General features: G+C 38.7%; 2 protein-coding genes across 2 annotated transcripts in view; both read right to left on the bottom strand.

Annotated features, from left to right (window-relative positions):
- The window catches only part of xpo5 (exportin 5), a 35,591-nt gene extending 27,204 nt beyond the window's left edge, over nucleotides 1–8,387 (bottom strand). Inside the window, exons 1-16 of the mRNA XM_079472739.1 lie at nucleotides 8,124–8,387; nucleotides 7,812–7,933; nucleotides 7,651–7,723; nucleotides 7,430–7,567; nucleotides 5,903–6,085; nucleotides 5,798–5,824; nucleotides 5,504–5,689; nucleotides 3,689–3,765; nucleotides 3,571–3,600; nucleotides 3,034–3,127; nucleotides 2,876–2,959; nucleotides 2,644–2,769; nucleotides 2,478–2,568; nucleotides 2,222–2,350; nucleotides 817–932; nucleotides 506–661 (exon numbers count right to left, since the gene is read on the bottom strand). Of these exons, the coding sequence (XP_079328865.1) occupies nucleotides 506–661; nucleotides 817–932; nucleotides 2,222–2,350; nucleotides 2,478–2,568; nucleotides 2,644–2,769; nucleotides 2,876–2,959; nucleotides 3,034–3,127; nucleotides 3,571–3,600; nucleotides 3,689–3,765; nucleotides 5,504–5,689; nucleotides 5,798–5,824; nucleotides 5,903–6,085; nucleotides 7,430–7,567; nucleotides 7,651–7,723; nucleotides 7,812–7,933; nucleotides 8,124–8,225 (1,734 nt within the window). The 5' untranslated portion in view covers nucleotides 8,226–8,387. The remainder of the gene's footprint in view (nucleotides 1–505; nucleotides 662–816; nucleotides 933–2,221; nucleotides 2,351–2,477; nucleotides 2,569–2,643; nucleotides 2,770–2,875; nucleotides 2,960–3,033; nucleotides 3,128–3,570; nucleotides 3,601–3,688; nucleotides 3,766–5,503; nucleotides 5,690–5,797; nucleotides 5,825–5,902; nucleotides 6,086–7,429; nucleotides 7,568–7,650; nucleotides 7,724–7,811; nucleotides 7,934–8,123) is intronic.
- Nucleotides 8,388–14,053: 5,666 nt separating this feature from the next.
- On the bottom strand, nucleotides 14,054–62,725 carry wdr11 (WD repeat domain 11). The gene is made up of 29 exons (XM_079473074.1): nucleotides 62,530–62,725; nucleotides 59,782–59,893; nucleotides 53,613–53,766; nucleotides 51,750–51,923; nucleotides 48,664–48,856; nucleotides 47,362–47,527; nucleotides 45,378–45,495; nucleotides 42,102–42,306; nucleotides 41,461–41,561; nucleotides 39,902–40,081; nucleotides 36,461–36,545; nucleotides 35,970–36,076; nucleotides 34,060–34,135; nucleotides 33,418–33,526; nucleotides 33,132–33,256; nucleotides 32,123–32,270; nucleotides 31,579–31,685; nucleotides 31,296–31,410; nucleotides 28,554–28,725; nucleotides 27,877–27,985; nucleotides 26,984–27,046; nucleotides 24,589–24,654; nucleotides 22,977–23,166; nucleotides 21,722–21,817; nucleotides 20,731–20,896; nucleotides 20,052–20,149; nucleotides 16,815–16,960; nucleotides 16,624–16,706; nucleotides 14,054–15,102 (listed from the first exon to the last, which is right to left on the bottom strand). The coding sequence occupies exons 1-29, from the start codon at nucleotides 62,625–62,627 to the stop codon at nucleotides 14,900–14,902; spliced, it is 3,765 nt and encodes a 1,254-aa protein (XP_079329200.1). The 5' UTR covers nucleotides 62,628–62,725; the 3' UTR covers nucleotides 14,054–14,899.
- Nucleotides 62,726–72,089: the final 9,364 nt, after the last annotated feature.

The raw sequence follows: 72,089 nt of genomic DNA, 5'->3' as shown, positions 1-72,089 counted from the left end.
TTCTCCTCACTGTGCATTAAGACTATATAGATACACATCCTCTTTCAGGCAGATCTTCAACATCTCCAGTCCATTCAAACTTCTTGATCATTGCCCTGAAAATTATTTGCTTAAAGCCACTATGTGTGTCACTTTTGTGTAGCCCAACAATCTTTTGCCGTATTGTCATTTTCTTCAGGCCTTGGCCTGCACATGTTTTTAAGTGCACCACATGACACCTATGGAGCAGCAGCTGATCACATGACAATTATTTGGAAATATGAATATATTTCCCTCGTCTCACGATCCCAATGCTCAAAGTAGTTATTAAACGTCTAAAATAATCTTCATTTGTCTGTGTTTTTCTAAGTCTTAAAATCATGTATGCAAAGTATTGAAATCATGACATTTATTGTCTCTGTTAATGTTATGAGAAAGTGCAATGGCACCTATTTTATATGCAGGTGTTATTGGTATTGTAGTGTGAATAACAGTACACATCCTTTAACACAGTCATACATCTTACCTTAAAGAGTACTTGAGGCAAAAATTGAGGCTGGTGTTTCACGAAGGGAAAGAGAGTGGATATGTTGGTAAGAAGACATGACAGAATGAGTGGATCTCTCGACTCATAGCTTACAATCGCCCTCAACAACTCCATGCTCCCATCCACAGGCTGTTTCTAAAAGACAAACAAGTTGAAAGAGAAGATCATCCACATTTCTATTTAACTACATCCTACACATTTTAAATCCTTCAGGATTATAATGAAAATTTAGTTTCCATCACTGTTTCAAGGGTGAACAATTCTTTTGAAGGAAATATGGTTGCTTGTACCTCCTTTTCGGGCATTTTGAAGAGCTGTCCAAATACACATTCATTGAAGAAAGTCATGGCTTCCCACTGAACCGCTGAGGGGGACAGAGCAGAACAGAGACCTTCCCCTGTCTTTGCTTTAACAGTGAACGACACAAAAAGACACGTTAAAGGAATGTTCATGGCCAAATACAAAGTTAAGACCAAATTCAACTGTTGGTCATGTAACCACATCAAAGTTTAATCGAGCAAAAATGAAAATCTCAGATACAGCGAGGCAATGTACAAGCAGTATTCAGAGCAGACAGCAAACACAGCCTTCATAAAGTGGCTGTGAAAACATCACCCATTTCAAACCTTTATGACTTTATTCAAAAACTCAAACAAAGCAACATTGACGCATCCAACATATATTTGTACTCGCATGAGATTTGTTCCGATTAACTTTTGCACATATGACACGGGGCTGGCCGCTCTCGAGAGCACTTCACTTTAGTGACAGGGTTGCCAGATCTTCACGGAACAAATAAGCAAATAAAGACAAGACTAAAACAAACCTTAAGATGCAAGTTGCTTATATATTTTAAAATACATAAAAACGTTCAAATCTGCAACTGACCATTTATTAAGTGATGAGATCTAGGACCAAACAACAAGGATACAAGGCACTGTAAAAGAGCGCTGTGTGATGCATAAAGACAGCGATTTAGATTAAACTGAAGCACAAAACAAATCTTTAGCCGAAAAAGATGTCGCTATGGTTACCAGTTTGTCAATCATCACCAATGCAGGAGTGTGTGTGGCTTATGAATATTAATAGATACAACTTTGGATTTTAAAAAGTTAAATGTATTGGTAAATTAATATTAGATTAACATTAATAATAATGTAAAATATAACTTATTGTCTAGTCTTCAATAATGAAAACTTAGGGTTTTTTGTTTATGATGAGAGAATTTTAATTGTTACATTACATTTGTTGTCAGTAGTTTTTTTTTTACAAATATTAATTCTCAGACTTCCATTAAGAAGGCATTCCTGTAAGGCCACAAAGCCTACAATACACTGCGTAAGCATTATACAATGCAAATCAATTCTTAGATGTTCTTTAGATTTGGTCAGACAAATCCGTGAAACTCTGCTACCCCAAAAGCCCAATAGTTTCCCTAAAAACTAAAATGTCAAAACCTAAATATTTCTGCATTAGAGGTCTCCCACAACAACATATAAAATATATTATATACATATAACATGTTTCTTCTATATTTGGGTCTTTCAGGGTTAATGAAACTTAGCTTTTTATTCTACCCCTTGCTAAAACGATAACTATGTTAGCATCCACGCCAACAAATAATAGATGTTTATTCCAAGCATGTGGTGCAGATCAGTTCATACATTAAAGGGGTGATGTGACATGAGTACTTACATGTAGTATTCCCAGTATCTATAGGTGTGCTTATCTGATACTTCAACCAGTCTCTAGCAATCTGAAAGGATTCAAAAGGGGCGATGTTGCATGCCAGGCGAACTGCTTGCCCCTGCTGAGCCCTGAAAGCTATGCAGATGATGAAGAAAAAAAAAGATTTGTTAAAACATTTGATATCTTAGGGCTATAAATACACACATGGAAATGAGGAGGGACGGGTGTCTGGAGGATTTGCATCTTTCAGTCATTAACTTACAGTTGAAGTAGGAGTTAAAATCTTCATCACTGTCAAAGTCCATCCTGGAGAACTCGCAACCTCGACAATCATTTTTTGAGGGAAATCCAGTCTGTAAGAGGCAGACAGAGCATTTGTATGAAAGTGACTAGCAGGATGTTCTGGTTCAGGAATACACCAACCCTACCTTTACAAGATTAATCCTTGCCACTTCTAAATATTTAATGGCCATTTGGCCAACGACAGGATCCTTTGATAAAACCTCATGTCGGAACAGGGTACACCATGTGATTTGAATGGAAGACCTCAAAAACTGTAATTGAAGGAAGATACTTTTAAATATGTGATTACTAAAAATAAGACATCAAATGAACAGAATGAGTATACAGTATACACCAGAAGCTATAATGATGATGTACCTGGCTGGAATGGGTGGTGAAGGACAGAAGTGCTTCCATAAATTTATTCAGGTTAACAGGAACCGGCACTTCAACATCTGAACCCTAAAAGGAACAAATGTATCTCTTGCATGTTTTCATAAAAATGATAAACCGTGATGATTAAGCTGTCAGCTTACCACTAGTGAGCAGAGTTGGCCGCAAAGGGCACAGAGAACTTGACACAGCCTTTTCAAAAATGTGTATCTTCTTTCAACAATGCCATTTGATGATCTGAAGTGTTAAGAGACAGACAGCGATTCATCATTTATTCAGTTACCGCACACTTATGCTGCACACTAGACTTTTCCGTTCCATTATCTTCCATTCATATGCATACAATTGTGTATGCGGAAACTCAATTGCCACCTCCGGCGAAATTCTGCATTCATCTGCATTGCAAAGGTCAAGGATGGTGAGCTGCTAATTCGTTTCAAATCTTAACATAAATAGGCCCCTGTGTGATCTTTTAAATTACATGAAATGGTAATGATGATAATATTAAACAATCCAATGTTGTACAACACAGCTTTAACATAATGAAAATAGCAATAACAGCGTGAATGCATGACAATCCATGGTGTGTAAATAAATGTGTTCATCAAATACCCATTCACTCGGGTTTTCTAAAAGTCTAGCATGCTCAAAGGTGTTTGTAAAAGGGAATGTGAACTCACTGGATGCATGAAGCTGCTCCATCTGCAGACCTGTAACAGCAAAGTGAAAACAAACCTCATCATCCACTCAGTTCAATCACTGCACATTTCCATCGAGGTTGAGTCACAGTTCACTTACTGTGCAGCACAAAGGATATAATTCATGGCAGCTTCATCAAACAGCACCATGAGAGGCTGGCGTTCCTCTAACTTTCCCTGTAGAAATAGACAGTTCAAAATGTTATTATTGTAGTATGTTAATATCATTCTTTAATTAGAAATGTCAAGTCATATGTGACCCTTGACCCTGAGTCCATTTTTTGAACATATAATAAAGCTTTCTACTGATATATGGGTTGTTAGGATTTGAAAACAATTGCCGGAGATACAACCGTTTAAAACTCTGGAATCTGAGAAAGAGCCAGAAAATCTAAATATTGAGAAAATCGCCTTTGAACAGAGGCGCTGTAGTAGGACATCCACTCACAAAAATAAAGTTTATATACATTTAGTGTAGAAATATTACAAAATATCTTCATAGAACATGATCTTTACTTAATATCCTAATGAGTTTTGGCTTAAAAGGAAAATCTATCATTTTGACCCATACAGTGTATTTTTGGCTTTTACTAAAAATGTTTCCGTGCTGCTTAAGACTGGTTTTGAGATCCAGAGTCACATATGGGGTCATTCCAGGTCAAATCAAGCTAATTTTGGAAACTTTGATAATGTTAATTATTTTCAGAAAAAAAGTTGACATTAAACAAAGTTGTATTTAAATTCTAAACATTATAAATGTAATGGTGTAATACTTTACAAAGACTGTGAACAATGTAGTATTGAACTGTGGAGTTAGACCACAGTTTTTTTGACCATTTTCTTTTTTGGCCGGCCTGTCTCAATAACTCACTGGAGCTATGAAGCATAGTCCCTCCCCTAACACATCCATGCAAGCAGTTCTGACTAAAAACCAGTTCAGTTCACTTTGAGAGGTTGCCAACTCCAGTCTGAAGTACACAAGCTAGCAATCGGTAAAGATGCTTTCATTCAGACATTTACTCCGCCGCGGCAAGTTCTGTGACGTTTCTTTCTCCCACATTAAAAATTGCTACACACACTGCCGACATTATTAACACGCGAGCGGGTTGATCATATCACACGTCACGTTTTTAAAGATATTTTCGGTTGCCAAACATTCAGTGTATCCCTACTTTGGACAATACAAAATGTAATACCTTGGAAAATGGCTTTCAAGACTTTTAAATGGCCTTAATTTTCTCAAAAAGTATTTAATGTTGATAAATACATTTAAAGACCCCGCGTACAATCTGTATAATGAGGGCAAATTCCCCTTTTGTTGAGTTGGTAGCATCCGACCTGCCAACCTCGGATTTGTTTCGTCTTTTCATAGCGATCTCTACCGTTGTTTGTTGTATTGTTGCAGGATCTGATTTAGGCGCAGTAGATAGAAAAAGCTCATTCCAAGATCATAAAAACATAACGCTTCATTATGTAAGGTCGATATACACCTCTGAAGACATAAGTTCAGTATATGCTCATGTGTATGTCAGGGTACCCTACATCGTAGCCTGACACGCACCTCTCCAAAAATGTAACAACGGCGTAGAGGCTACGGCGCACAAGTAAAAATCGGCCAATAGTCATGTATATTATATTGCATTTCTAGATATAGATCCTACTTAATCTTAGACACTGTTCCACTGGTCAATATTCCATAATTTTTTTTATTTCAATTGAAATCTAGGACTCTGCTGCAACCCTTGGACGCACTAGGGCATGCCGCAGCAAAAACAAATAAAACGTTCTTAATTGCCTTAATTGTTTTTTTGGATCTTGACAGCCCTAGTTCCCATTCACTTACTTTCACTACATACATAAAAGAAAACCAGCATTAACACTTGGACAGCAACAACTTTCAACAAAACATTCTCACCTTCCTACTAATGGCAATGAGAAGACACTCTGCAGCTTCCAACTGTAGCTCAGGTTCACTCAGCAAAAGGCACAGAATCTCCAAAAGACGGCAGTTATCATTAGTGATGTGACCTAGAGCAACCCAGTCAATGTAGCCAGCCAGAGTATTAAGAGTAGCCACACCAACTCGACAGTGAGCTTTCATCTGTTGATAAAACCAAGGCAAGACTGTATCTTTACAAATAAAAACAATAATAATTAAAATGGAGTAAACAAATGCACTTGAAGTTGACTGACAAATAATCCAACTCACCATTAATTCTTGACCAACAATGCTTTTCTAGAAAACATGAATAAACCAAATGAAATAAAGATTAACAGCACAAAGCATGAACTAATGATTGTCTCAAAAACTAACCAGTTTCTGGTACTCATTCACATGGAGCTGCAGTACGCCGAGCAGAAAGGTGAAGATGCTGTCCATGTTCTGTGTAAGGGTGTGCTGGATATCTCGCCGTCTTTGAATGGGTAATGTTTGAAACGTGATCACATCCTCAGCTAGCCGTAACAGAATAAGCATCACAAGTTCTGTCTGAGCATCCTGAAAAGAATTAGGGATAACAATCAATTTCAACCAAAGTCAAATCTAGATTTTAAGAACCGAACATGCAGATGATTCTTAAGACTTCTGCATGTTGTGCTGTAAAACCACATAACATAAAACAACAAAAACAATGATGATAACAATAAGTAGTTTCCTGTACATAAGTGAGGAAACCAAACAATAGTGGCTTCTGGGGAACTTTAAAGAAAAGTTCACTCAAAACTGAATCATTTACTCACCCTCATTCCATCTCAGAGGTCTATAAATTGATTTCTTTAGCGGAGCTCAATTCTTTGAAAAGATCTCATCTCTGTAGGTCAATATAATAAGACGTAAAGGTCTAAAAATGACACTTCAAAAGAATATCTAACAGTTATAAACATTATGTGTTGGTGGGTTAAGCTTAGCAAAATAATACTATTGTGTTTCTGCTTAATCATGAGACAAGCAAAAATAACAGTATTTAACATTAATAACAGGCTGGCATCTTTGATTCGTGCAGGAGTATATATTATTGGATTTGGATCAAGAGTTTGCTGTAAATACATTTAAAGGTGTCATATGAAACTGCTAAAATGAATATTATAAGTTGTTTTAGATGTAATGTAACGTGTAAACACGATTTAAGGTTCACAAACGCTGTATTTTACACATACTGTGCATGTTTTGTATCTCCTCTTTGCTCCGCCTCTCTGAAACAGACAGATTTATTACAAAGCTCATGGCTCTGAAAAGCGAGGTGTGTTATGATTGGCCAGTTAACCAGTGCGTAGTAATTGGTCGAATACTGCACGGAAATGTAACGCCTCTTACCATATTTGGAACATCAGGTTCCTCTTTATTTGTGATGACAGGCACAGGCACCTCACGTGCGTTTACATGTGGGCGGTCTTAGTCAAATCATACCACCAACTGATGTAGATTTGTGTGGGGTGTGGCTACACGAGGCGTTTAAAGTTTCAGATAGAATGCAGCTTTTGTTTCTGACACTTTCATTTTTACAATTTTATGTGTCTAATACATGCATGGACAACTTAGAATGCACAAAAGACACAGAAAACTGTATATGACCCCTTTAAAATGATCTGTCATATAAAATGAAAACACAAGCAATAAATACGGATTACTTCTAAGATGAGTGAGCACTGTGTGATATTGTGTTCAAAAAAGTGAGTACAATCTGGGGTGAAAAGAAGAAGGTGAGTAATTGATATATATATATTTGTGTACAAAACATTTATAAACAGAGTCATTCTGTTTCCTGGTTGGAGCTTGGAGTAGGATTATCAACTCCGTCCCTTTAAACAACATCCCTCTATGTGTCTAAAATGCCTGAGATACCCCCATAGCAGTCAGCGCCTCCATCTCCTTCAGCATGTCAGGCCAGTGCTGTGGCCACTCTCTTTTGACCATTTCAACGACTATGCGTGACAGGGCATCCTTAACATAACATTCCTCTTCCAGAACCGGCTGCATACCCTGAAAAAGGACACGATGCATGTGATTAAAGCAAGCGTGCTGGACCATGCATCAGATTTTAGAGATACAATGACCACGCTCACATGTGATAACAGATCCATTGTGCAGTTTTTCAACTGGACCTTCTCCTGCAGTGCCATGTTATTCCACTGAAACCTGCAAACCAGACATTTCAGATCAATATACATACATATATATATATAATACATATAATAGTATGATATGCAGTCATTCAGACACTCACTTGACCACATGTTCCAGGATCTGCAAGCCAAAGTGTCTGACCACTGCAGTCTGAGATCTCTCCGCTAACTGGAGACCACACTCAACACAGAAGGGACATTTCTCCTTGAACTCTTCAATAAACTACAAAACAAGATCTGACAGTTAGACTACTTGTGATGATCCGAAGGTTATAAAGTAGCCTCAGGGAAACCCAAAGCACTTGTTCTGAATGAGGATGCTAGCGGAAGAATCTATGAGGATTTGTTTTCTCTTATTAAACTAGCTTCTATAGCACGAACGAGTCAATTGACAAAATGCTTGTGATTATCACCTTAAGGGCCTCCAGGCGGTATCTTTGGCTGGATTCTGCATCCATCATCACATTAACAGCTTTGGTGAGCTCCTCACACATCGCGCGCACCGCTTCGGACATTGCTTTCAACGCGTCCACGAGATATAAGCTAACACAATGTAAAGCACCCGCTATAAAGTCAATCGTTCGCGCGTCTCACTGCTCTTTCAACATTAATGTTTGCTCACTACAAAAAACGTGGTAGGTCGCTGGATAGTCACACATAAACTTCACATTAGCCGTGGAATTGTATGTCTACATCGCCGCCATATTAGACCGGGACAGACTGTGCTATCAACGGGTTAGCTTTGAGGGAGCCCGCGGTCATTCTGCACAATACTGTTTACATTTATCAACGAATTCTGATGGGTAACGAACCGTCTGCATTTCAATACCCTTTTGTCTTCAATTACATAGAATCTTATTATTAAAAAAATATTAATTATTATAAAACAATATGTAATGTCAAGGATTTAAACCTCATATTTGTCAAGCAGTTATTTTTATAATAAAAAAAATGCAATATAATACAAATATTTTTATTTAATAATTCGATCATTTCTTGGTTTATTACTCTGCTTGTTTCACTGTCTCTGTGCTCCCCCTTCTCGTGTACGTCTATATGAGATATTCCTGCATGGATTTGGTAATACATTTGCTGTATTGTTGCTGTCGAATATTTATATTTCATAAACAGTGTCATGTTTAGATGTTTCTTGTTGTATTATTAAAAAGTACAAAGCACTGAGTTTCTTATTAGAAATCCACAGCTCTGGTTCACTTGTGGGCACTCTGCCCTGTCCAATATGGCGGATTTGCTGACGTTTTTCAGCAACGGTGGAGCGTCTTTAAAGGAAAGCCTGCAGGGTTAGCCAGAACGGCTAATGCTAACGCCGGTTGTCAGGACAGGAGATCAGGGGCAGTTTCTAATGAATGGATGTCAATGGAAGAGAAGCTTCAATACACTGAATAAACTGCCTTTAACAGGAAACTTTGGCTTTCAGGTTTCAGCAGCTGTGAGAACTTGAAACTGTATGTATGCATATGAAGCGAATGCAATTTTATGACAAAGACAAAAATGTGATATTGTATATTTGTTGTTGAATGAATATGTTTCTATAAATACATTTGAAATATGACCATGTGATAGGAAACGTGACTGTTGCGTTTATCATGACAATGTGATTTAATGAATAATGTAAAATAAATAAAAAGGTTTCTATGGCTTCCAGATTTTAACAAAAAATTACATTTACAAATACGGTCATGTTGTCTATTTTAAACGATCATGTCAGCATAACAAACAAAATCACTTTTCTTGTGTAATATGTATTGATAATACAAACAAACAAATTCATGCGACGTAAACGGTTACTGACTGCAGTAAAACTGAACTCCACTGGCATATATGATTGGCTGAGGGTGTCTCGTGTAAGCCATGTTAGCCGTTATGCTTTCCTTCCCCCTATGGTAAGTATTACAGACCCTTCCATCTCTATAGCAGGTATGCACGTAATCTCACTTTCCCACGTGAACACTCCAAAACACGCCCCCTGAGTGGCAAAACACTGCATAATGGCAGCATAGAATATCAGGAAATGAAATTCCGCAGTGTCCAAGGACACCTGGTTCCTTTGTAAATCGTAAGGATCACCGTCAAGTACAACTGATTTTAATTTCAGCAAATAATTGCGTGTCTTCGTCCTGGTTTCTTTCATTTCTCCTATTGAAAGCAGCCATTTTGCTGCGTGTTTTACCACTCAAGGGAACAGGTCATGGCACTCAAGGGTTCACGTGGGAAAGTGAGGGATGAGCAGGGATGGATTAATGGGGCCAGGAGCTTGAAGGCTGCACCATCCAGTGTGGGGTACAGAGAACCCAACAACAATGAAAACAAATGTTTATCTATGTTGAATATATAGGTTCCACAGCCTATACAAGGCCTCTGTGGATACACTGTAAAAAATTATTTAATGATCAACATATCATTGCAACATAGTTTTTTATTTTACTATAACATTTTAATTTAAATTGAACTTATTAAAAATTAACTTATTAATTATATAACAGCACATTTAAATGGCATTTTCTGAATCTTTTGCTTGATGATTTGATGTTTATAGACATGTGTCAAATGTGCATTTTATGGTGAGAGATCATTTTTTGTTTATGTGAAGCATTTAATACGTGTATATTTGAGAGTTAATTAAAGAAGTGTGTTTCATACGCCTTAACTTGGCCCATGGTTGATTTTTCGCTGTGTAGATAATATTAGACTTCTAGAAACCATGTACAGAATATTTTTAGCGTACGCAGGCATTGACGCAGAGCGTGAACGGTTTTAATATTCTTTATCATCTTTACTTTCACTTTCTATAACATTGAATGTGCAGCTAAGGGAAAGAATGGAAAATCGTGCGAGGGGGCGGCTTGGAGGTGTTCTCAAAATGTTACTGCGATTAAGTCCTTACTCTGATTATTGAAAATAATCGCATTATTGTAGCGCATGCAGCGATCGTTAACACATCAAGCCCATTTTTGCTGTACAGTTTAAATCTAGACTAAAGACGCATCTTTTTAATCTTGCAGACACTATCATAATATAAATATTCTGAAGGTTTAGGCTGCACTAGTTAGATCAACCGGATCCAGGAACACTTCCAATAACAACTGATGTATTTGCTGCATCAAAGAGTGCAGAACAGTACTCTACTCTCAGCCAGTCTTGTCTCATTGTTCCAAGTTTACCAGAGCAGCAGGACGCAGTTCATGCCCAGACCTGACAAAAGCTGAGATGATAGAGCTGGATAAAGGAGGACACGGCAACTTGACACGTCTTCACTACAAAATTTCAGCCGCTATTAGATTATTAATGATAATCTTAAATCAATTTTTTTTATTTTGCCTTGTTGTGCGCGCACTGTCGAGCTTGTGCAGAGGCTGCAGCTTTTGCCAGAGGGGACCTGGAATCCCCTGGTTAGGCCTGATTTCCCTCTGAGGTTTTTTATCTCCTCCAATGGAGTTTTGGGTTCCTCCCCATCGTTTGCATACTGTTTTGCACTGTTTATCTGGCCGGGGGGCTGCTAGAATTTAATAGTTTTATTTAATTAACACTGCATATAGGAATTTATTGTGTGTCTGATATTTGACCTGTGTTTCTCTCTCCTTATCTTGAGTGTGATTCTCAATGATGGCTCCTGTGTGTGTGTGTGTGTGTGTGTGTGTGTCTGTCTGTGTGCGTGTTTCTATGTGTGTGTGTGTGTCTGTCTGTCTGTGTGTGTCTGTCTGTGTTTGTCTGTCTGTGTGCGTGTTTGTATGTGTGTCTGCCTGTGTGTCTGTCTGTGTGTGTGTGTGCATGTATCTGCTTGTGTGTCTGTCTGTGTGTGTGTTTGTATGTGTGTGTGTGTGTGTGCATGTATCTGCGTGTGTGTCCGTCTGTGTGTGTGTGTGTTTGTATGTGTGTGTGTGCATGTATCTGCGTGTGTGTCTGTCTGTGTGTGTGTGTGTGTGTGTGTGTGCATGTATCTGCGTGTGTGTCCGTCTGTGTGTGTGTGTGTGTGTGTTTGTATGTGTGTGTGTGCATGTATCTGCGTGTGTGTCTGTCTGTCTGTGTGTGTGTGTGCATGTATCTGCGTGTGTGTCCGTCTGTGTGTGTGTTTGTATGTGTGTGTGTGCATGTATCTGCGTGTGTGTCTGTCTGTGTGTGTGTGTGTGTGCATGTATCTGCGTGTGTGTCTGTCTGTGTGTTTGTATGTGTGTCTGCGTGTGTGTCTGTGTGCGTGTGTGTGTGTTTGTATGTGTGTGTGTCTGTCTGTGTGTGTGTGTGCATGTATCTGCGTGTGTGTCTGTCTGTGTGCGTGTTTGTATGTGTGTCTGTCTGTGTGTGTGTGTGCATGTATCTGCGTGTGTGTCTGTGTGTGTGTTTGTGTGTGTGTGTGTGTGTGTGTGTGTGTGTATCTGTCTGTGTGCGTGTTTGTAAGTGTGTCTTTGTGTGTGTCTGTCTGTGTGTGTGTTTGTATGTGTGTCTGTGTGTGTGTGTGTGTGTGTTTGTATGTGTGTCTGTCTGTGTGCGTTTTTGTATGTGTGTCTGTGTGTGTGTCTGTCTGTTTGTGTGTTTGTATGTGTGTCTGTGTGTGTGTCTGTCTGTGTGTGTGTTTGTATGTGTGTCTGTGTGTGTGTCTGTCTGTGTGCGTGTTTGTATGTGTGTCTGTGTGTGTGTCTGTCTGTGTGCGTGTTTGTATGTGTGTCTGTGTGTGTGTCTGTCTGTGTGCGTGTTTGTATGTGTGTCTGTGTGTGGGTGTCTGTCTTGTGTGTTTTGACCTGTATAACCTTATATGTTTTGTTTATAGTCAATATGTTTTCTTGTACAGCTGCTTTGTAACAATGAAAATTGTAAAAGCGCTGTATAAATAAAGTTGAGTTAACTAAAGAAAAGGCATGGGAGGCAGTTTCATCATCCACTGGTAAGTTATTTTGTTACTCTTTTAAGAGGCTAGGCTAATATAACTTCACGTAAACATCAAGTGTTTTGAAATACCATCCTAACATCAAACTACAAACTATATCTAATTCCCACCTGATGATGTACTGTATTGGCCAATCAGCGTTCAGTCCAGCAGGTGGCGGTAAAGCACTTATCAGTTGGTTTGCAAACCCTAACCCTAAAAATAGTTGTCATTTATTTTTGATTGCTATAAAAAGATAATTTATATTTACTGCTTACAGGTTTTGCTAACTTTAACCTAAACTTTTCGTGGTGATGACGTCAGTAACCCGCGCCATAGGTAGTTTTCGCAAAACCTTTTGGCACGCCCATACTGTAATATGAATTATTAATTAACAAGCATCAAAGATTAATTTCAAGCATTAATTTGATTAATTAAGATTTCAAGGTTCACATTTAGTAATGAACAATGTTCTGATTTAAAGATAGAAGGAGTTCAGGTATGAATGGCACAGAAAGGCTAAAGGTTAGTAAGTAACTTTGTTTTGTGTTTATGATGAGATTCCCCTTAAACCACAGAGCCTACAATACAAACATAGTCCACATACAGTGGATATCAAAATATTAAATAAATACAAGAGATCAGATCTTATTTATGGGCTGAATTTATTAAATATTTATCTAAGAAAAAACAGGCAGTCCAGACCTCCGTATTGAAGAAAATATAGAGATCGGACCTCTTGGAAGCTTAATCGAATACCCCTGCTCAAGCATAACCTACACTTATATCTGAATATTTGCCACATGGGCCTATACAGGCAAATTGGGGATTCGATCAAGGAAAAGAAACTAGACAATTTCTCACAGGGCGTGGTCCACATGAAGTTAAAAAAGTGACTGACAACACCTTCATGTTCACCTTACCAATCATCCTTGGGCTCCTGAAACCCCCACAAGGCCTCATCGTAGGGCAGACCTTTACTTCAGAAAGCTTGTTGACTTTGCATTTGGAATACCTGATCATTTTCCATCTCTACACGCACATGGAGCTTTTTCAACACTAACACAGGTTTACACAAGTGTCCATTTTCAATAAAAATATAATACAACTAAACATATTTTTACTACAGTGAACCACCAACAAAAATCCCAAAGGTCCAGCATCAGAACAGATTGTGCCAGTATCCTGACTGAAGGTGTAGGGGTCATAGACGCTCTGTAGTCTTAGGAAATATATAGCTGATGTCAAACCATCATTCACAAATACATTTTATTGAGAGCTGTTTTCTATCCTGGTTCTTAAACTGTACAACTAACTTTCACAGTTAGTTGCACAATAACATATTATGAATTGGTTTGTCATAACGAATCTTACTTGTGGTTAATGCTGGAACTCTGAAATGAACCCTTGAAAAGGTTCTAAATGCAACATTTAAGAGGTTCATATATGAAGCGTCTCACAGATCCCTTTTCAAAGGTGCCTTTTTATTTTTCATAAAATGTGTCTTAAATGTGACCGCACCAAAATCAAAGTGTATTTTGAACAGAGGACACTTCATTCACCAGTTTACAATAATGCACGAGCACATCAACGATTACAATAGAAGAATGGTGAAGATTTGTACCTGGTGCATCAACACTGGTTTACTCTTGGTCATGACAGCACATTTACATAATCTCACACAAAAACCTTACAGCAACAACAAACATGTACCAAATTCACAACTTCTTTCCCTAAATACATATAATTCTTCAAGGACGAGCAAAACAAAACCACACATAATAATGATCTTCCATGATTAAAACAATGTAATAAATTAATTACTGTATTTGTGATTTTGCAATTTACAAATCCGAATGTGCCGTTTTATTAATATAATTTTGCCTGTAATACCTGGTAGGGCAGAGTGTTAAGTGTAGGAAATGTAATAATGCAAATCCAGAATGTTTAATTGGTTTGTTACACTTCACAAAGAAAACATATTTAGTCAATTGTGTAATTGCAAAACAGGTTTTAAATGCATAACAGCACCAGGTAATGTTTTTAGCAATTGTTAGGGGAATGTTATCGGATTCACAACACATCTCACAGTCAACAAAAAAATTATAAAGTGTCTACATGACTGGACAAATGTATTTCAGTACAATAAAACGTGTGCTTCTGTGTGCGCATACTTGCATACAGTATACCTAACATATGGATACACTGTAAAAGAGCGACACTAAAACCAGATCTCTTGCTGTGAATTTGAGACTTTATTAAATTAAACTTCTCTTTTATTTTTCATGAAGTTCACCCTTTTTCTTCAAGTCAATCCATATTTACAAGAGTGTCATCCGTCTTTTCGTCATTGAGACTGGGATCTAGTCCCACACCTTCTGTTTTTGACAACTCATCGAGCAACTCCTTTCCTGCTTCTCCAGCCTGGGATGCCCACAGCAAAGCTCCCTGTTTTAGTCCGATGGAGCGAAGCAGTTTGGCATAGTTGACGAAGGAAACACCTACGAGCTTTTGTGCAACGCTTGGTTAAGGAATCATTATTTTTATGAAATGGCATTTGCTTTGAATTTAACCGAACACACACACGCACGCACACACGCACGCACGCACACGCGACTTAAAGGCCTAAAATAAATGTAAAAACAGCTTCAACTGACAAATCTTAAAATACATCAGTGCCATTTTTTGCCATATTTGTTTTGTAAAGCATGTTTGTAAAACCTTAAATGTTCTAATTTAACTAAGACTTAGTCCTGACTTAACCTCTGAGCAGGACACAAAGTTTTATTCATGTGTAAAAATGCTTGGGGCAACTATATACAGGTACTACATAAACTGGTTAATATTTAACATTTTTACTTTGATAAATCATTTCATGGGTTTTTCATCTTATAAAACACAAATCTCTCATTTTATATGCCCATATACAGGCCCTTTTGTCCATAAGGTAAACATGCATTTCAATGATGGCACTTCAACTAGTCAAAGCATTTGTGTGTAAAGTCAGATTTCAATGTGCGATGAGGATGTTGAAGAATCTGTTAATGCAAAGACAACACGTGAAAATTCAGCCGTCATTAAAAACAAGGCTTATTCCATCAAATATGAATTACATGTAATAACATTAGTATTTGAGTCTTTGCAGTATTCAGGGTTTGAAAACAATGCTTCATCTTTTTTTGTTATTTGGTTCAGTTCCTGAAATAAAAACAATACACATGCACATAACCTATATGGACAAAAGTATCGAGACACCCACTCCTAGTGAATGGAATATGACTTTAGTCATTTCAATGAGAACAAATCTTAATGCAGCATAACACAAAGATGTGTTACCCTCTATTTTGCTATTGACAATTTCTTAACTATTTAATTTGAACAATTATGACTTTATTACTGTAATTCTACGCTGAATGTAATTCAGATTGTACCTTGTTGAATATCACTACCATATTAATGTTGATCAACTATCAGAAGTGCACTAGCAGATCATTCCTAATTGGTACAGCATAACAATAGAAATGCCAATATATGAACCTCTGTGGAACTTGAAAACTGATCAAAATGAAACTGTGTTTTGTTGGCACATGTTTTAGTTTCGTACCCCCATCCCCCTGCACGCATCGTATGTTTTTGGAAATAATCGTACAGCTGCATCTGTCTTTTATAAATGCGATCAAACCAAAGACTCACGCCAATTCCCCATGTCTCCAGAATATGCGTACGAATGGCTCAGAGTTTGCTTACAGGCGCACACATTCTCCCATCAAGTTTGTTTTGAATAGATGACAATCTTTGCATGGGAAGTGGCGTACGCACGTTTCCAGCCCAGTTTTGTGCGTAAGCAACGTTTATAAATTAGACCCCAGGTACGTTTTAGGAGGTAATCACCACGTCCCAACAACATCAAATGTTACGTCATCACAACAGTGTTATGTCGCTGGAATGAATATGGTCCAGTCCAGATACATTCTCACAACGTAACTGTGTTAACTGGGAAGCTTTGAAAAAAGAGAGATGCACTTAAAGGATATTGACATCATCGTCATTGGCCTCCATCACTTCATATCTCAAACATGCTTTGATAAACAGTGCAGCACAGTCGAAATATCTCATGCTGTCAGGAAATGTAAAGACATGTCAGAGACATCAGAACATCAAGTCTTTAAAAAAAACGTATCCAAATGATTGGTATAAGAGGCTGAGAGAAGAACGGAGAGCAAACCTGTGAAGCATCTCGCCCACTTTTTGAAAGCATCCAAGTGATAGCAGGACCAGGATGGCCTTTGACTTCTGATTAACCTGAGGAGAACACAGATGCTCTGCCCAGCGCTTCAGCACATCTGAGCTCTCTGTTGGGTTCAGGCGCACCTGATGCAAAGAGAAAGAAACATGACATTCATCTGATTGTTTGATGAGTGCTGTAGTACACATAAATATGAGGAGCCATTTAAACCTCACTTACTGAAAAACCTCTAACAAACACTAGTGAAATAGAACCTGGACACAGACCTGGGCTCAAATCAAATTAAACGACTTCCTTTTCAAGTGAAATAATATAAGAATAAGTTACTGTGCATGCTCAAGAGTTGTAAACTTTCAAAGAAAGGAAGGGTGTTCAATTTGAATGGTAAGTTTGTTTTAACGGATAGAAACAGAATATCAACAAAATGATAGAATATCAAACTTTATATTATACACAAAATATAAAAGTTAGAAATGAATTTGCATTGCATTGAGTAAATAAGTATTTGATCCCCGAGCAAAGCATGCTATTGTTTTTGGTGGAGAAACCCTTGATGGCAATCACAGAGGTCAGACGTTTCATTTCATTGATATGCGGATGATCAGCCTCTGAAACATGTTACGACCCTTGGCTCAAGGGTGGCAACAAAAACAAGGGACACACGAAAACAAAGCATACGCTTAAATAATTATTTATTTAAATATAAATGAATCAACAAAGGATAATAAAGTAGAAACGGATAAAGAACAGAGTCAGCAATATCAGTATATGTAATGTAGTGTAGTGTAATGTAATGTAATGTAAAAGTGGAATGTCAGTGACAATAAACCAAACTGAAGTTAAATCTAAATCCAAAAGCAAAATCCAAACAAAAGCAAAGTCCAAACAAAAGCAAAGGGCAACAACCGAAGAGCTCCCTTTCCCGGCTCGGCTCGATCTTTTAAGCACTGCCTAATGCCTGAGAACAGGTGTTTCCAGTTGACTGGTAATTGGTAGCTCAAGTGCCAGGATCAATTTCCAGGACCAACAGCAGAGGTCGTCACAAACACAAGAATCACAATAATCCTGACACTCTGAAATCTCTTTTTGACTGATTTGGTTTTGCCCCAAATTCTTATTTCGGAATGAATCGAAAAACAGAGGTTGTGGTCTTCAGGCCACATGAAAATCATGGAGGCAATGATATTGACCTGGACTACTGCGTTTCCTCTATCCTGCATTAACATCTTAGCCGTCTTTTAGGATCATAGACTTAAGCGCCTCCTCTCAAAAAATTCAACCAATCCTCTCTACTGAATTTCTTGAGACTGATATTCATGCTCTTGTTACATCTTGATCAGACTACTGTAATTCGCTTTACTTTGATGTCTCCAAATCCTCTATATCCTCTATACATCGCCTCCAATAAGCTCAAAATGCAGCTGCAAAATTTCCAAACCATGGAACAAAAATCCGATCATGTGATTCAGATCATTACATTGGCTGTCTGGGTATTTTAGGATTGAGTTTAAAATTATTTTTGTTGTAAAAAAATCGCAACGTAACCTGGCACCGCATTAACTGTTCGAGCTTCTCCACCTTTATAATCCTTTAACCTCGCAGGGAGTTCCAGACCAAAGACAATTGATAGTTATTTTGTATTTCTTCTATTTCCAAATAATCACACCAACAGTTGTGTCCTTCTCACCAAGCATCTGTCTGTAGCCCATAAAGGGTTTGTGCAGGTCTACAGTCTTGTCCCTGACATCCTTTGAAACCAGTTTGGTCTTGACCGTGGTGTTGGAGAGGTTGAAATGGAAGATACAGATTCTGTTGGCAGGCATCTTTTGTATACATAACAAGCTGATTTAGGAAGGTGAGGATTATTAGGAGGCCATGATTGACAAGGGCCAGTGGAGGGAATCTGGCCAGGACACCGGGGTTACACTCATACTCTTTACAAGTAGTGCCATGGGATCTTTAATGACCACAGGGAGTCAGGACCACTGGTTTAACTTCTCATCCGAAGGACGGCGCTGTTTTCAGTATAGTGTCCCCGTCACTACACTTGTGCATTAGGACCCATACAGACCACAGGGTGAGCGCCCCCTGCTGACCTCTTCCAGCAGAAACCTAGCCTTCCCAGGATGCCTCCCATCAGCCCTGCTTAGCTTCAGTGGGCAACAAGTCTTGGACTACAGGGTGATATGGCAACCTTTAAATAAAAATTTTTTTCTGTATTGTCTGGATGATATTCTTTCTCCATCTGTTACGATAAAACTACCATCAGATTTTGATGGTAGTTTTATCGTAACAGATGGAGAAAGAATATCATTAAATAGATCCTTCATTTATTTGTAAGCAGGCAAACTTGCAAAATAAGCAGGGGATCCAATAATGATTTTTTAATGTATTTTTTCAGACCTCAAATACTGCAAAGAAAAGTACAAATTCACTTTTGAGCATATTCATGCATGAAAATTTCTGTTTTTCGGCCTGCTGTCAGTCTTTCACATTGATGTTAGATGACTGTGTCACTCCTGAGGTTTGATTTGATGTTAGATGACTGTGTCACTCCTGAGGTTTGATTTTGTTAAAATTCAACAGACACTGAACTGGAATGACCAATACATCTAAAAATGCTGATTCAATGAAAATATGGAATGATGTCTTCATTTTTTTCCATGACTGTATTCAGAATTAAATGAATATTCAATATTTATCTATTATGTATATAGGGTATGCATTGACATCACTTGTCCACGTGAACACCCAGGGAGACGCCCCGTTAAGTGGCGGGACACGCTCCCTTAAGTGGCAAAACACTCACGCAAACATGTGCTGAATCTGTAAACCGTGTTTGGCCACTCAAGGGGAAGTGTTACGGAATGTTCGGAAAGTGACGTCACATGCATAACTTTACATTTATGCTTTTGGCATACCTTCTACGTACTCATTCTACAGAAGTGGTGAAAAATATCTTGGGCCGGTTGCATAAACAGCTTAGACTAGTCTTAGAAGTCAGTCATCTCATTTATTTCTTCAAGACTGGTCATAACTACTTCAAATTAGTTACATAAAAGGTAGATTGGGCTTATTGATATATGAAAAGCAAGACTGCAAAAGACCAAACTAAGTGCTAGTCAGTGAGACTAGTTGTTAAGACGCGGTCTTAACTTAGCGGCTAAGTTTATGCAACTGGGTCCTGGTCTCACCATGTGTGCGTGTGTGTAGTACCTTGGCCAGCCAGGCAGCGCGGTTCCATTCTCCGTATGTCTGCAGATAACGGCACGCATCAACTGCTTTGTCGATCAGGCACAGCAACTGAACGCCCTCTTAGACACAGAGACGCACAGAGAATCAGCTGAGAGCAACACCATGGAAAGCATACTGTTAATAGCATCCACGAGGAAGAGGGTAGATATGAAGCCCGATGTACACCTGCTACATGCTATATAAGCTAATAGGAGTTGTGGATGTGCTGATTCATAGTTTAAGAATGGAGTTGGAAATGGAAAGAAAATGTGCTTAATTGTCATGGAAATAATGTTCTACATTTTAGAATTTAAGAAAATAGTAAATATATTCATCTAATAAAAATATTACATTTTTCAACCAGAACTGGTATGTCAACATAATAAACATTTCTCCGTGCATGAAAATGATTTAATTTCATGAAAGAAATGATGTGTTATGCTATAGCAGTAACTTAAGTTCCCAGTAAATGAAAACATGTTATCTGCTCCTCTCACAAAGCTATCATGTGGCTAATATATACTTTCTTCTTCAAGGTTGACTGGCACACTTTCTGTTTTCATCGTATGAATGAAAACTCTCCATTTGCATTCCAGGAAAGAAAGAATATGGCAAACAACTAAAGGATGTTTGTATAAATGATCACTTTCTGTTGCTCTACCTGCCAGTTTGCCATTGGCAATCATATTGGTGGCTACCAGTTTAATGGTGCTCTGAGACGGGCCAGAGGAAGTGATGGTGGTTACTAGACAGGCTTTAAGAGAATCACAGTAGTAGCTCGGGTTATCTGCGCTGGTCTCCAAGAGCAACTGTACTGCCCGGTCCGTCTGTGGGGTAAAGAGAAACATAAAAGCTTTTATCCAAAGCGACTTACATTGCATTACACTGTACAGTTGTTACATAAACGTCACAGTAAACATTATACTAAGTCAGTCTTTATATACTGTCAAAAAACAAATGTAGTTTATTATGTTGAATTACAATAATCCAAAATAAATCAACAATAGGATTATTCTGAGGATTCGGGGGGCATGTGGTGCACAAGTTGTTCAAGTGCCCACATGACCCCTACGGAGCAGAAGTTCATCACATGGCGTCTGACCTATGTGAAGCTTACACACAAATGAGACCCGTGCTGCTGGCACAATGAGTCAGAATGTGCACGGTCTCCCACTTGAGCTTCACCAAAACAAGAGAAAAATAAAGATTTTGGTTGAATTTGAGATTTCCATAAAAATAATCTCACATCTCACTGTCCCAATGCTCCCAGGTCGTAATTAAACATCTAAAATGATCAATATCCGTCTACGTTTTCAGAGAGGTACACCTTCCTAAGACTTTACTATGACAAAGGATGCGTGTCCATCGGATGCAAAGAGCTTGCAAAACCAGTTTTAACTTTGCCCTATCGTACCTCCTGCAATGTTTTAAAAGAATTGGTCAAAAACTGTTAGATTTGCTATAGCATAGAACTAGAAGAATACTACTTAGATTTGTGTTATCGTTAAAAGTATTTGCTATCAGAGCTGACATTACCTGTCATTAGTCTGTAAACCCTGGTAAACAGATCTACAGCCCTTTTTTCAGTTTATCCAGATTCATTATACCGATGTGCAGTGAAATAAAAGAATGCAGTGCTCACGAGAACTAACCTGACCCAGTAGCAGAAGCTGGTCTGCACACTTTTTAGTGTGTTCATAACTGGACCTCTTCACCTCCTGAAGATGAACCCGCTCCAGCTGAAACCTCTGAATGACACAAAGAGAATAAGAGATAGATTTTCTCATTTCTTTCCTTTAAAGAGAACATCCTGTACACGCAGCAATCTTGTCCATGTATAGTCTTTGACTGTTTTTCATCCTCTGACCCAGTGCTTGGGAACCTTTTTCACCAAAGAGCCATGTCCAGTTTTGGTTAATTCATTATTGCATACAAGCTATTGCAAAAACTTCTATTTTCTATTAAAAACATGTTTTAATGACTTGAATACTAATAACTTCATTTAGGTCCAAAGACAAAAAGCAAAAATCCAAATACATTTGGGGCTTCAGAAAATGAAGATGCACTAGGTGTGTTTGACCTCTTGAAATGCTGGCGCGCCGAGGGGAAAGGGTTCAAATGAAGCGCGTTTGGTGCTAAATAAAGATATTAAAGGGATATAGTGGAGAAAGATCAATTATATAAATGTTCCTGAGAGCATGTGTGATGTGATTCTCCGTTGTGAAGACGCGCGGCTCAATTCAAACAACCAAAATAGCCTAAAAAACATTTAAAACTTTTGATCATGTCTCGCCATCCAGACGCAACTTATTCACTCAAACATGCAGAGCAGGCAGAGGACACATTTAAATAGCAGGATTCCCCTTTACAGAAATCATTGAGCTCTAGGTACAAAGCCGATGGAAAACAAGTTTTAATCGCAATATAGACCAAAATAATAGTGGTGCACCATCGATTAACATCATGCACACAAACAAGCACCACGACGAACACTTCAAACACCCAACTGTGTCTAATGCACCTACCAAACTGTATCGCACATGTGCTACACTGGTCAAATCTTTCTCCGCACAGACTGATTTTATCGTAGCACGTGTAGCACCTACTTTGCTTTACTTAGCCATCATGAAAAGCCTATCCCCAAGCATTTGGCCATCTCAATCATTTTTGACATTAACAAGTGCTGTCAGACCGCTGGAGTAGATCGCTCTTCTTTTACTTTTAGCCCATAATGGATTACAGCAGAACAGCAATAAAAATATTTCATAATGGAGAACTGCAAGAGAAACACTGATTCAATGAATTATTCGCTTTGATGATTTGGCTGTACTTTCCTTTTCTCCCTTTATTATCTAGTACTTGTAATAAATAACATGTAAATGTAATTGTAGTGTCATTGGCTCATACCTGGAAGAAAGAGCTTTCACACAGGGTGTCATGGCAAATGTCCAGGTGACTGACAGGGATGCTCTGGAGATCCTCGGCAGGTGTTTGGCCCTCTGGGGTGGATATGATGGGCTGACGATTCTGAGCAAAGAACTGGATGTAGTGAGCTGCCACTGTCCAGAATTGAATGTCTGATTCATCTCCAAACAGCCTGATAAAACAAAGTGAAATGAGAGCGACTCAAGAACAGAGCACACTCGGCTGTCACATGGCGTTGTGTGGCCGATTATGGATGCCAGAACCAGGATGAAAATCCAAACGGGCAACAATCCTTGGACGGTCACAGCTCTGCAGTGTTTAGCTGCAACCCTTATTCAACACACCTGATCCAGCTAAACAGCGTCTTCAGGATTATTCAGGTGTGGGTTGGAGCTAAACTCTTTTTCAAACACTGAGATGTACACTTATTACACTGTGAATGATGTTAATTATATTTTTAAATGCAACATGCTAATCGATAAGCATAATTATTATTGGGTTGAAGAGGATTTATAACAAACTATAAGGGGCGGTTTTCCGGAGAGGGCTCAAGCCAAGTCGCATTAAAAAAAGAAACTTAAATATTCTAATTTAACTAAGGCCTAGTCTTGGTTTAAGCTAATCGTTGTCCAGGAAACCGCCCCAAGCATTTAAGGGCAGTCTTGTCTGGCCTGTACAGTATGTTGTTCCACGCACCATCTGGTGGATATTCTGTAAAGCACAATTTAACACATTTATTTAAAGGGAAAATTCTGCCATAAATGACTCACCCCCAAGTCTTTTGACAACCCTAGGAGCTCTGTTCATCTTCGGATCGCAAAATGAAGAAAGTTTTGATGAGGTCCGGGAGCTTTCTAACTCCGGCCTATAGACAGCAACAAAACTGACATTCTGCGTCTGTTACATTGCTGTCTATGGGCAGAAGTCAGACGACTTGAGGGTAACTCTGTCATTTTTTGGTTTCCCTTTAAATTCTAAGGTGCTCACAGGACTTTGTGGCATTCTGCGAGACAAATCATGGCTGCAGCCGGAAATAAATCTGTACACGCTGACCCTCGGGAATATTATCAGAAGAAAATGGAATTAGCGTCCACTGCTATGCCGATGATACTCTGTTATATATTTCATCAAAAGCAGGTGAAATTTCTTAATTCAACATACATAACATTGAATGACCAGTAATTTTCTTCTATTAAAGTCAATGAAGAGATCCTACTACTGGGACTAATTTAAGAAGTTGTCATGTATTTATTATATTAGACAGCAATCTGTTAATTACATTTTACATCCATACGTTACAAAAATATTGCTTATGCACGTATGTTCAGTCAGTTGCCTTCCAGAAGTTTATTCTATTTGTCTTCTCCAGCAGCAGACCGAAGAGGACCTCAGTGAGCACACAACAGTTTCAACAACAGTTAACTTGTATACTTCATGTAGACACTATTAACTGCTTTTGTACACTTGTATCACTAATGTGCTTTATTAATAAAATTGTTTGTTTCAATGAGCATGTATGGGTGTTTGGCTTTGGTTTCAGAATTGGTACAGACTACTGACATTTTGGTATTGTGAAAACACTCCACACACTTACCGCGACACGAGGAGGCAGCGTTGCAGCAAGTTCAATTTTGGATCCTGGAGAACGCTTTTGATGTCACTACAAAAGAACAAAAGACTTAAGGATGCTTAAAAAGTACTTGCGTGTGTTTTCCAACATAAGGTAAGTGAGGATGGCAAGCTTAAGGACTAGCTCACCCTAAAAATGAAGTTTCATAGTAAGAAATAAACACACAAACTATTAATTATTATGAATTATGTGGACAAATTTAGGCTCATGAGGAAAGCTTTCCTGGCTTCATCTGCATGTATAATGTCCCACAGGGAGCTGTTGGTTAAGGTCCAAATTTCAAAGTTTCATTGCAGCTTCAAAAGGCTCTAAACGACACCAGCCAATGAATAAGGGTGATGTAGTAATTATCCAAGAAAATAAAAAGTTATATTCTTTTTTTAAACAAATATATCGGAGTGCCTCCATGTTGCGCGTCCACGACTTCATGTACTAAATAATCACATTGGAAAGGTCACACGTGATGTCAGCGGAAGTTCAAACCTAATGTTTACGAGTGTGGAGAAAGAAGACGGGTCAAAAGTTCTTGGATGTTGAATTACACGTTATATGTCTTTCTGCGAGATTATGGTCAGTTTGTGTACATATCAGGGATTTTTAATGTCACGAGTAACATTTCTAACGTGATTGTGTAATACGGAAGTCGTGGACGTGCATTGAGGAGGTCGTTTATTTACAGTATATTTAAAAAGTATTTAGTCTTTGTCGTTTTCTTGGAAAATGACTAATCGTTTCGCTAGACAACAACCCTTATTCATCGGCTGGTGTCGTGTAGAGCCTTTTAAAGCTGCGATAAAGTTTGGACCTTAACAAACAGTCCCTGTTGAAGTCAATTATATTGGTGTTGTGCCTGTAGCACTTAAAACTGCTGCTTTCACTCCCCTTATAGAAAAGCAAAGCACTGATGTGAACACTCTTTCTAACTATCGCCCGATCTTGAGTCTTCCATTTCTGGCTAAAGTCTTAGAGGGTATAGTTGCGGCCCAATTGAACAATCACTTAATTGAAAACAATCTATTTGAGCCCCATCAACCTGGGTTCTGGAAATTGCACAGTACTGAGACTGCGTTGATCAAAGTTACTAACGTCTTGCTAACAGCTTCTGATTCTGGCTCTCTATCCCTTCTCATTCTCTTGGATCTTAGCTCAGCTTTTGATACCATTGACCATGTAGTGCTATTTAATCCCCTTGGATATGTATTTGGTTTGTCAGAGACAGTCCTGGACTGGTTCAGGTCTTATCTTAATGGTCGAAGGCAATTTGTGTGTATGGGTGGCTATAGATCTAGGGTTGGTCCCTTATATACTGGTGTTCCACAGGGGTCAGTTCTAGGTCCCTTAATTTTCAGCATGTTTATTTATCCAATTGGTGAATTACGAAGATCTCTCAATCTTAACGATCATTTTTATGCTGAGGACACACATATTTATATTCATTCAAGATCAGGCCAAAATGTGGACACTGTGAATCACTCTAACTGTGTTACTATGATCAAGAACTGGATGTCTAAACCACTCCAGAACCAAAATTTTGCTTATCGGCAACCCACTACCAGCTGCCCAACGCCGTCCCTCTGACATTGTGTATTGGTGTTGCTTTGGAGTTTCAAAGCAAACAAAAAAAATCTTGAGTCATCTTTGAAGCTTCTATTCAGAACTCGGTTAAGGTATCCTTTTTCCACCTGAGAAAAATTGCTTGTTTACGTCCATTGTTGTCCTTCTCAGTTGCTGAAAGGTTGATAAATTGTTTTGTTTTCTCACGTATTGTAATGCACTTCTTGCTGGAGTATCGAAATCTCAATTAGCAAACAACAATAAGTACAAAACTCTGCGGCTAGAATTGTGTCTGGGGCTAAGTCCGGTGATCATCTTTACACTGGCTTCCTGTCAAATAGTGTTTTGATGTTGAAATCCTAGCATTGCATGACCTGGCTGCTCAATACCTGTCTAATCCATGAATTCCTTAAAAACCGTGTAGAAATCTACGCTCTTCTCAGTATATTTTTTAGATGTTTCCCAGACACGGCTCTGCTCTATGGGTGATAGAGCATTTTCTGCTTATGCTCCTAAGATCTGGAACTCTCTCCATATAAACATCAGGGAGGCAAACTCACTAAATGTTTTATAAGTATTATGATATGGATAAGAACCATGGAAAGCTTTCTTCATTGCCCATTTGTTTACGACAGAAGAAATAAACACACGGACGGCTTGTATGACATGTGGGTGAGTAAAATTTCCTTTAAACCATTATAGCTAAATGTTGTCCCTACCTTATTTATACTGTAGGTGCTTATTTAAAGGGAAGGAAATAGCACTTGAATTACATTTGTTGAGTTTTTTTGTGCACTATACGTACTTAGAGAGAGAGTTGAGCTGTTCTTGGATCAGTCCTTTGATTTCCTCCTTCTCGATGTAATCTCTAAGAATTGAACCACAGAACACACCTCACCAAAAGGCTTTCTTACTTTATAAATATGAAAACAGAATTCTTTTAAATAGGTTTGCTACAATTTGAAGAAAATGTATTTAAGAATACTTCATTCAGAACAAACACCTACAGTAAGTGAATCAAACTGATGCACAAGTAGCATTGTGTTAACTTAATAATGTAGGCAACAATGGGTCTAATTCACTATGCTGGCACACAGATGGATTTGTGTGTGAAATCTGCATATGAATGATTTCACGAACAATTCATGATTCAGCACATACTTCGTACTAAAACGGATTCAAAATGTACGAAAAATGTATAAAAGCAATAATTTAAACTAACTTTTTTAGTGACGCCCCCCTTTAAACCCATGGAAAATAGGGCGCCTCCCACTCAACAAGAAATTAAATACACTTTGAATTTACACAAAAAGTACTTTGAACTTATGCTCACGCATGAAGAATGTGTGATACCTATCAGCTGTGCTCCTCCGGTGTATGCCTTTAGACATTGAAAGTGTCTTTTACGTTGTGTCACTTGGTTTATCTAATAAAATGGACAACAGTCTGTGTTTTCATTTCAAATTGGATGCTACGTATGCTTTCTAATCACTCTCATGTTACTAATATTTCATATGCTGAACGGTCTGCGCAGCGCTGTATGAACAACTATTATATGTGGCAGCTAGAAGCTATTCTGCAATTGTTAGCGATTTTTGCCATTGTGCTACGCTTTCTGCCTAATGGACCAGTGTCTATGTGAAGAAAAGGGACAAATGATTTGATGCAAATGTGATCAAGGATGAGACCGTGGCACACATTTGAAAAATGTCCATGGTGAAAGTATCAGACCAGGGCTGCAGCAACAGAAAGGCCTTTAGAGTAAGAGCAGCACGTGGTAGCAGAAGATACGGACACCACACTGGATCTAAAACAGATAACAATAGAACATGTCATCATCATATCATCAATGTTACATCACCACCATCAACAAACTAAACACACCTACATACACTGTTTGAGGGTCAACTACACTATGTGCTGGAGCTAGAAATGAACTGAAAGGGTAAACGGAGTTCTCTGGAGGGCAAGGTTGTCACATGGTGTACTGCAGTTTCTGATTGCTCAAAGAATGGTTTAAAGGAACAGTCACCCTTAAATAAAAACGCTGTCATCATTCACTCACTCTCTTGTCATTTCAAACCTGTATGACTTTATTTTGAAACATGTTAACTGGATCCCATTCACTTGCATTGGTTTTGTGTCCATACAACAGAAGTGAAGGGGGTCCAGTGCTCTCCGGTTACCAACTTTCTTCAAAATATCTTCTTTTGCGTTCTGCAGAAGAAAGAAAGTCGTACAGCTTTAAAATGACATGAGGGTGAGTAAATGATGACGACATTTACATTGCTGGGTGAACTCTGACTCTAATATGATGCCGTTTCATTCAACATTATTTGGGTGAATCGCTCAAGCCTGTGAAGACCATAACACACCTGTCAGGTCCTGCTCATCCATTCTGTAACTGGCAGACTTCATGGCCATCTCCAGCACTCTCACACAGCCGTCGTCTGATGCCAGCACCACTTTATCTGACGTACACCAGTCAATATCCAGAATTCTGTAACTCACGTTCCTTCCCACTCTGATGCTGCTGACCATCTGAACCTGAAGGAGTTCATGTCTTTATTCTGACAGCACATTTAGATGTAGTTACAGCACCAGAAGTAAAGAGATGACAAATGATGAAAAACCTTGAAGAGTGGAAAAAAGTTCCAGTACTCTCTTGTGCACATTGACATATGCAAAGTAGTACAACGTTTGAAATTTCCAGACAACAAAAAAACTGTATTTGGAGATATTAATTGTACAATATATTTCTTAGTCCGATTATGCTTAATAAACGAATAACTAGTATGGTCATTTAAACACGAAAAACAGTTTCTTTAATCGGGGAAAGGTCATAACCGCTCTGCAGAGGTAGTTTGTTGCCTATTACTCAGATGTGGTGTTATGTGCTCATGTCTGGCAGCATAATTGTAAAAGTCTCGAACAGAAGTAACAGTAAAATAATCCATCCATGTAATCTGGGTCTTCTGCGTAGCCGGTTTATTGACATGCATGTAAACACATGAAAATAGGTTTCATTTATAAGCTGATTTTTGAAAGATATCTGTTTATTTTGTGCATGTAAACACACTCAATGATGCTGTGACTTGGAGTGGCGAAGTGCAGATACACAAGAAAAAGTGAAGGTATGCTCATAACATAAACGTAAAACAGAATAAAATGAAAAAAAAAAATATATAAATATCTGGCTTTTCCGTTGTATGCGTCAAACCTCCTTACTACTCAAACTGTTGTTTTACGTTTGCCGGCTCCCGTCTCCTTCCTTTTATGGAAGAAAGGCATTTTATACTAAAATAATACAGTATATACAGGGCCCTAGATTCCAACCAAAATGTGATCGTTTTTTATAACGTGCGAGGTAAGATTTCACAGGGTCACACTGGTGCGATTGTGTACACAGGTTTTTGTCCTGCCAAAGATTTATTTAAACATCTGATTTATGAGTGGTGAATGACGGGCTTGTAATAGGCTAATTGCAGGAAAGAGTTTTTTAAAATGTTTTTTTTATTGTGCAGTCCAATTAATATCAATCAAACTGCAGTTGGTTTGTTTTGATTTGAGCAATAATAAATAAAAAAAACACAGCCAACTAACACAATAAAACATAATAAAAACTGTATTTTTGAATTCTCATTTTGTAACCAATTGTAACCATTTTTTCCTGAATTACAGCCGGCTGTGAATGTGCCTTTTCTTCCCTGACAAGTGTTCTGCACCAGACATAAAGGGAAAATCCTATCCAGTGAAGTGTTTTCTGTGTTAACCTATATCTTTGGCGATGTTCTGACATCAAACAGCGATTCAATGTCCACTATTGTCCGATTCACACGTAATGACTCCTTTTCATTATGAAACCAATTCATTTTGTTGAAACAACTCATACGTGAAACACTGAACTCACAAGAGTCAGTGACTCAAAACACCTCAGAACACAAGCGTGCTTAGATCATTTAACAAGAACGATTAAATGAACAGAATGATTCATCAACTAAGGTCATTATGATTACTATATAATATGGTGCGACCAACGGAGAAAGGAAACATTATTCTAGAGCCCTGATATATAAAAAGCAAACAGAAGAACGCGCAGTTTTATCTTCTTGAGAAGACATAGCAGTCCTACCTCAATCCAAAGATCCTTTCATTCGCTTTTCACCAGCCAGGATTAATATCCAAAGAGGGCACTTGAAAATGGCCACATGTGTCTTAGTTAAACAGATTTGAATCTGATCTGATATTACCGTGCAAAAAATAGACATTATTTATGACTTATTCATTATTCAAATGGAGTATTTTAATGTCACGTCTAAAATAGGAAGGGAAACCACTGGTCGTGCCGTTTTCTGATTCTTTCCAAAGTGTACGGGGACGCTGCCAATGATTTCCAGTACTGGTATTCCCTTGCATTAGCTGCGGTGTCAATGAACGTGAGCTTGATCAAAGCTATCTTGCCGTCCGTTTGGAGGAGTAAAGAGCTGATAAACGTGGTCGAAATAACCAGATGCATTACAATTGTCCGGTTTCGTCGAGTGGTTTGCATGATGGGATTTTAAAGAGTCTAGAAAACGTTTCAGAGGGCATTTACACCTGCTCGCACACGCCTGAACGCTCCGTCGTCAACACAAGCAGGCCTATGGAACATCTTTCTTTCCCCTTATTATTATTATTATTTAATTATAAAAATAAAAACACAATTTAAACAGTTTAACTGATGGTCTTAATCGGTCAACATTTCTATTTCCGGTTAAGAGTTAAACAGTCACAATGAACATCCCTAATGCAGATGCAGTCAACAGAACACATTTACAAATATACTGAATCAGAACATGACCAAACCAGAAAAGAGACAAAGGCTTGTCTCTACAACAATCTGATCTCAGTGATTTAAAAAACAACTTTAATAAACGTGGTTGAAATTTTATAAGACCCAATTTTTGCTCCATAAAGCTTTATTTAAATTACCAAACTTAAACATTTTTAAAGTCATTCATTTCTTACTGCAAAAGCGACAGAGACTGTAGGAAATGATGTCCTGACTTAAACCCAGGTAAACCGTTTATTCGGTCAATAAGAACAAATTTAATAAAACTGACACTAGTGACACGCACCTCTTTGGTATCCCAGACCTCTGCTCCATCTGTGTACATGACCAAGAGCTTTTGGTTGCCTTTCCCTGGAGCAAAACGAATCTTTTTCACCCATCCACGGTGTGTAGGTACACCCCTAAACAATACATAACACACGTCAGTCAGACAAAATAGCTTTGTTTCTAAACCCAACATATTGCCGGGTTTAGTAGGTGCATTAGTGTTTGAGGCAACAATGTTTTGTTCCCGACACAGGCTAAACTTTACTATATACAAAGAAGAGTTTTGTAAAACATATCTGTACCTTGAAAGGCGAGCTTTCAGGTCCCAAAAGTTTAGGTTTCCATCTACATCTCCCAAAACTAGGGTGTCTCCTTTCCATGCAATACAGGCAATACTTCCCATACTGCCCTAAAAGAGTAGAGGAAACTTCAGTTTCATGTATGAAAGACATTAACCACTTTTTCTCTAACAGCATTTTCTTCTAACGATTTTTCTCCTTTTCAGAAAAGAAGTTATACATAAATAATTTGATGGCTTTTATGGACTAAATGAAAGGAAACATGTATGCACTTGTTCATTGTCATGTGTCTGTCATTTGAGTAACCTTTTGTACTGCCGTTTTGGAAAAGAGATTTGATATCTCAGCTGGACTATACTGGTAAAATCAAATTAAATGAAAAAATAAACAGTATGTGGACAAATTCAGCGAGGGGAGAGACATAAGAAAAAGTAGAAAATAAAGAAAATCAAAAGGAGATTTAAATAGTTTGGATGAAATTATAGAAAAACAGAGCTGGCAAGAGGCTGCATAATACATAAATGTGAGTATGTGTGCAGTCACTCACATCAGGAGGGATACGTGCCCCATCCTTTACGGTGTTGCCTTCCACTGTAATGTGATAGACCTGGCCATCCGTGTCCGTAAACACAAAGTGCTCGCGAGCCGAGATGCCCTGACACATTTCAGACTTACTTTCAGCATCCTGCAACATACTGAGAGAGAGAGACAGAGAGTGAACAGGCCGTGTGTAAAGTGGCGTGCAGTACCAATATAAATTTACCACTTATTAATCAAGCAAAAATAGTAATATTAAAATAATTTCATCATTTACATACAGTACGTTTACACATGGCATAGCAATTTCTGGGTTCTTCTGTTGTTGGATTTGATGAAAGTGGGACACACAAATGCCTTTCTTTGATATTATCAGAGAGACAAGTATGCTATGTATTCTATAATCATTTATATTCAGAGCACGAAACCTCAGACCTCCACTGTTTATATTTTTGCCTGCTTCCCCGTCATAAGACGTAGGAAATGTCAAATTCAGCTGTGTTGAAATAGTGAGATAACACCTTGTCTTATTAAGCGAATCTGAATGACTCCTGAAATATACCTGCCTAAATGCATGTTGCTCACCATCACTTGATCACTATTTTCCTAAAGTAAACCGGTGGCGGTGGCACTGGCGCATCACTCTCATACCTACAAAAAAGTATTCTCTAACCCCCTAAATCAGTCAATTATTTTGAATTTTCCAAAACATTCACAGGTTGGATAAAAGCCCTCGCCTGAAGACATCTAAATGGCAATATACATTTTGAATATGTCATGGTTATCTATGCACATTGTGCACCGTTCACTGTTCCTAAAGCCAACAGGTGGTGGTGGCCCTATGACCAGTGGACAGTCCAATTGTTCATCCAGGTGTTCAGTATTAAGAAACAAACATATCCAAATTTATGAAGTGAGTTATGTTTGTAGATTCAGTTAATAGTGTGTGTTGTGGACTAACTGTACAGTATTGGACTGAAATGAACACATTATAGTGTGTTGATCTTTTCATTTCAGACCTGATCACAGAGGACTCTACGCTGCTCTGCTCTGCATCAGCAAGGGTGGTCTGTCTTGCCATGGCCTCTCGTGCTGCAAGCTGCTTTTTCTTCAGACTTTTGAGGTTATGAGAAGGTGACCACTCCTGTTTAGAAACACATACATGACGTGTGAGTCATCATACAGATCTACCACACAGTAAACAAACACTTAAACACAAAAGTCAGGAGGAAAAGATAACAGACACATTTCCACCACTGGGATGTTTGTGTGTGTGTGTGTGTGAGTGTGAGTGTGTTCAAGTACCAGGGCAGTGACAGTAGGGAAGTTCTTAGCCATCTCACGCAGCAAAGTTCCTGTGCGGACATCCCAGAGTTCCAATGGTTTGTCTCTGAACACCACAACCAGGTATTGCCTGAAGGAAACCATATACTCATACTGTTAGTTATCACATTTACCTGGATTGTCTAATTAATCAAAGTGCGCTGTTGAAAAATGTTGGAACGACCTATTTTACTCAGATTTTAAGAGAGAAATGCACAGTACAACATTTGCTGCTTCCGTCCTTGAATAAGGGCCACCTGTGAGACACCAGTTTTTTTTCACAGAATGATTTATCTCTCTAATTGAACTCCACACTGCTGTTATTTAGAACATAAGTGTATATCAAGCATAACTGAACCATTTCAAACTTGTCTTTAAAGCACTGACACACATTCAATTAAAACAATCAGTTTGCCACACCATAGAAAACAAGGTCTGGATAGAAAGTGATTGAGAGTGAGGCAGTAGAGAGATTTAGGGAATGTGTTCCCTAGAGACAACGTTCATTCTTAAGAGCACATAGTGTTTGTCCAAAAAACATGAATCACCACTGAGGAAAAGCACTGGGACTAAAGTATGTAGGTGCTTCGACAAAAGGAGAAAATGTGAGCATGTATCACGTACTTGAGATGTGATACTTTAATCATTTCAATGGCTGGCTCATCGTTTCCACGTTCACCTCGAAATGCAAAGCACCGCCCTGGCAGGTAGAGAGAAAAAACAAATCAATTTACAAACAAAACCTGAAATTTTGAAGCACTTCTTCAACCCACAGTTGGTTGGGATGCTTAAAAGGCAATACTTATATTCAGAATCAACATTAAAAGGGTTCTAAGGGTGTCCATGTGTGTGTCTAAGTGAAACATCAAAGTGATCTTAAATCCCCCGAAAAAAGGACCCAAAAGTGACAAAGTCCCAGTCCTCATTTGGAAACCTGTACCTGGACGCTTGCATACCTACAGCATATTTACAATGGTTGCATATGGGCTGGGTAATCTAAAAAATGTTTTATCTATCTTGAAGAACCAAACTAACTATGTTACTAACAAAACGTGCAAAAACACGCTGTGTTTTACACAGTTTTTGATGTACTTTGCTTGGACTTCTCCATTTTTGGGTAGGACAGTTGAGACAGACAGGAAGCGATGTGGAGGAGAAAGGGCATGAGGATCGGGAAAGGACTACGAGACGGGATTCGAAATCGGGTCCCTCGTGCGCCATACGCTACATGTCTGAAGCATTGTTCACACGGCCACAGGCTCTGACATACATAAACACTTGAGTCAGCATATGGTTATCATGTTTATATTGCATTTTTTCCAGACAGAATTGGTTTAATCTTGGCCAGCAAGCTTACCTACCACGGCATTTATGTGTTTCTCAAAATTTTGTTTGCTATCGAGTAACACACCCCAATCTTTTATGCAGGAGGTAGAAAAAACTGAAAGACCACACACATATCAATATTACCAGTACTACAATTATCATTGGGAGTACAGATGATTAGCTCAGATTTACTTTAATTTCAGAAGAGAACATTTTGGAAAAGCAGAGTTTAATCTCCTCTAAACAGACAAATAGAGACTTCAGAGCAGTATAGTCATTACGTTTCAATGGTAGGTATATCTGTGTGTCATCTGCATAACAATGGAATGAAACCCCATGCTTACTAAGGACAGAAGACAAGGGGAGCATATACAGTGAGAAGAGAGTAGGTGCAAGAAGGGATCCCTGAGGTACACCACAGGATAAGTCTTCCACAGATGAGGAGACATTACCCAATCGGACACAAAAACATCTATTTGTCAAGTTAAATTAGTTAATAAGTCCATTAGTTAAATGGACCGAAACCATTTAAGGACATTCCCCTGCAATCCCAAAAAGTATTGTAATCTGGACAGGAGAATATTATCATGAACTGTATCAAATGCAGAGAAAAGATAAAAATGTCATTAAGAACACGTAGCAATGCTCAAATTCCCCTCCTGGGCAGCAGAAGATTCCCATAAAGACAGGCTGCCTGAGTGTCAGGGCTATTCCTCCACGTTTTCCGCGTTTCTCCGGCGCACGTCTAGAGGCCACCGGCCTGGGTAATCTGGGACATCCCAGACATCATTTGTTGCATTCACCCGCGATTTTTTCACAGAGTGTATTGAGTCTGACAAATGCGTATCTGTGAGATCATTTCTAATATCCAAAAGCGTCTGGCGATCATAAACCCACTGACTTGTTGCCTTGCTGCAAAATGAGGCAATGACTTCGGAGGCAGCGTTAGCAGAACGGATTCGGACAGGCTTCATGGGCAGCGTAAGGCTTTCTTGTAGCTCAGTGGTTAGATCATGGTGCTAGCAACTGCAAGGACTAAATAGCTAAATCGGCAAACAATACGTATTAAGAATCATTCCTGCCGGCATACACAAGCATAATTTTACACATTGTAAATGTGTTTACCATAGTTTTCTTTTATACAGAGTTTCCTATTATTTTATAGGAGTATGTTTAAGTATGTATATATATTAGTGCTTGTTCTTCACCTGTGCGTAGGTCCACATGTTGTAGTTCATTCCTTACAAGTCCAAGGTTGTTGGGAACAGAGGTGGCGAAAGACAGAAAACTAGTCAAACTAACCCATTCAATTCCTCTGTATGGGACAAGAAGAAAGAAAGACAAGTTTATTACACCATAAAAACACCCCAATTATAAAGGTAAAATATTATACTATTATACACATACTAAAAACTCACTGACAGTCTGTCTAGGAAAAGCCTTTTGTTTGTCAAGTGCAAAATGGCCACATGATTAATTAGCCTTGGAAATATGAAGATGCATGGAAATCAGAAGGCTAGAAATGAGGGCTCAGGGTCTGTGGAGGGTTTTATACTTTCATACGTCTAAAGCATAATGAACATTTGAATGTATAATATGCTACTGAAATGGCCAACATTTTACTGCCTGAAAGCACATCTACTCTATCATATGATGAGTATGAATGCTGGTAATGAGAAAGTAAAACAGTGTTTCTTACCTGACCTCACAGGAATGAACACTCAGCTCTTTGTGCAGGAGACCGCTGGTCAGGTTGTACACCAGCACAGACCCATTGCTTGTACCTAAGGGCCATAACACAGATACATCATCAACTACTCTCTAGACCACTCTGCCAGACCAAACTATGTCCTGAAGCCAAATTTAAAAGCGGTTCACACACTTTCACCAACCCAGATAAAAAACCAAGCAGTTTTCAAGACCAAGGGTTGAAACCAGTCAAAATAATCAAAACCAGTAAAAGCAATGCATAATTCAACTGCTTTATAGAGTACGGCTGTATGTGATCCAGAGTATCAATATTTTGTGATCACAAAACCAAACTTGTATTCAGCATAAGACAAAGCAATTACGTGTGTGTGTGTGTTGTATATGTCCACCATAAGAATTGGGACAGTATAGAAAAAATACTGTAAGGTTTGAAGAAAGCTAAAAATGGATTCCAAGAGGAATATGAGGAAGTACAGAATGTCATAACTTATTATTGACGGATTCAAACCATGTATGTTTTAAATTTGATGAACAGATATTTTCAGGTTTCATCCCAACATCTAATGTCAGTGTAATTTAGCTTAAATTGAACTCAATTAGTATTTAGTTGAGAATCCATTGCATGCAATCACAACAGTGAGTCTGCGACCCATAGACATCACCAGACGCTTGGTTTCATCCTTTAAAATGCTTTTCCAAATTTGACATTTGTCGTTCCTTTTTTTCCCACACTTGTGATTTTCCATCACTTTAATAAAGGTTTATATTTTTCTCATCTGGCCATAAAACTCGTCTCTGGTTTTTTGGCAAACTCTAATCTGGCTTTTCTATTTTTAGTGCTGATCAGAGGTTTCTTGCTGTGTACCTTTGTAATTCTGTAGTCAAAGGTGGATAGTAGATTGTGAGACGATCACTCCAGCTTTTTAGAGGATGGTGCTGATTTCTCTGATGCATTCAATTCTTAGTGACCGGAGGAAGAGCTGCAAGTTTAAGGCGGCGGAGCTGCCACTCAATCTGATGTATCCTCATGTTCACAACTCTGTGCTTTCATTTAAGACTTCATTTCATTTCTACAAGTCTGTGTGTTTTTGTATACGCAAGCACAGAAGAAACTTGATACTGGTGTGCTGTCTGACAGAGATTCACTGACAGCAGAAGCTCTCTATACAACAGAGTATTTCTAATGTTGAACTATATTTGCCGTAAAGACTTCTTCACAAGTAGACATTTATTTATTTAGATGGACAATTGCAGTTATTTACTCTCAGAATTATAAAAGACAGAAAGACTCTCTAACGCTCAGGAAGGAAACACAAAACACTTAAAGTCAGATAAACATTTGACTGGGTGACCCTCTTACACCGTGTCTACGCCGGATGAGACCTGCACCACAGAAAATATTAGAAATGCATTAGAACCCATTCCAATTTTACATTTTGTCCACACTGGACAACGTTGTGTCGCGTTGCGGTGTAGACACAGACTGTTGTTATTTTGACATGAAGTAACATCCTACAGAAGCTACACTATATAAACGATGGAAATCAAAATATCATTTTCAGAGGTTTCCACCATCCATCTGACTTTAAATGTACAGTGTTGCTTTCTTGAGCATTAGAGAATGTTTGTGTCTTTTGCAATAGTTGTGTATAAGTCTTTCAATTGACCTCGGTGTCAAAAGATGAATTTCAATATCATACAGTCACTGGTGCTGAAGAATACAGATTGTGGAGGATCTGGAGAATTGACCAGATGTTTAATAGATCAGACCAAACAAGAAACTATCAATCAACACAAAACATAAAAACTGACATGAACGTTTCAGGTATCATTGTACAGTAGTGCAATTTAGATGTGTAAACTTTTGAAATGGCTCACTTTTGTGAATGTAGTTATTATTCGGTGTTGTTTACTATATGTAAAGGTCTATCATGTGAAATAATTTGTTCAGGGCAATAAGTATGTCTGTATAGAGCGCTCTAAAAGGGGCAGCAGCATAATAAAGATCTCTGTTTATAATGTTCACCATACAACAAAGAAAGGCTCAAAACACTCACTCACATTAAAAAAATTGTGTTGTCCTTACATGAATTGTTAGAATGATTTCTGTGCGCATGCTGTAAATGTACAAAGTTTTATATAGTTCCTTTTACCGCAATTATTAATGTAAGTGTATACACTGACACAAACTTGAGATTTAGGGCACAACGGATACATGCCGTGGCATGAAGGAGTACTGCTCCATAACATTAGAAGAGCCACACACATGCAGGGAGCAGATCGAGTCGGTCAGCCCTAGACAGCCCCGTCCATTTAACCCCTGCACATATGCATAACTCTGTACACACTAAGTATTTTGTTGCATTCAATGTTTCTTTTTACTTCTTCATCTTTACGTCTTTTTCAAAATCAAGTGCAGGCAGCAGATCATTTTCCTATCTAGCTCCTAAACTTTGGAACAGTCTTCCCTGCACTATCCGGGAGGCAGACACACTCTGTCAGTTTAAATCTAGACTAAAGACGCATCTTTTTAATCTTGCATACACTACACTATCATAATATAAATCCTCTGAAGGTTTAGGATGCGTTAGTTGGACCGGATCCAGAAACACTTCCAATAACAACTGATGCATTTGCTGCATCAAAGAGTGCAGAACAGTTCCCTACTCTCAGCCAGTCTTGTCTCATTGTTTCAAGGTTACTAGAGCGGGCAGGACGCAGTTCATAAAATGATAGAGCTGGATAAAGAAGGACACAGCTACTTGACACGTCTTCACTACAAAATATCCCCTGGTTAGGCCTGGTTTCCCTCTGAGGTTTTATTTCTCCTCCAATGGAGTTTTGGGTTCCTCGCCACCGTTTGCACCGTTAATTAACACTGCATATTGGAATTTATAGTCTGTTTAATATCTGACCTGTGTTTCTCTCTCCTTATCTTGGGTGTGTGGTTCTATGTGATGGCCCTTGTGCATGTGTGTGTGTGTCTGTCTGTGTGAGTTTGTATGTGTTTCTGTGTGTGTTGGTGCGTGTGTGTGTGTGTGGAGTGTTTTGTGTGCGTGTGTGTGTGTGTGTGTGTGTTTGAATCTGTGTGTTTGTGTCTGAAAATTGTAACAAGCGCTATTTAATTGAAGTTGACATGACTTCTTAATTTATTTGAACTTGATGTTGGTTGTTTACATCTCATTTATTTCTTTAATAAAAGGTCAAAATCACTTGATCATTTTTGAAGACTAACAGCAATATTGAGTAATAGCACAGGGTACACCAGGCATACGTAAACAAACTTCAAACCTAAATGCACAAAGTTCCAGCAATCAGACAAACATGACCAAAATCCCTTTCAGCAATTCCTGACTGCTGAACACACAGTGGTGAATGTCAGTCATAAAAGAGTGGAAAGTGTATATGGTGTTCTATCAGTAACACTCACCTACAGCGAGCAGAGGCTGGTAGTGGTTGATGTTCTTAGTGGTGAGCGGGGGGCACATTCGGAGGGAAAAAGGAGGTAGGGGAAGGCCAGACAGCAGCCCTGTCAATAGGAACTTCAGATGCACTTCCTGCTGACCTGCCAAGGGCCGTGGGGTGTCTACTCCAGAAATCAGACTATGACCTGAAACAATCAGACACATCAGAAAACTGATCAAAATCACATCAGGCCTCATTTATAAATCTAACATAGAAACGAGTGCAGATCTGTGCACAGAAATCATCTTACAGCAGGGTTCACGTGCGATTCGTGAAACGTTCATTTGCCGCCAGTATCATCGTACGAATGATCGTACCTTGATAAGTCGACGGCTGAAATCAGTCGTAATTTTAACATCATACCCTTATAAATTCAGGGAGTAGATGCCTCGCCCCTAGATGTTGCGACATGGAGGAATGTAATCCGGCCAAAAAAGGAACTTTCAGATTTATTTTAAACCGTAACCTTGAAAAGCAGAATCAAACGTTTGGAAAGAGATCACTTCTGCAGTCAAAAGTGTAAGTATAGTTAACCGAACTCCAGCTGAGGTTGTATTAGATTTTTTATTGAATAATTATGTTTTGTAAATATCACAGGAAAAAAAAATTCATTATTATTGTTTCACTATTATTTTTACACGGAAAGTATTGTTGTTGTTTTAAATTACTTGTTGTGTAATCTTAAAACTCATGCAAGTTTTTTACACCAAAGCCCCCGTTAACCTTGTCCTTTCAAACAATTAAATGACCAGATAATTAGGCTAGAAGAGAAAATACTTTAGTAATGTAATGAAAATAAGAAAATCGCATTGAAATCTATTTTGATTTTATTTGTTATAGTAAACAAAAAGGTTTCAATTATCATAAGGGTAAAGCGTACACGGACCTTCAGCCAATCTCCAAACTTGCGCACACAAGCATCCGCTCACGTCCATATTGATGAAGGTCAAGTTTAGCGTGGAACCCAACCGCGTGCTCAGCTTTCGATCGTACGCTCATTTCATAAATGTAGCCCAGTGTTTGAATGGACCAATACCGCAATGCAGAGTTTATCTAAAAGAAAGCAGCTGCTCGGTGGGTTTGTATTTTTCTTGGTTTTTTTAAATAGCAGATTTTGAACGAGACCAAAGATGTTCGAAAGTAGAATGTTCAATCTTAATATACTGTAGATATAAAGTGCAATCGTCATTTCAAGTTGTAAACTTCACATTCAATTGTCTGAACCTTTCAAGAGAGAGACACTAGAAGCATTTAGGGAGGCGCTTCAAGAAGCATTCAGTTGCGTTCTAGGTGGTGAGACAAAGTCTTCTGCAAACAACGACAAATACCTTTAAAAAAGGTTGAAAGAACTTCTCAGATGCACAAAACTTCTGTTTGCTTTAGGTAAGTGCCTATTACCAACTGGATCTATACATCGTTCCACTTGACCTAAATGTTTGTTTATATATAAATCAGATTTTAAACACTGCATTTTTGAAGCCGTTAAAGGTGAATGTTGTCTATGTGTTAGGATGATGCTCTTACCGATCATTGTGTTCAGCGAAAGATCTGGTATGAATTTCTGGTTCGGACGTAAAGGTGTTCCACAGAAATTGACAGAAGAATACAACGGAGGAAAGCCAGAACTGAAAAAAGGAAATGCAAGATTTTATATAGGCACATAGGGTATTGACAAATAAACCATTCATGTGTCCTGGTGTGAAAGAAAAAGAAGTAAAACGCTAACAATGAAGGTAAATCTCTCTCAAGCCATTTTATATTATAAATATAAAAAATATGAAAACATAATATTAACAGTTTTTCTACATTTTTACTGTCACACCATAGGACACATTTATGGTTTATTCGTTAACTACCCAAATATTATAATGCTTTTTATCGTAAGGCATCCACCCATTTTACTTTTGATTTACTTTTTGTGTTAAAAAATCATTAAAAAATCTTACTGATCTTAATTGACCTAAATAAAGAACATCTGGCAACATCTGTTAACATAATCGAGCATATTTATTGGTTTTTCTGATAAGAAAGACCTAACGACTGTGAGAAATCCAATAGAAATCAACCTAAAGCTGAGTGCATTAACATAGTTTTTAATGTTACACTTCAAATGAATATCCTTTCTGTACAGACATCTTTAGGTCCATATGTTTGAAGAACTGTACCTCAAGTTGGATGAAGATTTACTGGCATGGGCTTTAAGTTCCCAAAGCATGACCCTGCCATCACTGACCACCAGGGCAGCGCTGTTCTCATTGACAGGACAGATCACCATTCGATAAGGTCGCACAGTCTTAGTGACACGGATTGCATCACACTGGGAGCGAAGATCATATACTAACTCCTGCACACCCTGTTCAGGATCTGTCACTGGAAAAATACACATTTTCTGCCCTTAAATCAGACATAATTCCCCACAGTACAGACTATTAGCATATAATTAAACACATGAACTTCCATATTGAATGACATTGGACAAACATTTTCAACTATCAGCCACAACAGAAAAACAGGCGAAATTAATAACATCAATTATATTACAAAGGCACCTGTCAATGATATACAGTATTAGGTAGCAAGTGAACAGTCAGTTCTTTGATTTCATGTGTTGGAAAAACTAGACAACTTGGTCAGAGTTGCGTGGGGTGTTCCCGGTACGCTGTGGTTAGAAGCTCAAAAGTGGTGACAGGAAATCTATGTCAGAATTAAAGGTTGTTGCAGTCGGAAAGTGGTTTGCCCGCGGGACATTATATATATATATATATATATATATGTAACGCTTGTATAAGTCCCAGACACGAGAGCAACGTCAGCCTTCAGAGATAGCATCCAGCCTTTGCTGTCATAGTTTGCAGATAATATGTTCAGGAACGAAAACATCAGCAGCAGCTCATCTACATTCATTTTAGTGACCGCAGTGCATGGTTTTTTTGGCGCCCATGTTAACAGATGAGAGCATTCATACGGCATGCAGAAGCAGTGCATACTCGTGGAGCAGAAGCAGCATGTAAGCAGCAGTGCAGTGATCATTCTGGTGCCAGGTCTATTTTTCCTGCGCTGCTCACGCTTATAAAAGCGACAGTCAAAATGCAGATATATTGACAGGAAAAAGTAACACTTTCACCATTAAAGCGTGTAAGTGGTGTTTCATGTATTTTTAACAGCCGCAATGACTTCCAAAAACATTTGTCAGGAGTTTTTTTGGCCGAAACACAACAGCACATTTAAAGGATTTATAATACAAGTACAGTGGGCCAAAAATGTATTTAGTCAGCCACCAATTGTGCAGGTTCTCCCACTTAAAAAGATAAGAGAGGCCTGTTATTTACATCATAGGTACACTTCAACTACGAGAGACAGAATGAGAAAAATAATGTAGAAAAATCACATCGTCTGATTTTTAAAGAATTTATTTGCAAATTATGATGGAAAATAAGTATTTGGTCAATAACAAAAAAGCAAGATTTCTGGCTCTCACAGCCATGTAACTTCTTCTTTAAGAGGCTCCTCTGTCCTCCACTCCTTATCATTATAAAAGACACCCGTCCACAACCTCAAACAGTCAGACTCCAAACTCCACTATGGCCAAGACCAAAGAGCTGTCAAAGGACACCAGAAACAAAATTGTAGACCTGCACCAGGCAGGGAAGACTGAATCTGCAATAGGTAAGCAGCTTGGTGTGAAGAAATCAACAGTGGGAGCAATTATTAGAAAATGGAAGACATACAAGAACACTGATAATCTCCCTCGATCTGGGGCTCCATGCAGGATCTCACCCCGTGGGGTCAAAATGATCACAAGAACGCTTGCAAAAATGCAGAGAGCTGGGACCAAAGTAACAAAGGCTACCATCAGTAACACACTACGCCGCCAGGGACTCAAATCCTGCAGTGCCAGACGTGTCCCCCTGCTTAAGCCAGTACATGTCCGGGCCCGTCTAGAGAGCATTTGGATGATCCAGAAGAGGATTGGGAGAATCAGATTAAACCAAAATATAACTTTATGGTCAACTTGGTAAACTCAATTTGTCGTGTTTGGAGGAGAAAGAATGCTGAGTTGCATCCAAAGAACACCATACCTACTGTGAAGCATTGGGGTGGAAGCAGCATGCTTTGGGGCTCTTTTTCTGCAAAGGGACCAAGACGACTGATCCATGTAAAGGAAAGAATGGATGGGGCCATGTATCGTGAGATTTTGAGTAAAAACCTCCTTCCATAAGCAAGGGCATAGATGAAACGTGGCTGGGTCTTTCAGCATGACTTACAGAAAACGTTTGACCTCTGTCATTGCCAACAAAGGGTATATAACAAAGTATAGAGATTAACTTTTGTTATTAACCAAATACTTATTTTCCACCATAATTTGCAAATAAATTCTTTAAAAATCAGACAATGTGATTTTCTGGATTATTTTTCTCATTCTGTCTCTCATAGTTGAAGTGTACCTATGATGTAAATAACACGCCTCTCTCATCTTTTTAAGTGGGAGAACTTGCACAATTGGTGGCTGACTAAATACTTTTTTGCCCCACTGTTTATCCTAAATGTTATGCTTATATTGCATTTGAATGAGAGGAAAACGATCACATTATGCTGTAAATTTACGGTCTAAACCCCACTGTCATCATAACCCTGTGAAAAAACAGATACAACTACATAGACATCACCTTATATGCTTATATTGCATATGTGTGAGCGAAAAAGGATTGCATAACAAGTCAACCACTCTCTCCTATGGTACACCCTTTAGTGACTTAAATTGTATCCTTCAGTGGATGATGGCTTTTTAATTATAACGTTCACTACGTGGATCTAACAGAGCATGAATCAGGCGAATAAAAAGAATCTAAGTTGAATGAATTTAAAATAACGTAATGAGAAATTGGAGTGTTGTACGTGGTACGCTGGCAGCGCAGTGCGCGTTGCATATGCTGCCGGAATGAAAGAACCCGCTGCCAACACTCTCCCTATGCGCTTCTCCCGCAACTGGCCAATCAGAATCAAGCATTCAAATGAGCCGTGTCATAAGTTAACGTTATTGTCTGCCAATGCTCTCCTGCTCCGCATATGCGCTGCATACGCGTTTTGTGAAACGCCGTTAGAATAAACCAAGTTAACGTGTAACGTTTTGGGTGAACTATTCCTGTAATGTGAGATACTACAGGAAGAAAACTTGAAGAGATCTTGTGGAGTCCATGCCTCAATGCAGAGAGAGCTGTTTTGGCAGTATTGGGCAAGTGGTTTTTATGTTGTGAACTTGTGACTGATCTGTGCATGGATTTCTGTGATTTTGTGAACTCATGTCAGTATTTAAACAGTTTCCGGACTGAAGTTTCCAAATCAAATAAAAAGTTAAACAAAAATGAACTCAATTGATTTAAACTACATGGAAGTTAATAATACATCATTTAAATATTTGGGTGAACTATGCCTTTAAGTACCAGAGCCTGTCTTGCCCGTTTCATCAGGAGGAGATGTTGTGGAGCGACACACACGCAGTGTGACACAGCCGTTCTCATGGAGGCAATAGAGAGCATCTCTCTGGGCACAGGGAATCACCTAAACAGAACAAGAAAAGGGCAGCAGACAAATCAGAAAGCTTTTTGTTCCCAAAACGATATACTTAAGTAGATAGTCAAAGCTACAATCTGTGAGAATTTCGGGTAAACATATTAAAAATGAATGATTGAGTAAATACATTGATAGATCAGTGTTCAGAACCATTGCTTTATCTTGATACACAACGGTAAGCTTATAATAATGATTTATCATTTGCGGTGTCGTGTCGTACCATGCAGGAAATTTCAATTTGGGGAGAACCTCTTTGCGTCATTACATCACATCCATAAACACAAACGAGAGGAACCTGCTAGTTTATCACGGCTAGTGCGGTTAACAGAGTTTTGTTCATACATATAAACGTAATGTAGAATCATCATCATTTACAGGGCCGTGTTTAAAAGCGATCATCTGGGGAACGTTATTTAAACATATAAAATGTATTACGTTCTGACACGGATTACATCTGGGGAATAATCACTAACAAAGTAAAGTCGCGCTCCGGAGAGTTACAGTGACAAGGATTTTGAGAGTTGGCTCCGACATCTGAAACAGGTAAGACGTCACAATCGTTATTTATTTTGTCTTTGTTTCATATATTTAGAACAAAAGCAGCAGATATGTGGTATGTGTTCAGATGACATGTTTCAGATACATTACTTTAGGACGTAAGGAAGGCGATATTTCCCATGTTATTTCGAGTTTTTGTCTACATCAGCCACGAATCGATAACCAACAGTACAATTGATTCTATACTAGTGATGTTTTAAACGTTTCGCGTTGTATCCGGTCATCTGTTGCAGTCACGTGGATGAACAGATGCGCTGGTGCTGCTCTGATGCGGTGAGCAGCAGTCAGTAAACACAGCAGTGCCAAGGCACAACCCACGTGAAGAAAATAACTCTTATGTTTCAAAGTGAGATGGCAACAAAGAGGCCAAAGTTAAGGACAGAAGCTTTAACCCAAAGTCATTTCAAACATGTATGAAAGAATTAAAATTTTTGGGTTAACCATCACTTACATTTAAGTTGACAATTTTAAAGACTATTTAAAAAGACAGACTTCTTGCTGTGATGGCCATATCAATGTGATCAGATCCTATGACCAAACATACGGCTCAAGTATACACGTAATCACAGGATGCATGCAGAGGACATAAATGTATTGCCTTGCGGCCCTCGCCATGGCAACATCGCTCAGAATATCAATTATGAATTCACCATTTAACATCTTCAATATCTGTCATTATCAAATCTTCATGATGTTTAAACATTTTGTCCATCAAGATAATCTCTCATTTTGTCCATCAAGATTAACACTAACACAAGGCTATAAACAGACTACACTTAGTCACTCGATATCAACGTCACCACCACTACCCTGTGAATGAATCCCCAACAATTATTTTAGACATTTGTGCCAATGTTGCATTATTTGTAAGATATATATGCCCAACGTCTATTGTCCCCGTCTAACGCACCAGTTATACAGTACAACATGTAGTGAAATGCTTCATATGACTGTTCTTCACACAATGTGTAATAGAGAAATAAAAAAGGATAATACTTGAAAAGAATATACTTTAAAATATGAGATCTAATAACCTGCAGAATTAAGAATGAATATTTACGTTGGGATCAGAACACTGCTGTAGTTTGATGCCTGATCCCGTCTATGATCATTCTTCTGATCGCTATTCAAATGTAAGTGTGAAGATTATTCCAGTACTGTATGTGGATGTGGATTACAACAGCATATCCAATGTTTTAGCAATGCTTAAAACTTTACAAACCGGAAAAAGCACTTGTTTCATAAAATGACCCATTTACAGGCATTCCCATTGCCCCGTCCCTGCCCTCCACACACCTGTAAAAAGGGCACACCAGAGCGCTCGATTGCCACCACTCCCACAGTCTGGCTGAGCTCCAGGTCTAGGATGAGAATCTCTCTGGAATAAAGCAGCAGCATGTGGTTCCTCTTAGACGGCAGATATGACAGCTGGAGACAGTCATTAAGAGTCACAGCTTCAGCCCTGCAATCAAATACAGACAAGGTTTCAAGTTTGAAAGAAGGTCATTGAAGTGACTGCCAGAATATTTATATACGGTCTAATCTGCACCTATTTACATTTGTACAAGTCTCTCTGTACAGAACGGGGCAAAGTGATGTCCAAGTTGGCTCTTAATTTGTAATATTATTAAAGATATATTAAATAGTTCTGTGTCTGCTGTGTAGTTGTGTTTGAAGTGTAAACCGCTCAGTTTGGAAATTTATTTAAGAAGGCCTTGCAAAAAAGCTAAAGGAGTCAAGACCCAGGAGAATGACTGCTGCAGTCAAAGACAAGAGAGAATACAACAAATATTAACTGTTAAAACTATAGTCAAGGTATGCTATATATATATATATATAATTTATGATATGGTTTACAATAAGGGATGGGACATAACAGTTGACTTTTAATGCCCTAACAGGTATGGTGGGGATGAAAAGCACCAAAGATCTATGGTCCCAGTTATGTTCAGTTCTTTGCGTTTGGTGTTCCTTGTATACATACTCCCCATTTTGAGAGTGAGATTGACAATGGTACATAAACTTTTCTTGCAACTCTAGGTAAATAATTTAACAAATCTATGTCAGCAAGTCAAATTAGCACAACGTTTTGGGGTGGTTACCCAGACAGGGTTTAACGTTAGTCCCAGACTAACTTAAATGAGGTGTCTTGATCAAAAACAACTTGCACTGACATGTCTTAAAATATCTCAGAGCGATAGATTGGTAATGTTTTTTTTTGTTAAGAAAGTTTTTTTAAATGACTTCAACATCCAAATTTAACTAAATCCTGTTTTTAATATAATATAATAATCTCTGTCCGGGGAACCTGCACCTATAAGTAGAAATCAAGACAACAGAAAAACACTTGGCATATTTCTAAATAAATGGAATGTCCAATACACCAGGTACATGGAAGAACTACAATACTGTAATTTTAGAAAAATTTAACTAATATAATTAACACTTTTAAAAGAGAAAATATATCAAATACACAAACACAGCAAACATCTTTAAAAAAATAGATCCAATATAACACTATATATGAAGACATCTCTTCATGCTTATTCTAAATTGCAGTCCTACGGTGTAATGCTGGGAACAGGCCACAGAACTTACGAAGGTTTCTCATTGGTGATGAGCACTTTGACTTTATTGAGAGCTTTCTTGGCACCGGTGGGTTGGATAGGAGCAGGCTTGCTGTGGGCGGGGCTTGAATGAGGACTGGCGATGTAAACCTTCTTACCACCACTGCCCGGCGGTTTTGAGTGAGAGAAATCAGTGATGAATACTATACCCTCACTGGTCAGTACTGTACAAAGATGACAAGGAACAAATGGCAGACACAAGCAGTTACAAAGCATGCAGTTTACGATTGAAAAAATATATCACTGATATGTTGTCACTCAAAACACACTATGTATGTTTATTATATCACTGTTGAAGAGAAACAGTGCTATCAGTATACAGGATTTGTCTTTGTTTATTTCAATGTGTAATAGTAATAAGACATCTCCAACAACAAAGTACTTTAGTAAGCGGACAACCTATAGAATACAGGGAATGCATACACTTATAAAAACATAGAATGAATGCACTTTAGGATGCTATGAATAAAAGCAACCGTCAGTCCTTAAATGTACATGTTGTGTAAATTTCTTGTTTTTGCGTCCACTGAATGGTCCACATCATTATGCCCTCCCCACATGCTAGATTCGAAACTGCCGAAAGGCCAGAGCATTTCTGGTGGTTTTACTGTACTCTTAAAGGGATATCTCACCCCCAAAAAATTCTGTCATCATTTACTCACCCTCAGATTGTTCAAAACCTGTAGAAATGTCTTTGATCTGCTGAACACAAGTCAGAATTTTGGAAGAATGTTGGTAACCAAACAGATCTCACCCCTATCTCACTGCCATAGTAAAAATATTATGGGAGTCAATGGAGATCTGGGGCCAGATTCACAAAACATTCTTTATAAGAAAAGTATTCTAAACTGCCATATTTTTTTTTTGATTCGCTTAATAGGACTAGGTGTTATAATCCCACTATTTCAGCACAGTTTGATTGCCCAGTAGGACATTTCCCACGCCTTATGCATGACGGGGGGGGGGGTCAATAATATGAATAGAGGAAAGAAAGTCTGAGGTTTCACTGGGTTCGTCGGGTAGGCATCCTCTGTGTCTGAGGGATAAATGATTATAAAAATACATAGAATACTTCCTTGTCCATGATATTATCAGAGAGACATCTCATGATTTGTGTGTCTGATCCCACTTTCATCAAATCCATTATCCCGTGTCAAAGATGCCTTTTGGTGAGGTGGGGCTGATAATGCCCTGTGTATGGGTCCCAATCAATGCGACACATCGTCAGTTGTGCACCTCAGCCTCATTGGGTGTTTCGGCCCAGCACAGGTTGATCTGACCTGGGTGTGTGTCGCATTGTTACAAGGTCCTCTGGCAGCCCATGCCAAGCCAACATGCCATTGGCTTCTTATTTCCACACCACTGGCCAGTCCTTGATTATCCTCCAATGGAAATCAGTGGTCCTCTGAAAGTGACCTATGCATTTAACCTGTACAGTGAATAGTGAAATCACGCACTGCAAGTAGTGAACACACGTGGGCAGCTATCATTGCAGCACCAGGGGAGCAAGGGTAAGGTGCATTGCTCAAGGGCACCTCAGTCCGCCTTGAAAATCAATCCGGCAACCTTTTGGTCATGAGTTCGACTCTCTAACCATTAGGCCACTGTGCTCAGGGCCCACAGTCCATACCAGTGCAACTATTGATATAGGTAGCCCCACTGGCACGATAATACAAGCTCAGTGCCCCCGGTTCCATATATTGTAACATTAAAACACACAAAACCATTTTATTACATGGTCATTTGGCAGCCCATATTGTGTCCTCTGTTTCAACCACAGCCAGTGGCTGCTTCTCTCAGCAAGAGTGACAAGTTCTTTGACTAACGTCTGTTGGACCCGTCCTCTGATCCCCACTTCATTAAACAGTCTTGTAGAGGAATCAGAAACAAAGCCCCTGAAGCCCACCTCCACCTGGAACCCTTTTGCTGTCCATCCCCGATCTTCAGCCTCCACTCCTTAATTGGCATTCCGGAGTTCTTTCTTTTAAATGCTCAAATGCTTTCTTTCAAATGCTTCGTTAATGGCCACTTCCCAAGGTACAGTCAACTCAACTATGAGGACCATCCTACCGGAGCTGGACTACAGAACCATGTCACTCTCTTAGTCTCTACTGCTGCAGCCAATCACTTTAGTACTTGATTGTGGCGCCATGTGTATCTCCCCTGTGTCAAGCTCTTCTTACAACCCACAACAATATGTTTAAGGTTTGCTGGAGCTGCACATACTGTAGGTGGCAGACTGGATCCTGCCAACTCCAAACATGTAGATGTGTTGGTGAGGGCAGCACATCATATGTAGCTCTTATCAGCCGACAGTCCGCTCTGGCATATCTACTTGCTTCCTCTTGATGCCAAAACTCCTACACTACCAGGTGACACTGTTCCTTTAGCCACTAAAGTTTAGTGGGTGTGGTTGATGACGAACCAAGTCCACCTCTGCCATGTTAAACTTGTCCCCAGATGTCATTTGTCACTTATGTACTTCTTACAAACTTCCTCTAATTTATCTAAGAACAATCTTATATTTTGTCTTAAGAACAGATTTGTGAATACGGCCCCTGTTTGGTTACAGTCACTTTCATGTGTTTAGCAGAAGAAAGAAATCTGAGGGTGAACTATCCCGTTAAATCTTTGCAGACCGTTCGGTTTTAATTTCCACATTATCTTTTTGGTGTGGAATTGGAAATATGCCAGAGTGCTCCATTTTATACCTTGTGACTTATTAAAATTACACATTACTTAAAAGTAATTTAAGTGCAAGTAATGAAGAGGTATGATTGTTATGATATTTATGATTATAAAACATATATTACAATAGGATATAGATGTGGTGAAGTTATTAGAATGATTATAATATACACTTGCTAATAATTATGCATGCAGTGTATTCAGTAGAATACAACCGTTTATCACAAAAATTTTAAGTGGAGTGTCAGTTTCATTACATCTTAGAAAGTACTACCCCCCCCAAAAAACAACATTCATGATATTACTAATATCAACATATGTATATGTGCATCATTTACCAATACCAAAATAATGGAACTTAATACACACATGCCAGATTGCAGGGCTCAAAAGGATCGAAGGAAAACGACAGAATATTCTCAGCATAGCTCTTCTTCCAAAGCTTGGTTCCTGTGTCACCGTTCCACAAGACAATGAAGTTAGGAGGATGGACAGCCAGCAGAAGATCACGAGAAGCATCCTGAGCCCACAGCCAGTCCATATCTGATTTAACATTTACATGTAAAAAGACATTTGTTTACTTATTTACATTTATTCATTAGGATTAATCACACGCAAAAGTGTGTAAAGAACATAGATACTCATGACTATAACAAAACAATGTTTTGAAAATATTCATCATTCTACATGTATTGTGGCCATTCCCGTTCAGTGTCTGTTGAATTTCTAAATCAAACATCAGGAGTGACCAAGTCATCCAACAGCAGTGAAAGACTGACAAAATAAATGATCACATTTAAAATCTTTTTTGAGCTTTTCCAAAATACAGAGCATATTTTCTGTCATATTGACCTGTTTTACAATTTTTTATTTTCTGCAAATACATGGCACATAGAAACAATGGGACGCATTCATGAAACATGTTAATATACGAGTGATTTGCGGGTAAAACAGGCCTTTCCCAAAACTCTCCTCCAGATTCAATTTTCAAAAATCTGATTCCACAGTCCTGATAGAAATGGGAAGATTGTTCCATCAGCAAGGAACGCCAAATAGAAATGTTGTGCAGACAGCTCTCTTGGGCTCATGAAGACTAAAATACTTTGTAAAGGTCAGATTTGATAGTTAAATGTGTGAATGTAAATGAATTCTAATATTTCATAAATAAAGCACATAATTCGTAATTAGCATAATCCCTGCCTATAAATTACAGCAACACAAATAATCTAGGAAAACAATCAAGGAATGCTGTGGAAACATCTGGACTCCATTCTTAGGTTTAGCACGTCATATAGCATAAATGCATAAGATACAGATAGGCTACATGCCTTACAATAAATGTATAAATTCACCTGTCCACCAAAGCATTTTGGCAAAATAAAATAATGGCTGGTGCTCTTCTGAAAACGGCCAGCTGGTGGCACTTGACAGCGCTTTAGAGACTTGTGGTTGCTATTATTTGGAAAACTCATGCCAGTTACATGTAACGAGAATGTTATTTTGAAGAATATTACTGAATATAAAATGTGTCCACTTTTGAGTTAATGTAGTGTTTGTCCCGCCCATACTCAACTGTGATTGGGTGACTTTGTAAAATAGTGACAAGCTCTCAGTTTTGTTTTAGCCAAAGTATACAGAATATTTCAATATTTGACACACAATTTACACCTAGTATGGAGGGGTTGCAATTTCCTTCGTGCCAACAAACATTGTGAAAATATAAACATTTCCATGAATCAAAAAATTTACACCAGGACGAATTTACATAAAAAAAAATATGCTTGTTTCATGAATGAGACCCAATATTATTATTTTAAATTTGGGGAAAATATTGTTAGTGCTTCACAGAATTAAACAACAATAATCATTTTACCCGAACATATACATTTTTAGAAACTGAAAATAATTTTGAAATGTTATATTTTTTCCCTTTGCTCGTATGTAGTAATAATTTAAATGTGGTTTCCCCTAAAGGTATTAGATTAAGGCAGACATTAGTTAAATTAGATCATTTCAGTAGTTTTTAGAAACATGCCTTACCCATTTTACAGCTCTTAACTCAGGGACTTTATAAGGGGCACACTGGGAAGTGTTTTAAAAAGAATTTAAGATTACAAAAATGCTGTTATCTAAAAAAAACTGTACTCTACATGGTATATGAATGTCATTAATTACAAAAGTGGAAAAAGCATTTATTTATCATTATATAGTAAAAGCAGAACTGATGCTGACCCTGAATGGGTTTGGTATGCTCCTGGATCTCACAGTGTGCCATACCGCTCACCACATCCCACACGATGATCTTTCCTGCCGCGTCTGCAGATGCCAGACGCAGAGAGTAAGGCGCGTTGAGATTGTGGTGGTAGTTTTCTCTGGACCATTTAACCTAGTGGAGCAGAAATGGCACACAACAACAATAAGACTGGTTGCTATGTGATTGTGGATGCCATGATTGTGTCATGGTCGCGTGCGAGGGGTCATAATATGGTTCCTATGGTAGCATGGGTGGATGTTTTTTGCTATACAGATTTATACAGCTGAAAAAATAAGCTTTCCATTGATGTATGGACTGTTAGGATACGACAATATGTGGCCACGATACAACTATTTGAACATCTGGATTCTGAGGGTGCAAACAAATCTAAATAGTAAGAAAATCGCCATTAAAGTTGTCCAACAGCGCTGTAGCAGGCCGTTACTTAGAAGAAACATGTTTGCTTTATTGGCTTAGCACTGTAATGATGTTGTGGAGACATGAATATGAAAGCAGCACATCTAAGCTTTTCATAGATACCAAACTTGAGTGGGTAATTCCCAAAGAGAGGGCAGCAGCGAGTCAAGTTTGCCTGCATGTTTCCGGTCATTTTTGCTCCCGATTTTGCTGCACCCACTCACAATAAATCTCTTGCATATTACAGTTTATTTTGAGGTAACGGCAATTATTGCATCACAATTTTATCACTTAAACTTATCTTTGAGTTTAAAAAAAGCAAGTAAAGTTTATTTATAGAAAACATTTAAATTCAGCCTTCATTTAACGTCAAGAGTCTACATATACAATAAAAATGATTAAATCACAATCATTTTTATTCATTTGTCATAGATTTATTAATGTATTAAACACGTTTGGATGTATTATTAGTGATTAGTGTACACGATGTGAAAAATATGAAACGAGTCTCTTCCGCTTTGAGTGGCATTCAAAAGATGGCACACACCCTGTATTACACTTGCATGTCTCTTAGATGAAAAGTAAACATTCAACACATTTTCTACTTTAGAATCCCAAATACTTAAAAATAAATCAATCCGCCTATATAACCCATGTACTATTTTAATAATTCATTAACACAATAGAAAACTTTATGGATTTAAGGGTTATAATGGGAGTTGTATTTGTTTTAATGGAAACTATAATAGTGTACACTGGTATTTGGATTCTGTTGGTGTGATGTAATTTGGTGTTGGCAACCAATAGAACAACAGTAATTGCTGTTTGGATAAATCCCAAAACACACTTCAAAGGGAACTTTGTAATGGTTTTAATGGAAACAATTTGAATTCCTAAAATAGTTTTTATTGTTTTATTTCGGTAGGGTAACTTTATCCATACTGTGCTTCACACTATTGCCAATGTTGAGCTGAAGATTGAGCTTGAAAAATGTAATCGCAAATCAAATCCCAATTACAATGTCTGTCAAAAATGCACAGCCCTACATTAACATGTTACTTTTGTAGAATAGAACACAAAAAAGTATTTTTAACAATCAGGTCTACTGTAGTTAAGGAGCACCTGCTTTCTCTTGTAATGTTACATTTCTTGTTTTGATGTACTGAAGAAAAATCACTAACAAAATGTTTTAACAAGTGTAAATGTTGTGCGAGCCACAAACTGGGGGTACAAGGACATATATAGGCCTATATACAGTGGTGTGAAAAAGTGTTGGCCCCTTCCTGATTTCGTAATATTTTTGCATGTTTGTCACACTTTAATATTTCAGATCATCAAACAAATATTTTGTTTTGTCAAAGATAACAAATAAACACAACATGTAGTTATTAAATTAAGGTTTTTATTATTAAGGGCAATCAAAATCCAAAACCACATGTACCTGTGTGAAAAAGTGTTTGCCCCCTAAACCTAATAACTGGTTGGGCCGCCCTTAGCAGCAACAACTGCAATTGAGCGTTTGCGATAACATGCAATGAGTCTGTTACAGTGCTGTCTAGGAATTTTGGTCCACACATCTTTGCAGATTTGTTGTAATTCATCCACATTGGAGGGTTTTGAGCATGAACCACCTTTATAAGGTCATGCCACAGCATCTCAGTAGGATTCAGGTCAGTACTTTGACTAGGCCACACCAAAGTCTTCATGTTGTTTTTCTTCAGCCATTCAGAGGTGGACTGGCTGGTGTGTTTTGGCTCTTTGCCCTGCTGCAAAACTCAAGTTCGCTTCAGCTTGAGGTCACGAACAGATGGCCATTCTCCTTCAGGATGTTTTTCTAGACAGCAGAATTCATGGTTCCATTTATCACGGCAAGTTTTAAGGTCCTGAAGCAGCAAAACAGACCCAGACCATCACACTACCACCACCATATTTTACTGTTGGTATGATGTTCTTTTTCTGAAATGTGATGTTACTTTTACAGCAGACGTAATGGGACACACACCTTCTAAAAAGTTTAACTTTTGTCTCGTCAGTCCAGTCAGTATTTTCCCAAAAGCCTTGGGGATCATTAAGATGTTTTCTGGCAAAACTGAGACGAGCCTTTATGTTCTTTTTGCTCAGCAGCGGTCTTCGTCTTGAAACTCTGCCATGCAGATCATTTTTGCCCAGTCTCTTTTTTATGGTGGAGTCGTGAACACTGACCTTAACTGAGGCAAGTGAGGCCTGCAGTTCTTTGGATGTTGTTGTTGTGACTTTTGTGACTCTTGGATGAGCCGTCACTGTGCTCTTGAGGTTATTTAGGTCTGCATGTTTTTGTTTTGTTGCTATGTGTGGATAATGTCTCTCATTGTTATCTGCTGGAATCCCAAAGCTTTAGCAATGGCTTTATAACCTTTTGCAGATAGATAGATCTCAATTACTTTCTCATTTGTTTCTGAATTTCTTTGGATCTCGGCATGATGTCTAGCTTTTGAGGATCTTTTGGTGTGAAGGGGTGTGGCTAGAGAAATTGAACTCAGGTGTGATAAACCACAGTTAAAAGGGGGGGGGGGCAAACACTTTTTCACACAGGTCTGTGTTTGTCCCCCTTTCACCTTGAGAACTGACTTAATTCTACGTGGCATTGATTCAACAAGGTTCTGAAAGCATTCTTTAGAAATGTTGGCCCATATTGATAGGATAGCATCTTGCAGTTGATGGAGATTTGTGAGATGCACATCCAGGGCTCGAAGCTCATGTTCCATCACATCCCAAAGATTCTCTATTGGGTTGAGATCTGGTGACTGTGGGGGCCATTTTAGTCATGTTCAAGAAACCAATTTGAAATGATTTGAGCTTTGTGACATGGTGCATTATCCTGCCGGAAGTAGCCATCAGAGTACATGGTGGTCATAAAGGGATGGACATGGTCAGAAACCATGCTCAGGTAGGCCGTGGCATTTAAACGATGCCCAATTGGCACTAAGGGGCCTATAGTGTGCCAAGAAAACATCCCCCACACCATTACACCACCACCAGCAGCCTGCACAGTGGTAACAAGGCATGATGGATCCATGTTCTCATTCTGTTTATGCCAAATTCTGACTCTACCATCTGAATGTCTCAACAGAAATCGAGACTCATCAGACCAGGCAACATTTTTCCAGTCTTCAACTGTCCAATTTTGGTGAGCTCGTGCAAATTTTAGCCTCTTTTTCCTATTTGTAGTGGAGATGAGTGGTAACCGGTGGGGTCTTCTGCTGTTGTAGCCCATCCGCCTCAAGGTTGTGCGTGTTGTGGCTTCACAAATGCTTTGCTGCATACCTCGGCTGTAATGAGTGAATATTTCAGTCAAAGTTGCTCTTCTATCAGCTTAAATTAGTCGGCCCATTCTCCTCTGACCTCTAGCATCAACAAGGCATTTTCACCCACAGGACTGCCGCATACTGGATGTTTTTCCCTTTTCACAGCATTCTTTGTAAACCCTAGAAATGGTTGTGCATGAAAATCCCAGTAACTGAGCAGATTGTGAAATACTCAGACTGGCCCGTCTGGCACCAACAACCATGCCACGCTCAAAATTGCTTAGATCACCTTTCTTTCCCATTCTGACATTCAGTTTGGAGTTCAGGGCCCAGTTTTTCAAAAGTAATCCTGTGGGATTTCAGATCATGGATTGGATCAAATCTTGGAAATGGGTTTTCAAAAGGAAATGAGGGATTCCGAACTAAGATCAGATCATGTAATCCGATTTTACATTTGATCTGGATCAAACCTGCCCTTTGGGTTTTTCAACACTTTGAGCTCGGTTTGGGATCTATTTCATCAAAAAAAATAGGATTATCTTTATCCCATCAGAAGGGTGGATTCAGTTATGATTTTTTTAACAAAAAAGTTTTTTGCATGAATGATCACAAAATCAATGTTTACTGATGATATATAAATTTCTTCATATTTGAAGCATATATGAACCATGTCACATCTAATGAGATATGGTAAACAACAAATCTTGCTTTCCCAACTCCAGCAGAAAAAAGTGCAGAAAGAAGCACATCTCCTTAAGGCAGAGATGGAAAGAGCTGGTATCTGTGCTGTAAATGATCTTTGAGAATTGTATAGTATTGTTTTTGTTTTATTACTTAACATTATAACAAAATAAGGAATGACATTTTTTTCTGTTTCTTACAATTAAAACAAACAATGGCTATTTGTGACCACCCTACCTGTTGTTCTTTGCTAAGCCAGTAGGCTATACTGTTGGTTCCATTTAAGGCTTTGGTAAACAGGATTTGGTAATCCTGAAATTTGGTATTTTGATCACAGTGATCCAATGCTCCTTTAAAAAACTGGCATAAAAGAAAGATGGATCGGGTGATCCTGGATAGCAAGACATAGGATTTACAAATCCGGATCAATTTGATTCAGATTACATTTTTAATGCATTTGTAATTAAAACCCCCAAATGCATTGAAGCAACTGCCATGTGATTGGTTGATTAGATAATTGTATTAATGAGAAATTGAACAGGTGTTCCTAATAATCCTTTAGGTGAGTGTATTGGTTGCTACAGTGATAACACAATTCTTCACTTCACGCCTAGGTACCGTCCTTGATAGTACACTGACTCTCGAAAAGCATGTGAATAATAGAAATCGGCGTGCTTATTTCCATCCACGAAATATCAGCAGTCTTCATCTTTTCCTTATATCCAAATCCACAACTACTCTCGTCCATGAGACTTAAACTTCAATTGGTCCAGAACTCAGCTGCCCGTATAATCACATTGAGCATATATCTCTACAGTTCTTTACCATTTACACTGGCTCCCTGTAAAAATAGAGTTGAAGATTCTGCTTCTAACTTTCAAAGCTCTACATAATCTTGCCTCCACATACCTCTCAGATTTGCTTCTTATCTACATCCCAAAACGTTAGATCATCTTCATCTAATTCTCTCATGAAACCTTCTGTTTGTTTAGTCACAATGGGGTCTAGGGCATTCAGCTAGGTCGCTCCCCATCTCTGGAACTCTATTCCTCAAGCTATACAAGAAAGTGACTGTTTGACCACTTTTAAATCACGTCTTTTAAATCATGAGCTTTCCTGTATCTCAGTGGTAAGAGCATTGCTTAACAACACAAAGTTGTGGGTTGGATCCAAGAGGATTGCAGAAACCTATGTAAAATGTATAGGATAATACAATGTAAGTCGCTTTGAATAAAAGCGTCTGCCAAACGCCTAAATATAAATATCTTAAAACGTATTTGTTAAGGCTAACTTTTTCTGATCATTTTTAACAGTTAACAATCGTTGTTGTATTGGTGCTTTTCATTTTATGACAACTCAACTGTACTGAAAGGCACATTAAAATAAAATGTATACTTGATATTATTATTTATATTTAAGGTTATATCGTATGATGTGTTTACATCATCAAAGATCTGGTAATAGAACATAACATACAGACACATGCACCTGCCTTTTAAAAAAACTACTAGCTACGAGCTACCGGCTCAACAATGGTGATGCATCTTGATTTTGGCCTCACAGCTGGAGGTCTGAGGCTACTGGCTCACCCAGCACGATGAAAGTCCTGGCTGGCACTGGCAATAAGGGCAACTGTAAATGAATGTATATGATCTGTGTATTTAAGTTTTGTGTTTTCTTTGGTCAGCCTTGATACTCAGTTTTGGCTAGCTGGATAAGTATCTTCAGCATGTCACAAACCGAAGAACAGAAAGGTAGAACTCACTTTGACCACATTGGCTTTGTGTCGCTCCAGGACTTGAATAGTTTGAGATGTCTTGGGATCAATAATGAGGATACTAGAGTGACAGCCCTGAGCAATCAGACCCTGCCATCCCCTGCGAACAGAGAAAGAGACAAAGAAAGAGAAAAATGTTTCATAATTTCCATTATCACATATAATTATTCTCACTACTGTAATGGTGAATATCTTTTAGGGTTAAGAATTTTTAGGTACTACAAACTGTAAATGCAAAGTGTGTCCTGCAACTATGATTTTTTGCATATGGCACTACAGAGGCTTAAAGGAACATTTGTAGCGCAAACTTTAGTTTGCGAAGATGCTCGAGTAGAATGTAGAATGCTTGTGAAATAAACTCTCAGAGCAACTCTGGAGATGAAGTTCATGTGTTTGTGTCCTCATACAGTGAGATGCACACGACTGTCGTGCGTGTAGTATTTTCAACTGTGCACCTCGCTTCCTCATACACATGCAGAACAGGCAGATGACAGGATTCAGTGTCCGTGGAACTCTAGATACGTCAATGCAATTGTGAAATAGACTAAAACTAAACAAACAAGCACAATGAGCTACGTAGTGCTGGGCCATATGACCATACATTTATATAACAGTACTTTAAAGATTTATACCGTTTGTTTACACCACATTTTCTAATGATTTTGAGAGGAAATCCTGCCGTTGATTGACAAAAGTCCCTTTTATACTGTCATACGATGAGTGAATATTGCAGAACAATGCCACACTAGTATTATAAAGGTTAGTAAGTCCCACAAAATGATGGTGTTCATAAAGAGGTGGCACTCATGATGAAGAGAAGGAATCAAGATGCATGACAGTTGCGGTCAAAATACAGAACCTTTAAATTGTGCAAACTTCGCAAACAACTTGTAACTAAACAATCTAAACATCCCCTTCCCCTATAATAACAACAAAGTTAAAGTCAAAATTAACTTGTTTCCTTGGTAGCACCATTTCTATGGGTACCTCTGGTGCTCCCGACTTCAAGAGTTAGGAGGACACATCCAAAAATTTTACCATTGTCTGTCTGAATACAAAATAGTGAAAATTTTACCCCTAAAACATGCATGTTATGTCTGCTGTGTTTACATATTCACAATGGCTTCATGATTTCCTGCCGGGCTCACAAGCGGACCGGGCTTTTCTTCCATTTTATATATTAGACATTCAATAATATTTCTAATATTAGAAATTCATTAAATAAAGAAGCGATTAGTTGATGGTAAATTTAAAACATTTAACAAGTTTCCATATCACGCTGACACATTACACATTCTGCTTGCACGCAGTTGAGCCGTGCGTTCGCACCGGTTTCCCTCGTCCACTATTCAGTGTTTGTGTCCTCGCCTATCATAGCTGGCTCTTGCCAGACACAAAAAACGTGCATAGAGCTGAAACTATACAAAAAAGATTTTGGACTGTAAAGTGTGGGCGAGCCACATGCAGTGACCTTCATTATGTGTGAAAGAACAGGTAAGAATAAGGAGCACAAATCATAAAACATGTCATTTTATCCTAACATTAGTCGACTTATACACCCTCCTGTTCTGCTTTTCAAAAACAAGTACTGACAAAAATACATCATGGTTATTTGGTAGAATACTCTAATTGCGTACCAAGACATCTTGCTCTGTCAAGTAGCATTGGGATTCCTATTCATTGGACTGACTCGGTTTTTTTATTTTAAAAATACATTTGAATTAAATAATAATGTAGAGCAGCATTGGGAAATCCAATTTAATGTGAATTCTCGTTCATTTGAATAACTTGCTCACCATCTATAACTATAAGAGCAAGACTGATCGAAAAACTGAGCCATAATGGCTTGAATTGTCCGTACATTTTACATTTACATTTAGCAGATGCTTTTATCCAAAGCGACTTACAGATGAGGAAAAATTGGAAGCAATTATAACATAGGCAACAAAATACACAAGTGCATAAAACTAGTCCATTAAAGCCTAGCACAGTATACAAAGCTAAGAATAGTAAGGTTAGTATTTTATTTATTTTTTAAGAAGGAAAGGGAAAAGAATTAGGATAAATCAATCAGAGACGTTTTGACGGAAGAGATGTGTTTTTTTAAAGATGGCAACAGAGTCTGCTGATCTTGTAGCAGCTGGTAGATCTTTCCACCAATGTGGAACAGATCCAGAGAAGGTACGGGAGAGTGACTTTTTTCCTTTTGTATAGTATCTGTGATGATGTCGTTTATTTGTTACTTGATTGAGTGTCCAGCTAAGAATATCCCATCCAACAGTCTAATTTAAGCTATACCGTATAAAACACTAGTATGTCAACATGTTACACTTAACATAAGGGTCATAGATGAAAGTGAATGAAGCTATTTTTGATTGTATTTTATATTGTGTTGCAGATACACTTCAATCAAAGGAGCTTCTCTCCTGGAAATGCGTCCACATCAGATCGTGTGGTGATATATGAGGCTTTTCATTGCAATCAGACAACGTTACGAGTGTTGCCATTTCATATTTCTATTGCAATAACACCATTTGTCGAAACTGACGTTTCGATGTTTCAAACCTAGCGTCTTAAGATGACGAGAACTTTGAGTACACTGCTCGTTTGATAATCGGCTGGTATTAAAAGCACATGATTTGAACACAGACACTGTTGGTGAAGCACAGCACTTAATGAATGTCAACGCGAGCTGCATCAACAGTGACAGGAGATGCTAAAGCTAATGCTACTCACCAGTCCACCGCTGTCTTGTTCTGTAGATGAAGAGTTCCGGTCAGAGTCCGAGCGGCTAGTTTAATGTTGACAGTGTAAGGAATGATCGTCGAAGCCATATTCAATGGACACGAAACAGATCAGTGTTTTAGCTCGTTTTACGTGAAGTCGAGCTGCGTTATTAGGAAGTGTTTATGGTCCGTCTTGTTAATGTTCCGGGCAGGCAGGATTCAGCTTAAGGTTCCGTCACATCTTTAATTCCGTTGTTTTGTAGTTATAATAACATGTCCATTTACAAAAAATCGACTTTACTAATACATATCACGTTTGAATTCAGAATAATTCAGTGCTATGGGTTTACCATAAATTAAATTGATATTTATTTGTATACATTACATTACCATCGAACATCATAGAACCGTTTAGAACCTTTCTCAACTACAAAGACCATTTAGCCAAAAATAGTTCTTGTGTCGCGTTGTGAGGCACCTTTTTATTGCTGTTTGTGTATATAATGTGTTTTTTACTGTTATATCCTTTTAAGAATGTAGCATTGTGAAAATATTGTAATGCCTTTCATTATGACGCTTGCCTGTCAAGTTTCTAAATGAGAAAGTATCATAGAAAGTAGTTCATGTGACTTACAGTAGATGTCTGCGGTATAAGTCACACAATAAAGCCATGCTATAATTTATGTTAAGGCATAGACCAAATAAAATCATTGTTTAGCAAAACTCTTCTCACCCCTGACATTAAATAGATTATTAAGGCTCAGTCATGTTGTGGCAGGTAGGGATTGGATATTGACACTCTTATCTGTAATCAAATATGTCATTAAAAGGGATATTAAAGGATAAATCTCCTGTTTCAACATCCACTACTTTATAGGAGCCAGTGTGGCAGCCATACACTTCACCCCCAGGAAGGAAAATCAATAAGACTGAAGAACATAGACTTCTTTTTTCTTAATAACCTAATAGCCTCAGGAGCCAGTTGCTAGAAAGATCTGAAATGGGGTCACTCCTACTATTCTGTGCCATTTGAGTCCCCAAGTCATAATAAGGAATATAAGGTACAACGTGTAATTTTTTTGAGGATCTATGGACAGAAATGCAATATAATATACATACTTATGTCTTCAGAGGTGTATAAAGACCTTATATAATGTTTTTATTATCTTAGAATGAGTTATTTTATCTACACCGCCGGTCCATTTGCATGGAAATGTTGTTTCTACTGTAGCCCTAATCGGACAAACTGTGTTTCATCAATAATAATGTGTAAATATAATGTTGCCAGATGATAGCAAAGGGACACAGCAGAGACATTTATGACTTTTTGAAACAAATAATATATATATATATATATATATATATATATAGTTTAGAGAATATGATGCAGATTAATGTTTATGTAGATTAAAATAGCCCAACGCTATATTAAATTAACCAACATTAGAACTGTAAAACACAATAATGCACCAATAATGTTAATGAACAACATCATTTATGTTAAAACACTGACTGGGACTATTTTTGAAATGTATGTAATTTATTGAACTAAAGTTGGTAACGCTTTAGATTATGGCCCACAATTTACCGGATAATTAAACAGGATTTACAGCATAACTAATAACTAAAACGATTGCTCTGTTCACACCTGCCCAAAAGATCCCCAGCAAGGAGAGAAACGAACCAGAGTTCGACCCAAACAAGACAGGTGTGAATACCCTCAAAGCCAACACAATTCTATATAACAGAAAAAAAATACTTTCATTCTCTCACTGTTTACTCTATAATCCACGCTCATGTGGTTAACCTTTACACAGTTCATGTAAACATAAGGCAGAATTTGTATTGTACATTTTTTCAGTGATGATTTTATTTTGACAGTTGGGGGACTAAGAAAAGCATTAAAAGCATTGATTACCTTTTTGGATGTGAAACCGCTACACTCTCTCCAAATCGAGAGCTATCCCCGCATGACTGCACGATGAATGGATTACAAACGGCACCTGATCATGACTGTATTAATACTCTTTCACAGTAAGTATGAAACTCACATAGTCTTACACCTGATCAGAGAAAACCTACAGAATAAACTAAACCAGTTTGAATCGATAATCAAAAACAACCAGAATCCTTTAGACTATCTGATTAGTTTGAAAGAATTAAACAAAGCACTAAACAAACTTAAACCCTGGAAGGCATGTGATTTAGACAAAATAAGAACAGAAATGTTCAAAGATTCAGACACACCCACACACAAAACATTCATAACACACAGGGCCGTTTGAAGGAATTTGGGGGCCCCAAGCAAAATGGACATGGAGGCCCCCCCAACCCCCCGCCCCGCCCGCACACACGCAAAGCCTACAGGAACCACAGCATAGCCATACAGTTTAAGTTCAACCACACTTTATATAAATAAAAAAGGTTTACAGTGCATAAACTGCTGTTGCATAAACATTCTGAAATATCCATGGGCTAAAGTGACTGGTATTTACACAGTTTGGTGGGAATTCAATAGTGATTTGCACTGTTGTTTTTCTAACAATATGACAGCACACACTTATCAGTTTAAACTCTGGGCTGTGCAGGATATCAGCTGTAATTCTAGAGCTTGTGGTGGTACCTTGTGCTAGAGGAAACATCAGCACTGAGAAGTGATGCATCTGATGTTGAGGATGAAGTTGATGGTGTAGCTGGGAAAATAATTGAAAAAAAAAATCTGAAATTACCTGTGAAGTACGTTTTACCATTTCACTGTTAGCATATTGAAAGAGGTCACTATTAACAGCTCAGCTCAGTGAGAGAAATTCACTCTACCTTCATCAGTGGAGGTCTCCTTAGGAAGAGCCTGAGGGCTGAGAAATTTAAGCAAAGCACCTTGAGGGAGAAAGAAAAGATGGTAACACTTAATAATAACAATCATTCATAGATGGTAAATTGATAGTTAATTAATCTTTAGTTTACTGTCATTTAACTGTTAGCAAACAGTATTTTTACTGTTAACAAACAATGAAATTATAATTATATGTTTACTAATTATTAGTAGTGCTGTAAATTAACAGTTTATTGTAACACACATTATATCTATCATATAATATATTAGGTATCGGGTAATGATTAAACATTTTTTGTAAACCTTTAAGAAACCATTTTAAAATATCTATAAACATTACATAGATAGACGACCAGATATTCCTAACACTTTGTTAAGGGTTACTAATGCTTAAAAACATCCCAAGCTAATGTTTGATGCACGGAATTTATTGTGTGGTTTTCCTAACCCCCCCATTTGGTAAATAGATCATCACGGTGGAATAGTTAGTATAGCATGCTAACGTTATGCCACTTTCATCAAAACCTATTACAAAGCTATAGCAATGTCATGTCATTAAATACGATAAACAGTGATTCTGGAACAGATCTGCATCTTCCTTATCCCGTTAAAAAACATATTACAGTAGTATGTAACCATATTCCGTCCGAAGTTGCACTAACTGTTCGTTACAAGCAGCATTTGCCGTCAGGCAGGTTACAGGTAACGTTAGCTAACATATTTTTGCAAGCCTACCTTCTGCAAAATGACACCAAGACAAGAAGAGCTATTTTATCCAGTGTAATTTATCACTTACCACTATCTTGTTTATTCTTATCCTCCTCTTCCTTTCTCTTCTTTCTTTTTTGGGATCCTGAAGCATAATTCCGCTTCATGACTGCCGACGGAGGTTTTGTTTTTGCCGGCAGCAGAGATCACGAAAGGGGCCCCTTGAGGGGGATCCCAATAAAAGTGTCATTGCACTTTACTGCATTGACTGTCAAAGGGGCGCTCAGTTTGTCGTTGCATTTTATTCTTAACCAGTTGTTGTCTTTGGGCCCCAGGCCAGCTCGGGGCCCCCGGCCAGCTCGGGGCCCCTAAGCAATTGCTTGGTTTGCTTGCCTTGTCGCGACGGGCCTGATAACACACACACAAACGAGCACACAGACAGACACACACGCACGCACACGCAAAGATACCCATAAGTGTGTGATAAGGAGAGAAAAACACAGGTCACATATTAAACAGACTATAAATTTAATAAAAAGCTGCAGCCTCTGCACAAGCTCGACAGTGCTTATATAACAAGGCAAAGTAAAATAATTATTTGATTTAAGATTATCATTAATAAAGCATTTTTTTTGTTAATTAAGCCACTGTGTTAAATAAAAACCTAGGGTTGTGCTGTGTCAGGAATGTTGTATGGAAGAACACACATGGAGGCAGCGGTTAAGGGGTAAACAAATAAGACTTTAATAAATGAATACAAATAAAAACCCTGATGTGTTAACAAAACAAGAAATCAAAACACTTCCCACAGGGGAGCGCAGGAAAGGAACCCCATTCTGTCAGTCGCAACACAACGTCGAGAGACCTACAGAAAGGGAACGTCTTGGTTACGGATTTAACCTCGGTTCCCTGATGGAGGGTACAAGATGTTGTGTCGAGACTGACAGAATGGGTTTTGACTTAAGAACCTATCATCTCCGATAATACTTTGAAAAGGCCAATGAACTTGGAGAATGGGACGGCACACCAGACTCCACCCCAGCAATAAAGGGTGCCCCTTCAGTCACCTTTTTGGGCTGAGGAACTTGGGAGGCACCCTCGTTCGCTGCAGCGGGCCTGCGCAGCACCCATGGCACGATGGACACAATGTCTCATTCCCTCCATCAGGGAACCGAGGTTACATCCGTAACCAAGACGTTCCCTTTCTGTAGGTCTCTCGACGTTGTGTTGCGACTGACAGAATGGGGTTCCTTTCCAGTGGTGTAGTAAGACATCAATTTGTGTGAACATGATGAGAGGTTCTTAGGTTCACAGGTTCGACACACGTGCGAAAACGGCTGGACGCAGCCCAACCTGCAGCTCTGCAGGTGTCTGCCAGAGAGACGCTCTGAGGCAGTTTCCACGAGGAGGCTACACCCTGGCGGAGTGAGTGTCACTACAGTGGGCAGGGGCCTGAGATCGGTAAGTCAAGTGAAGGTGTCCACGACCTCCCTGCAGTCCCCTGACACAGACAAAGAGCTGCTCAGAGCGAGAGGTCTGTGTTCAGTCCAAGTAGAGGTGCAGGGCGCGTACTAGACACAGACAAGATCGGGTTCTCCAGGGGCTCAAACTACGTTAGGGTCCCAGGAGGGTACTAATAGCGGTCGGGTGGGATTAGTCCTCCGCACAGCTCTAAGGAATCTTTTGATCGGGTCGTGCTGCCCCCAGCTAGACAAAGACCGGGGCACTCTGTGCAGCATAGCGAGAAGAGGCATCACTTACTGTATATCGCCTAGTAGTTTGTGCTCTTGCCCGAGTGACCATGCTCATGACTGTGAGAGACCGGTCAGTTCAGATCTCCTCATTCCGTCCAGGGGCCAAACATGGAGGTTCCAGAGATCTGGTCTCGGGTGCCAGACTGTGCCCTTCTCAGGGGAATCGGCCAGGGGAAAGTTGCCATCAGAGCGTGAACTCCGAAAACCAAGTCTGGTTGGGCCACCTGCTTTAATGGGACTCCAGCCCGGAGAGGGACATGTCTGTCCGAGGGGCTAGGGTGAGCCGGCAGACAGACGTGAAGGGAACACGCCTTGTGCCACGCACTCCAGGGAACCCAGAACTTGCGGAAATAAGGTCACATATTAAGGCTACATTTGAAGCAACCTTTGAATTTGGACAAATGAAAGGGACAATACAAGTTGTGTTAAAAGTAATTATAGACAGATATAGGACGTTGGATACAGCTGGAGACTAATAATATTTACAGTTAAAGACAGTAGGATTCTACAGTTATAGAAGATAGAGCAATGATAGAAACAGTTTTAGGCAGATTTTGTGGTAGACTTATGCAACAGGAAAAGGTGGATAAATTCACAACCCCATTCAACCCTGTCCCACACAAAGTTGTGGACAAATCTGGAATCAAGTAACTACGAAATCACCCACGGGGGCAAGATATACCCGCAACACTACTCATGTCAAAAGATATAAGATCACCAATGCAACTGATGAAGAGACTGAGCACAAACAGACAGAACAGAACAGAACAGAACAGAAACAGTTTTGGTCTTAACTCCAACCTGAACTGTCTGAACCTCGATGGAGATCAGACAAACGCACCAAGGCAAAGTAGACCCCAACTGGCTAGACAGTTGCCTGAGAGACTGTCTGATTATATTATAGAATGATGCTGTGAAGGTTTAACATATGAGCAGCTACACTGTTTGATTTAAGAAAGTAAATGTTTGTACTGACATACATGTTTATATACTTTTTGGAAACAAATGGTTTAACTGCAAACTGCTTATGCCTTTGACGCACAAATGTTCTTATTTTTGGCAAAAGTGGTAAAAGGCAAGGTTTCGGTTTATGATTTAAGACAGTTTAATCTGTTCATTGGTGTAAAATTGTGGTCAAGAAAGTGCTTAAAGGCATGGTCATCACAGTTATGTTAGGATTCTATTGCTAAGAAACAAATGCATGCTCATCACCGTTATGTTATAATTGGATTGCTAAGAAAAGGGGGCCTCTCCATGTTTGGAGTGTTATGCATTTATATTGTTACCTGTATCAACCGCTGGAGTGCGCCGGTCAACTGTAAGAGAAAGGCAACAGAGAAATGTTTACAGAGTAAAGAAGTGAGAGGAGGAGATAAACCTTAACGTGTGTGCACGTCTGTTTGTTTAAATACAGCATAGATGTAACAGCAGGGATCATATTTTTGCACTGCTAGCAATCAAACGTTAGCATTTTCAAAATGATCTACTCTGCCTTTAAAAGGAAGACACCATTTTAGTATCCACGATAAAGATGGTAGTGAAAGGGGTAAATAAGGAACCAGAAGCGATTACACTATTATATCTAGGCTACGTATCGGGCACATCAGATTAAACCAATATTTGCACATGATAGAGAAAAGTTAGACTGTCCTTGTCTCACCACTCAAGAATCATGACAGAGGACCCAGGTGCAGACAGCGGGTAAGGGGTTAACATATTTAATAAATAATAAAACATAGACCCACGTGAGGGTAACAGAAGAAAACAGGGATACAATAACATGACAAGACAGGACTAATACTAACTACACTTAAACTTAAAATAAACTTTAAACATTAACCACACTAGACTAGACTAGACTAGACTAGACTAGACTAGACTAGACTAGACTAGACTAGACTAGACTAGACTAGACTAGACTAACAAGACACATGAACTCACCACACAAACCACAATGAGCCAGCACAAGACAGAAGACACAAGGGCATTAAATAAGGGACCAAATCAAGAGGGGAACAGGTGAAGGACATTATAATCAATAACGAGGATAACGAGAGGATGGGAACAAAGACGAGACCATAACAATAATTGCCTCTCTCCACATTAAACATGAGGTTCTGTCATGATCCTGCCACTATACTAAGAGAAACATGACATGATGCAGCAGAATCATGACATAGACAAGCAGGTGTGAGCATTGTTGGGTGACAGAAACAGTAGAGCATGTGTTAGTACATTGTAAGGCATATAGTAGTGAGAGAGCTCAACTTGTTCAAGATCTTAAAGAATTGAAAGTCTAACAAACAATTAAAGAGTTATGCCAGTGTGCACAGAAAGAATATATCCAATTTTACTTAAGTTTCTGAGAGGGTCACATTTGTTACACAGAATTAAATATTGTTAAATATACATATGTATTAAGGTTTATAAGGTAATGGTATTTTGTTTTTTAATTAAGATTATTTAGCCTGATAGTATTTTCCATTTCCTCTTCCTTGGTCTTCACATTCCATCCAAGTAAGTGGCGGATATGCACCAAAAGCTGTTTGCCAACCTCCATTAAACAAAAGAAAAGACGAAAAGAAACTACCCCTAAGATGAGAGATGAATGGAGCAGGGACCCCTGATACTAAATGTGTTAAAAAGAGCTGTTTAAATAGTTTTAAAAACATTACAGAACTTTTGCTTATGGTTCCCCCATGTGGTTGATAAGGGCAATTGTCTGTTTTCAGTGTCGTAAATACTATCGCTGTTTATGCCTCCCAGTTAAAGGAAGTCTATTTAGTACCACTGTCTTTAGATTGGATACAGGAGAACAAAGTAAATCGAGTGTTACAGGAATATGTTATCGATGTGGTGGAAATAACCATGGACCAAAAGACTGGATTTTCCCAAGAAAAGTGTTACAAGTGTGGAAATATAGGGCATGTGAAAAGAATGTGTAGAATAAAACCCCAAGAAACTGATAAAAGCAGGGAAGCATGGAAATGGGGGCGAGGACAACAATCAAAGAGGGCAAACTACCTTCAAGAGGAGGACGAGGAAAAGCAGCCTGAAGAAGTTTTCACCATGTATAGTATATGGTTATACTATACTATAGTTATTAACATCACACAAATGTTGTTGGTAAATGAAGGCCCTGTCAAATTTGAGATTGATACTGGATGTAGTGTGACGATATTATCACTGGTGGAAATGCCAAAATGGAAGCTAAAAACAAAAGGGCTTACCAAAGAACTCACCGCAGTCAGTGGTAGTGGCTGGAGTGGGGGTCAATTTATTAAGATCATTGCTCCCAGAACTGGAACTCAGCTGGGAAAATGTAAAGAGTAAAATTAAAGACAGCTCTGAGTTGTTACAGGATATGTTAAGGAATCATGAAACTGTTTTCAAGGAGGAACTGGGAACATTAAGAGGCCAATGCTAAGATTCATGTCCCAAGTGACGCAAAGACTCGTTTCTTTAAATCAAGGTCCTTGCCTTCCGCTGTGAGAGAAAAGGTTGAAGCGGAACTGGATATGTTGTTTAAAGATAATATCATAGAGCCTGTGAAATTTGCAGAGTGGGCAGCACCTGTGATGCCAGTAGTAAAACCAGACGCAACAGTGAGACTGTGTGGAGATTACAGAGTAACAATTAATCAAGCATCGACCCTGGAGTAGTACCCCATTCCCCGGTTGGAGGATATGTTTGCTAGAAAAACAAGGGTTAGCTGTAGTGTCCGGAGTAAAGAAATTTCATGAATATCTTTATGGACGTAAATTTGTGATCTGTACTGACCATAAGCCATTACTCAGTCTATTGAATGAATTGAAAGTGGTGCCCCAGATGGCCTCTCCAAAAATTATACTATGGGCAGTGATGTTGGGGGCATATGGGTATGTAATTTCTTACAGAGCAGGCAAGGACAATGGAAATGCTGATGCTCTTAGTCATTTCCCATGTCCAGTGATTTCAGAGAAGGAAATAAAAGAGGAGCATGTCTTGATGGTGGACAGCCTTGTTAGTCCTTTGACCACATCAGAGCAAATCAAACACTGGACTACCAGAGATCCTGTTCTCGCTAGAGTGTGTGAGTATGTTCTTAAAGGCTGGCCTCATAAATAGTAATTCAAATTAATTTGCAACTTATAAACAGAGAAAGCAGGAACTCGGTTTTCAAGACAGGTGTGTGCTGTGGGGAGCCCGTATCGTCATTCCAGAGCAAGGACGTTCTGGATTGCTGGAACAGTTACATCAGTCTCACCCAGGTATGTCAAGGATGAAAGGACTGGC

The sequence above is a fragment of the Barbatula barbatula genome (assembly GCF_947034865.1).
Source record: "Barbatula barbatula genome assembly, chromosome: 14".
In the NCBI taxonomy this organism is placed as follows: Eukaryota; Metazoa; Chordata; class Actinopteri; order Cypriniformes; family Nemacheilidae; genus Barbatula; species Barbatula barbatula.
The sequence above is the reverse complement of the archived record's forward strand: the minus strand, read 5'-3'. Positions and strand labels throughout refer to the sequence as shown.

What these genes read in the sequence shown, in the direction of transcription:
- wdr11 (XM_079473074.1), bottom strand. Translation starts at nt 62,627, where the DNA reads ATGGCTTCGACGATCATTCCTTACACTGTCAACATTAAACTAGCCGCT. An exon ending in TGAGCCCTGCAATCTGGCAT is followed by an intron (nt 48,857 to 51,749) that starts GTGTGTATTAAG and finishes ATCTTTGTACAG; the next exon opens with TACTGACCAGTGAGGGTATA. An exon ending in ACCATGGACATTTTTCAAAT is followed by an intron (nt 27,047 to 27,876) that starts GTGTGCCACGGT and finishes TTCAATTCTTAG; the next exon opens with AGATTACATCGAGAAGGAGG.